The sequence below is a fragment of the Panthera pardus genome, unplaced genomic scaffold (assembly GCF_024362965.1).
Source record: "Panthera pardus isolate Hobbes unplaced genomic scaffold, ASM2436296v1 HiC_scaffold_20, whole genome shotgun sequence".
Classification (NCBI taxonomy): domain Eukaryota; kingdom Metazoa; phylum Chordata; class Mammalia; order Carnivora; family Felidae; genus Panthera; species Panthera pardus.
Window position 1 is genome coordinate 35,981,954 of NW_026526766.1, and position 72,089 is coordinate 36,054,042.

Genomic DNA, 72,089 nt, shown 5'->3' on the forward strand with positions numbered 1-72,089 from the left:
CTGCTGAGTGAGTGAAGGTCAAATATTGCTTATGGAGTTCCTTCCTGGTTATAAAAAAACATCAAGCTAGTTATTTGGTCTATGCTAATATTAGTGCCATTCATAGTCTTTGAAATTTTCAAATAAATTTTCATAAGTTAAGGAAAAAGCTGAGTTGGACTTACTTTTAATGAAATATAGCAAAGAGAATTTAAAAGGATTTTCCTGTTATTAATGTTAACAAGGAAATGGAATGGAACTGGTACTTAATTTTTCTTTAAAAACTGATGCTTTTTCTTCTGAATTAAATAGGAACATATATTCACCATACAAGCTTTAGCAAATAGAGAAACTGTAAGGAATAAAATTAAGTAATCCCTATATAACCATCCCAACAATAATTGATGATATTTGTTATTTTCGCACACATGTATGTACATTCACATACACATATGTAAATAAGACACTCATTGATGAAACTGAAAATCCCACCTCTCAGGAAATATTTCAGTTAGATTTTACTTTGCTATTGTCTCTTAGAATCCTTGTAGCTAAATATATTTACTCCCAAGCATGAAGAGAAATAGTTAACACTGAAACAGAAATATTGTGACATTAATTCCAGATATGGAGGGACTCCAAAATTTCCCCTCAAGTTCATTCTTTCAGATGGAACAGTAGAGGTAGGATTTGGAGGGAGGTTAATATTTGAGGTAGGTGAGTTGCCCAGCCTGCCCAAGAAATGGTGGCATCCCCAAAACTACCTTTTCTAGTGATAGAAATAGTTGTAAAACTTCTGACCATTAGTTAGCTTAGTTTAATTCTGGTCTTACTAGACTGATAGAAAGGTGGATGTTATTCACAGGAAGAGGTTCTGTAGGCAACTGAATTTAGAAGAGGGATAGTCAGTAAGCTAGGAGGTCCAGTATCTGACTACAGAGGACATCAAAGTACCTGTTCTCCTGACAGATGGTGAGAGATGAGGTAGTGATAAGACTGAGTGTGGGCCAGAGTGAGTGAACTCTGTATATTTCAGTATATTTGGAGATGAGAAACCCCTAATGTGGGGAGAATACTCTTACTAAATTCTGTAAATGCAATAGTAAAGCAAATATAACCTTAGTTTGATCTCAAACTCTCTTTATAGTGAGACTTTTAACATTTTGTCTGAAATATGTGCTGAAAATGATTTTTCCAGGTTTTCTCTTTTCAGCCTTATGGAATATTACACAAGTTTTTGTCGATTTGGTATTAGTCATATCTATTATTATTTTCTCTTATGGTTTCTGACTTCTTTGCCGTTTATATATTGAGAAACATTTCCATACCAAGTTTTTCCTCCTTTTGTTTCCTTTAATTCTCTCTCTTTTTTACTTTACTATAGGGCTTTTTATTTACATAAGTGATACAAGAGATATGTTGTTTTATTTTATCCATAAATAAAGTGAAAACAAATATTTCTGTTTCTACCAAACCTCTGAAGATCTATCCACTTCTGCTTAGTGACCAATAGAGTAAAATTATAAAAAAAAAGAAATTAAATATGCAAATTTTCCTAAAACCTTCAAATATTTCACTGAATAATCTTGATTTCTTCAAGTTGTCTTTTATAAATCTGAAGTATACTTATATCTATGCTCTAGGGCAAATTCATAACATATAGTAAATTTTTACCTCATTTTTCAGGTAAATGAAAATCATTAGGATAGATATAAATGAGATCATGATATGTCCAATAAATCACTGGTGAAGCATAAAATATAAGCTTAAAGAAAACAAGCATATATTGGATTTCTTGTAAAGAAATAAAAATTCATTGATTAAAGAGATAAATATCAAGAATTTTGTTCAAATTGAAAATTTTTTTCACACTAACTATATAAAACCAAGCACTATATGATCATTTTCAAAGTATAGAAGTATACCTTTCTAAAGCAAGAGTGGAAAAAACAAACTCTTATTAATAATCAATAGTATTGTTAATAATTTCTGAAAGCAAACACACCTAATTCTTACACATAAGTAAATATCCATTGGTGAATGATCTTTCAAAAAGAAAATATAAATATCAATATGTGAAGGAATGCATTTGGAACTACAGTGTTAACCAGGCATAAAATATTAGTAAAGTAGTAATCTTGTTAATTAAAACTGTACAAATTTTAAATAAAAGTGATGATTTGTTGGCTTATAGGGATTTAAGTGAATATCATCATGGAGAGTGAAAACATTAACCAAAGGATCTCTATTGAAAACAAATGGAAGGGGGAGCCTGGGTGGCTCAGTTAGGTGTCTGACTCGGTTTCATATCAGGTCATGATGTCATAGTTCATGGGTTTGATCCCTGCATCCCACTCCATGCTAGTGCTGCAGAGCCTGGTTGATATTCACTGTCTCCCTCTCTCTCTCTCTCTGTCCCTCTCCCACTAGCGCTGCCTCTGTCTCTCTCAAAATAAATAAATAAACTTAAAAAAAATGAAGAGACATGATCAAATCTCAGTTTGTCTTTAAAAACAGATGAATGGAACTGAAACAATTAGAGCTAATAAAAGAAATGTATGTATTTGTAAATTACCTTTTTTTCTATAAATACTAAACGTTATTGTACACTATGTGCACAATATGTGTATTGTGATGAAAGTTATGTTAATATGGGTTATCTGGTGGTTTGCGTTCTTTTTTTGGCTCCTGATGGTCATTAAACGTTTTATTATTTAATTTCTATTACGAGTCCTCAAACTCTTTCCTTTTTCCAATCCCTTTTTCCTCAAAAAATCTAAATATCCCATATTTTCCCTCACTCTGTGCATGGTTGTACCTGTGAAAATATTGATTCATCATGACAAAATGCCTGAAAATCTCTGAATTAATTTCATATCTATTTCAAGTTTTCTCCTTGCTTTCACTCAGTCTGTTCTAATTGCAAAAATCTTTTTTTCATCTATGTTTGCTATATTCCTTCTTAGTCACTTTTAGGGTATCCTACTTTTTAGCCTTTATCCTCATTTGCATCATCAGCTTTTATCTCTCCATAGTCTTCAAAAAAATCCCTTGTACCTGCTCTAATCCCATTTTCCTAAATGACCTTTTCTTATGCTGTTCTTATAGCCAAATTTCCATGAGTTTCTTCTCTTGATTTCACTGTCAACCTTATTTAAAGATTACTCTTTACCGTTGCATCCATTTCTTTAATATATTTTAAAAGTACTAACCCTTTTATTAAATTATAGCAGTGTAGAAAGTGTGCATATAGCAAATGTTCAGCTTGATGAATATTTATAAAAGGACAGACCCTGTAACCAGCACCCAGATGAAGACATATTTACTAGCACTCAGAAGCTTCAAATATTCCCTGCTTCTTTCACAACTTCCACCAAAGCTAATCCTTACCCTGACTTTAATACCACAGTTTATTTTTGACTGCTTTTTCAAGTTATTTATTAAATACAATTACATAGTATATATATTTTTTAACCTGACTTCATTCACTAAGTATGTTGTATACAATAGTTATGATTTGTTTTCACAGTTCTATAGAGTTTGTTAAGGGAATATGCCTAGTGTTTTTGTCCAAGCTATGGTGGTGGGCATTTGGGTTGCTTTAGCTTTTGGTTATTAAGAATAATGCTGCTGAGGACATTTATGTACATCTTTTGACATCATATGCAAGCATTTCTATTGATTGTATATTTACGAGCATAATTTGCTGGGTTATAGGGCTGGCATATGTTCAACTTTGGTTGAAAACCAAAGTTTGGTTTGAAAACTTTAAAACAGTTGTCCAAGCTGATTACACCTAACTCCGCTCTCAGCAGTGTAGGAGTTCCTGTTGATCCACATTCTCACCAACATTTGGAGTTATATGCTGTCTGTTGAGTCTTTTGAGTGTGTTTATCTAACCAGACATGGAGATTTTAAATGTTTGCAATGTATAATAACATTGTCTGCAAAAACTGACAATTTTATGTCTTCCTTTTCACATTATTGTCGCTTTTACTACTTTATGATACTGGCCAGGACTTTGGTTCAATGGAGAGTATAGGTAGTTAATATTACACATCAATTTATTTCCCTGTATCTCCTGTATCTCTATTACATTTTCAGTCTCAGAGGAAAAGCTTTCAACTCATCCATATATATGCTGTTTGATAGGTTTTTTTTCTTTCTTGGTAGATATTCTTTATCTGATTAAAGACATTGTCTTTTATGCTTAACTTTATAATACTTTTTAATTACCACTATATGTTCAGTTTTGTCAAATGCTTTTCCTGTACCCATTGAAATATTCATATCAGTTTTCCTTCTTTTCCTTTTCCTATATATAGTGATGAATTTCAATGGTTGATGTTTACTATTCTGTATTTTTCAAATATTATAAAAAAATCAAACACAGGTAAGTTGAAATCTCTTTATAGGAAATACCTATATTCCTACCACCTACACTCTATAATTGTTAATATTTTGCCAGAATTGCTTCATCACATAAATATGCATCTCTCCATGTATCAATCCATCATTTTAAAAAAATGAATGTTCACCCAATCATGAACTAAGTTCCCTTTGATTTGTTATGTTGTCTTTTTTTTTTATTATATTTCTGGGAAGATTTATCATTATTATATTAGGTGATATTTGTGCCTATCTTTGGGAATTGTCTGTACCTTTTCTTTTTTTATAATTTACTTGCCAGGTTTTAGGACTCAAGATATGTTAACCTCATAAAATGAATCATCAGATATTCTCCTTTCTCCTATTGTTGGGGCAGATTTATTTAAGATTGGTGGTATATCTTTAATAGATTTGGGGGCAAATTCAGTGGAATCGTCAGTTGGGACTGGGATTTTCTTTAGAGAAGGTTTTAAAATGGATTCAATTTATTTAATAAATATGACTGGAGTTTCTATTCTTTTTTCAATTTTAGTAGGTTTTGTTTTTCATAAAGTGTGCTTTTCTAAATTATCATATTTAATGGAGTGAGGTTATTCATATCTTTCTATTGCATTTTTAATGTGTAATATCTGTAGGGATACTACCTTTTTCCTTCTTGTCACTTATAATTTGTGTTTTGCTTGTTCATAATTGATATTGCTATAATTTTATCAATTGGTTTAAAGAATCAACTCTTGGTTTTATTGTTTTGTCTTATTGCCTTTCGTTTTCTTTGTTTTAAATTTCTGCTGTTATCTTTAATTCCTTCTTCTAGTTTGGTTTGATTCACCATTTTAAAAATTAGCTTCTCAAGACACTTCATTTCCAATAAATGTATTTAAAACTATAATTTTTGTTAAGTTTCTCAGGATCCACATAAGAGTGAAACCATATGGTATCTGTCTTTCTCTGTATGGGTTATTTCACTTAGCATCACACTCTCCAGTTCCATCCACGTTGCTACAAAAGGCCATATTTCATTCTTTCTCATTGCCACGTAGTATTCCATTGTGTATATCAACCACAATTTCTTTATCCATTCATCAGTTGATGGACATTTAGGCTCTTTCCATAATTTGGCTATTGTTGAGAGTGTTGCTATAAACATTGGGGTACAAGTGCCCCTATGCATCAATACTGTATGGAAACCAATTTGACAATAAATTTCACATATTGAAAAAAAAAACTATAATTTTTCCTCTAAACACTGCTTTAAATTTATTCTACAACTTTTGATATATTTCATTTTGATTTTCTAGTGCAAAATATTTCTTACTTCCTTTGTGATTGCTTCTTTAAACAATGGATTATTTTAAACTACATTGTTTGGGACACCTGGGTGGTTTAGTCGGTTAAGATACAACATTGGCTCAGGTCATGATCTCGCAGTTCGTGGGTTCAAGCCCCACATGGGGCTCTGTGCTGACAGCTCAGAGCCTGGAGCCTCCTTCAGATTCTGTGTCTCCCTCTCTTTCTCTGCTCCTCCCTTGCTTGTGCTGTGTGTGTGTCTCTCTCTCTCTTTCTCTGTCATAAATAAATAATTTTTTTAAAAAAATTTAAAAAAATGAAGTACATTGATTGGACATCATTTAGTTTTCTTTTTCTCTTGTTAATTTCTAGTGATTAGTAAATACTCTGAATAATTTTATATTTGTTAGGTCCATTTTGATGAATGACCCATGTGTACTTCAAGAAAATGTGCATTCTGTTATGTTAGGTTAAAATATTGTTTAAAATAATTAGTTATAACTTGTTAATTATCTAATTGTCTTTTTGTGGAAATTCTATAGTCTCTCTCTGTCTCTCTCTTTTTTCTTGCCTTGGAAACTGTGTTTAAATCTTCCTTTTTGATTATGGATTTATCCAACCTTCCTTTTAATCCTATCCATTTTTGTTTTATGTAACTTGAAGCCTAACCATTTAATAGAAACCACATTTAGAACCATTTAATTTTTTCTAGTAGAATGATCTTCTTACCATTTCACAATATTTCCCTTTATCTCTATTAATACTCCTGGGGTCTATTTAATTAATATTAGTGTGATTTCAACTGCCATTTTTTTTGGTTAATGCTTGCAAAGTATATCTTGTTCCACTCTTTTACTTACAATAGTTCTGTGCCTTATATTTAAGGGGTGTTTCATATAAATAGAAAATAGCCAAGTTTCATTTTTTAGTCAATTAAGTCTTTTTTCTTTTAATTGTACTATTTAGTTTTTAATGTAATTAATGAGAGGGGTGTCTGGGTGGCTCAGTCAGTTAAGTGTCCAACTTCAGCTCAGGTCACGATCTCAGGATTCATAGGTTCGAGCCACATGTTGGGCTCTGTGCTGACAGCTTGGACCCTGGAGCCTGCCTCAGATTCTGTCTCTCAAATACTCTCTCTCTCTCTATCCCTCCCCAGCTCATGCTTTGTCTCTGTCTCAAAAACAAATAAACATTTAAAAAAATTTTTAAAAATAATGTAATTAATGGTAGGGTTGGCTTATATCTACCTTCTATTTGTATTAAATTTGACCTACAGTTCGTTTCATTTTTTTCTCCCATTTCTTATATATTAATAACTGCATTTCACTTTCATATTTTTCATATGATTGTTAATTATGTTTTTAATATACTTACCTTTGGGGTCACAATATACATTCTCAATTTATTACAGTCTGTACAAATCAATAATACTCTACTTTTCCCATATACTAGAACCTTTATATTCCTTTATTGTCCACCCATCTTTGTGTTACTATTGCCAAGTATATATATATCTATTTATATTTAAGTTTGTACAGCATATTACTGTTACTGCTTAGTATTATGATTTCTTATTTAATTTTATCCACATATTTACTCTTTCCACTAATTTTCATTTCTTTCTATATTTCTGTGTTTCCTACTGAGAGCATTTCCCTCTGCTCTTAGTGTTTCTTTTAGTAAAGCTATGTTGAAAATAAATGTTCTCAGTTTTTTGTTTTGTTTTTGTTTTTGTTTTGTTTTGGTCTGAAAACATCTTTATTTTTCCACAATTATTAAAATTGTCTTGGGGCGCCTGGGTGGCTCAGTCTTTAAGCGTCCGGCTTCGGCTCAGGTGATGATCTCGCGGTCAGTGAGTTCAAGCCCCGCGTCGGGCTTTGTGCTGACAGCTCAGAGCCCGGAGCCTGTTTCAGATTCTGTGTCTCCCTCTCTCTGACCCTCCCCCATTCATGCTCTGTCTCTGTCTCAAAAATAAATAAACGTTAAAAAAAATAAAAAAAAATTGTCTTATTACTAGAGAGGGTCTCTTGATTGGATTTTTCAGTACTTTTAATTTATCATTCAATTTGGTCTGTTCCTAGCAAAGAATACAAAACAAACAAATGGAAAAAGAGAAGAGGAAAAAAAAAATCAACAACAAAACTTACCCTGTTTTAATTTAACTCTTTCCACCCTCATTTCTACTTATTCTTCTCTTATAAGACCACTTCTTAGTTTCAAAAAAATATATTCTTCATCCTTGCTATGTACCTTTGCTCAAATTTCTTTCTATACTTGCAAAACCTTTATTAATTTCTTTTTGACTGCTTATTATCTGTATTCCCCTTCTTCTGTTAACAACATTCTTATGTTCTTTTGGGGAATCCTCTTTTCCTTTTCTAAATGACTTAGATGAAATGACAATGAGAATGAATCATCTTCTTTTCACCAAGAATGAGTACATAATTCAATCAAGCCTAAACAGATATTTTCTTGGAATACTAAACTTGAGCTTAGATGCCCAAATACAGAAAATAATTAGAGTTGATTCTTCCTGATTATGATACATCATAGAAACATTATAATTGTTCTTGTGAACTTGAGATTCCCTACTCTTTCCCAAATGGATACTTTTAAGCAGTAACTAGAAGAGTAAAGGTAATGTATTTTGCACTGGTGAGAGCTACGATACTATTTAATTAAAAGCTGAATATAGTTGAGGTTTCTGTAAGAAAACAACTGAGAAGCTGAAGAGACTTTAATCTATGACATTTGAAGACTGAACAAAAGATTTAGGACACTAAGATCAGAACCCAAAAATGATGTCTTCCGAAAAAGTGTTCTCTTCTGCATGTTTATAGAGTCACTTCAAAGATGGAAGTTAGACACATAATTTTAATACCTATATTTATTTATTTTCCCCAGAAAGCAAATATAAGGTTTTCAGATCCAAACCCGACTATTATTATTTACAGCAACAATGGTATTTCTTCCTCATACTCCATGCTTTTCTTTAGGGTATTGCACTAAGAGCCAGATGGCTAGGCATGTGTTTATAAAGTGTGTACCAGGAGAGGATCCCAAAATTATGAATCTGATGTTTATACAGAAACGACAATAGAGTTGCTTTCCCCCACTCCTGAGAGTGAAAAAGAAGCCTTATCTCCCTAAGGTAAACAAGTAGTCTCTGTGAGGAAGAAATAAATCCCTAGTTTACTCTTTTGAATATGAATGAATGACTCCTGGTTTTATTATGTGGAAGGTATACCTATGGCTCCAAGGGGCGAAGGATCTCTATTTCTCTAGAGGCCACATATCTATATACCTCACCCTTTAATTTCCAAATCTTGTCCTTTACGCCAGGTCCCAGTTTTCCATGCTCAGCAAACTTTAACTTCACAAAATCATGAAAATAGTTTCTAACAGGTGCACAAAGATTTACTGCTATTTTGCCATAAATAAGAGATTAAATTCAGATAGAGGTTGATGAAAGAGAGAATAGGCTGTCTTGAGGAGTAATGGGTTCTCTGTTACTACATTCAGTGAAACATATGGTCAAATTGACCATTCAGAAAAAGTGTTATAATGAGGATTCAAGCACCCAACAAATCCAACAAATCTGTGTTATCAGGAGTGGCAAGAAACAGATGGCACACTCAAATAGTGATATTGGAGACACTTTAATGAATGAACTCATTGCAAAAGCTTGGTTAAGTTTAAGAAAAACTAACATGAGAGAGAGTGGAGAATCCAGGGGCAAATACAGTGGTATTTGTCAACCTGGAGTTGAAGGGCTAAGGGGAGTGAGTGGTTGCCAGGACTGAGATTCCAGTCTCTTTCTCCGTGGGAAAGGGCTGCACAATAAGAACGAAGGCCTTAGTGAAGAAGATAGCCACTGTGTCCTCCTGTACCTGGCAGGCAGAAAGCTGGGACAATAAACTCTTGACATCTCTTTTCCACCCCAACTGCCCCAACCTCAACCCTCTGCTGGTGACTTCATTTGTAAAATCCAACAGGATACCAAAGTGCAAGAGAGCCCCGCTGACTGAATCCTCAGAGGTCAGCCACCTACTCAGTGCACAGATCCAATGGTGAGAAAGCAGCTGGTGGGTAAGGCAGAGAATATCTAGCTCAGACACTTCTAAATACAAGAGAATCTCACTAAAGCCTGAAAGTCTCTGATTCTGTGAAAGGCTAATCTTATTACATTCTTTCAAGAAAAGTCTCACAGCCTGAAAGAAACACTCAAAGGCATGTATGAACAATTGTGGTATAGAAATGGGTATTTATCCATCAAGTATTAAATAAAAAGTCATATAACTTGATGTCAAAGGCTAAATAATCTTCATTAATGGAGAAGGTTAAGCTTTACTTGCTCCTGGCTTCTTTGACCTACACATATTATTCTGAAATCATCAGGGTAGACCATCAGCCAGTTTGCTTTCAATTCTTTCCTTATCTCAGGCAGACACTTTAAGAGTCAGAGATCTGTACCATCTGGGCCAGATGAAAGGAGACCCAGTGCTGGTTGCCAACAGCATACTGATGACACTATATTATGAAACATCTCACTCTTTCCCTGAGAGGCTTCACTGAAAAGACTTCACAGACAGTACCATATGTCAGTGAGAACTGCAACATCTAGTCAAGAGTTTGGTGAAGCAAATGTAAAAGCTACTAGTTTCTTGTGCTTTTAGTTTCAAATGTATATTCTACCAGTGATAGGTATGGCTGATACAGAAATGCTTTTATCTGTCACATTTTGTTTCATTTCAGATTTTGACTGGCAGTCAATAGTAATGCAATCCAGATATTCGTCGCAATTTTATGCTGCCTTCTGCCGCAAATTAAAATGTTCCATTAACTAAACAAATCCTCAATGGCATAAATCAGCCCACATTAAGTAAATCACAGTTAGTGAAAACCAAATTGTAATTCCATAAAAGTGATTAAGTGCTGGCAAGATATAGTGAGATGTATCAACTGCAGTGGAGAGCACGATTATTCAATATCTGTATGTTGTATTTTAGATTGGTTGATTACCACATTAGGTATTATCATTGGAAATATTTAAAGAACAAATATATATCAGATAAAATTTTACATTTTATTTTTGTTTTGGAGTTTCATCATAGCCTATTTTGAAATATGGTTGATGGCTGGCTTCACAAATGTGAAAATCTATAACAGATAATATATTTACCCTAAGATGGAAATAACCTTCCTGTCAGTAGAGTCAATCATTTCTACATTACAAAATTTACTTTCTGATATCTTATGAACACTATTGGACTCACTTCAGTTATTCCTTTTAGAAGCTCAGTTTTTATCCCCCTTAATAGGTTTGCCAATTGCATGAAGCATGGTGATTTACATATTCATATATGAATGTGGTAAACTCATATTTAATAGCTTTTAAGAAATGTCAGTATAATTATTATACAGATACAAAACACAATCAGCAAATGATTCTAAACTACTTAACTTGTGAAAAGCACTGAGGAAGTTTAACTGTTAATTCTGATGAACTTTAACAAATTCATCATTTAGGGTATTTTAATAGCCTCTTAACCTCCTTGCTTCCATATTTAATGTAACGTTCTTTTCTTTACAAAACAATGAAAGCGATCAAGTTAAAAATGTAAACCAGGTCACAGTATTCTCCAGCTTAAAATCCTCTGATCATTTTCCATCAAAATTAACACAAAATATGGAACCCTCACAACTGCCCAAGTACTTAACAACCTCCTGTCACTCCTCCAGCCTTACCCCCTCCTACTCTCCCAGTTGTACAGTGTTCTTATTAACTGTCTTCACTGCTATTCTTTAAAGCTTCCAATTCACTTGACCATGACAATCACTTCACAATATGTTTGTATGCAATATATAAAATAATGTACAAAATGCAAATATATGTATATTTTCAACAATCACACCACGATAAAGCTGGAAAAATAATTACAAATAATAATTAAATCTAGTAAAATGGCCATCACCAACCTTCCCCAACCCAACTTGTACTTGATATTACCCTTCTCCCAACTTATAGTTGATATTCACGTTACTATCTCCTTTACTTCATTCAAATTTCTTCTCAAATATCAGCTCCTCAGAACCTATCCTTAATGATTTTATTTAAATTATTAATCTCATCAGTTATACTCTTACCAAACCTAAGTTTTACATGTTTACATGTTTACATGTTTTTAATTATATAAATTGTGTGTAAATATGTATGTGTGTGTATGTATATACATACATGTGTATACACATATACATATATTCATAAAATTTATTATTTGTCTACCCTCATGGTATAAATGTTCCATATAGGTACTCGTATTTCTATTTGCTTACAGAATAAACAAGGTTTGTCACAACAAGAATTCAGAAAGTTTTTGTAGAACTAATTAATAAATATGAATCAATTGAAAAACATAGTGTAATCTATTTCATTTTGTTATATTCCAACAAATGTCATTTGTCAGATACTGACTTGGGAGTTACGGTTGGTTGCAGCTTTTTCCCAGACACATCATACAGCTCTGCTCTTCTACCTGTTCAAAGATCCTTACCTCAAGATTTTCTAATACTCCTCCAATGTCTGGGTCTAGGGCTAACAATGCCAGGCAAAGAACAGGTATCCTGTGGGTTTGGATCATTAGGACCCTCTGGTGCCTGGGAATAGCTATATAAGAAGCCTTAACAGAGCTCCCGTCTCTTACCATTCATTTGCTTTCTGTCTTTTAACCACCCTCATCCTCACATGTGGCATTGACCAGATCCTTCAAAAAGCTCTGAGACTGGTCCCTATAGGGTTAGCCCAGGGCCTGGTAGCCAGGTCCCATTTCCATGTGGTGGCCTAGAAAATAGTATTACTTTTGTGGGATTGTGTGAGATTGGTCTGCCAGAATGATGCTGACCTGTTGATGTTTGGTGACTTTCTTATATTTGGCACAGAACACATTCAGGCGTCTAGGCTACCAACATTCCCCTGTCTACCATTGGGATTGAGCCTCTGTGTGGGCCTGTGGGTGGTTCTCATCTCTCTGTGACAAGTAGTGACAGTATCAGTAGTGCCACCTCCAACCAGAGTACTTGAGGAGAGTAAGGGTGGCAGCAGGAATCTCTTCCTTACCCTGTGGCGTCTTCATATTTCTAGTACTCAAGGCATCACCTGACCCCCCCCCACCCTTATCCTCACAAAACTTTTGAGATCTTAGTTTCACAACACCAGAGAACTCTTACTGATGAATGGTAGACTTTTTTTTTTTTTTTGCTTGAATTGTACCACTCTTCTCATGTTGCCCATGGGCTGCTTGCCTAGCTGGCCACAGTGTGTGGGAGGCAGTTGCAGTCCATGTTGGAAGTGATCGCATTCCAAAATAGAGGCAATAGGACTTAGAGAGTTCATGAAAACACAATGTTAGAAAATGTCTTGGTTTACTATTTTTCTATAAAATTCAAAGCAGTAAGCTAAGTAACAAATGAATTATCATTCATGTTGTCCTTCAATGTCTGGGAAGATTTGCATCTGTTTCATCACTGTTTCATCAGTGAAACGTAGGGACACCTTTGAGAGGGTCATTGCAAGCCAGTATTTACAGATGTTAGAATGGATATGCATAGTCATGAGTAATGATGTAGCAAGCATTAAATTGTATCAGGTGACTTCAGAGCCAAGAAGATCTATATTGTTTTAATAGACACAGATTCTGAAGAGCCAGAGCATTTTGAATAATACCAGCAATACTTCCATTTTCTAAAGGTGGGAGATTTGAACTTATCCAGGAGCAGCATGTTTCACAATAAAGCACATGAAGAGATAGTTCCTGCATCTGAATAGGAGTAGATGTTGCCTGGACATCACAGTGTTCTCAGGTGCAATAATTAGATAATAATCAAATACATAAGCATTTCCTTTTTATTCAGTATTATAAATCTTTATAGATAAATTAATATATTCCATATGAGTCCTTGGGTTTTATAATGAATATTTATAAATTTGTTTATATTGACTGGACCCTTCAAAAATATTTATGCAGGGCCCCACAAACCTTAGGGGCATCCTTGTTGATAAATTCTGCCTTTAAATTTCGAACAGATCTATAACAACTGTGTCATTTTATTCATGGAAAAATGTGCAAGGTACAAATAACTTGGGGTTCACCTTAAAGGGGTATTGGGTATAGCTGGAATATGTGTGTGTGTGGGGGGGTGGAGTTAGTTCTGGCACTTTCATCTTACACTTATAATAATGCATCTTCTTCCATAGTTCAGAGAAACTAAATTGAGGGCTAGTCAGCAATTGTGTATAGCCATCCTAACTATGCATATAAGGACCAGAAAAAATACCATAAGGTGTGCCCATAGATGCTTGTGACTCATTGCAAGATGGACTTGTGTCACTTCTTTCTTTATATCCTGTATTCCATAAACCTTCTCTATAATCAGCTAGTCATAATGGTAATTTCCATTCCATGGTAAAAATGATGGTTTAGACCCTAAACCTAGTAGCCTTCAAAATATCTAGGTATCTTCTTTTCCATAATGATATTATTATAGTAAATGACTACAGATCCCGTTAGGCAAGAAATGGAGGAATATTTATTCTCATATTCTTGGTGATAATGAAAGACCTATCTAAGGATCCCTAATCTTCTTCTGAATCAGTGACTCTTGAATCTCACTCCTTGTCTCAGATTTGGTAACTGGACAAAGTTCAGTGAATTTTCACCGTGGCAATATATATGAGACTTTTGTATACCAGTTCTTGATTCTTTTTTCGTTTATATAAAACAGTAAACAGCCTTGTTGACTGCCCATATAATCTTGCCCTAAGATTATCATCATTAATGCCCACCTTCATAGATTCTGGCAGGTCAAATGATAGCAGTTGTCAATCTATGCTTGCTGTAGGTTATGGTAATTACAATTCACCTTGTTCCTGATGGTTGTTGCCACCTGGCCTCTGACAGTTCAGAATTTCATCATCTTTACTCATGCCAGTGATCCCAGTTCCATGAAAAATCTCTTTTGTCAACTCTGATCTTTGAGAACAGCCACCCTGGAGCTCCCCAAGGATGCTGGTCCCCCACAAATATTGCCCATAGTGAAAACTTCTCTGGTCTTTTCTTAGGATGTAATTAGGTGGCACGTTCTTTGGTCACATAAAATAGACAGATTTAACTGTATTTCTTAATACTATGGTGGCAATATCCAATATATATACCTAGTTACTGTAGGCTGTAATCATCATGTCCAAACTTTAAAGAGCAAAGTTTTAGAATTGGCTTCAGTTTTATTTGTCAGGATATTAAGTTCCGAGGCATAACATGAGATTTCTTTTATATTAATAAATTCTTCCTATCCTAGGCTCATATTTTACCCACATCTTCCATTTCAGCACCCTCAAAACCCAAAACTACCCAAGTTCCAGTCTTTTTGCTACTAATTACTTATCAGGTGCCACATGTCTTTTTTTCATGTATGCCTGATTCAGTCCCATTCAGGCTAAGCAGAAACCTGATGTTAGGGGCGCCTGGGTGGCGCAGTCGGTTAAGCGTCCGACTTCAGCCAGGTCACGATCTCACGGTCCGTGAGTTCGAGCCCCGCGTCAGGCTCTGGGCTGATGACTCGGAGCCTGGAGCCTGTTTCCGATTCTGTGTCTCCCTCTCTCTCTGTCCCTCCCCCGTTCATGCTCTGTCTCTCTCTGCCCCAAAAATAAATAAACGTTGAAAAAAAAAAAAAAAGAAAGAAACCTGATGTTAGTTATTGTCTAGACGCAATGAGAGAAGTCAGAAGGGGGTACCTTGGAGAAAATACATCATCTTCTAAAGAAATAACCATAAGTGTGTTGTTTGCATAGTCTCTGGGCAAAGAGAGGCTACCTGTTCCAGAAAATAAGGGTTGTTTTTGCTGGTTTATATTGTTAGTGGAATCTAGTCTCCAGAGCATCCACCTTAATGTCCCCATCCCTGTTCCGAGGGTTTTCACCCTTCTCTATCAAGACATGATTTTTTTGCATTGTATCAAGGCTGTGTATCTGGTCTCCTTAGCAATTTTGCCATCTTTTAAATGAAATTGGCCTATCAGCATAGTCTTCACTGCAGCTGCAGGAGATATTTTTTTTTTTATTTTTACTTTTATTATTTTTTATTTGTGTGTGTGCATGTGTGTGTGTGTGTGTTTAATACCTGGAGCCCTTCACATTTTCACAGCATGCACAGAACAGAGAATTGACTACCCTGTGCCTGTCAGTCCTTTTTAAAGGTTTTTACAGCCATTAAAAAATCCAGGCTACTGACAGTCTTTATAATTACCATTTTCTTATTCTCTTCAAATGCTAGAGGGCTTCTACACCACTCAATTTTACCTCTTATTCCCTATCTCCTAATTCATAACAGGGAGACAGATTAGTAATTGTTATTCTACAGCATGCCAGGAGTTAATAGTACACATTTATACTAGTAATGGGATCCTTGTGGCCACCTGATCAGGGAGTGATCTAGTTCTAAATTTCATTCTGTGGGTTGCCTTTCAAGACCTCTTTCACAATTACATGTGTTCGCTTGCAGCTCCTAAAAGCAAAGCCTTAGACAAGGATTTAGATGCGGTAATTTATTTAAGAGGAAATCCCTTGAAACAGAAGTGAGATAGAACAGTGAGAGAGAAAAGTAGGGAAAGTCAATAAAAGATGTCTTATTAAACTGGTTAATACTATGTGCAACTGGAACCAACCCCCTCTGTGCACCCCATGAGTCACTGTACAATGCACCTCTGATAAACTCCTACAGACAAGGGGCCTTCAGCACTCAACTCTTGACGCCCTACCCCGCTGGTTGAAGGATAACTCTCCTACTATTCCTTGTTTGAGATCCTATATGGAATAACAAAACGTCTATGGTTTTGGAGATGGGGAAAAATAGAGAAAATGATCTGGAAAACTTTCAAACTCAGCTGCATCTCACATGCACTGAAAGTTGTTTGTAGCATTACAAACACCTGCTATCAGAACCAAGCAGTTTTACATACACATATTTCTAAACTTTCAACATACAAATAGTCACTAAGTTACACAAAATATTTCAAAGAAAAGAAAAAGAGAAGAGCTACTAAATTTATTTCTGCAACTGGTAAATCTTTCAAAAATAAGGAAAAAACAAGAATGGAAAATAATACATCAATTTTTCTTAACAACCAGATACAAAATTCTAAAAAAAAAAAATTCACAAATTGAATTGGTCATGTGTTGAGAAAGGTACTACTCAATGGCCAAATACACAATATCACAGAACTGTAGGGACATTTCAACATTAAAAAAATCTCTCAGTATAGTTGAACATATTAACAAAATGAGGGAAAAGTCTATACAATCATCTTATTAATTGCAGAAACATCATCCAATAAAATGCAATACCCAATCATTATAAAAAGTAACTTCTTAGCAAATTAAAAATAGAAGATAACTTATTTAACCCAGTAAATACATGTACCAAAATCCCACAAAATACATCATATAATTTACTATTTCAAGAAATATTCCATTAAAGACAAAGGCCAATATTATAACTCTTATTCATTTAATATGCTATTCATTAATAGACATTCTAGCTATTAAATTAATTAAATATAGGAGTTGCCAGATAAATTATAAAGATACACATTTTTTTCTTATTTGCAAACAATACAGTTTGTTAGGAGATATTTCATCAGAGCTGTTTATTCAATGTCAGTGTATAAAAATTAAACTATATTCACAGGAATGTCTAATTATAAAATGCAATAGACAAAAAGTTTCATTATAATAGTATAAAAACCTGTATAGAGTGAAACTAACAAATATGAATAGGATCTTTATAAAGACCTTATGACATATTATTGAAAACTATTATGAATAACTTTCAAATAGACCTGAATAAATGGAACGTTAGAACACTTTTTTGAAAGAGAAAATACAGTTACATAAAGATGTCAGTTTTGCCCCTATTATTTTTTTTAATGTTTGTTTATTCTTGAGAGAGAGGGAGAAAGAGCATGAGTGGGGGAGGGGCAGAGAGCGAGGGAAACAGAATTTGAAGCAGGCTCCAGGCTCCCAGCCATCAGCATGGAGCCCGGCATGGGGCTAGAACTCAGGAACCATGAGATCATGAGATGAGCTGAAGTCAGATGCTTAATTGACAGAGCCACCCAAGGCGCCCTTGCCCATATTATTTTATAAATTTAATGCAATTTCAATCAATGACCAAAATGATCATTGTGGAACTAAGCAAATACTCTAAAATTCCTATGGAAATTTAAAACTTAATAAAAGGTAAGGAAATACAGATAAACAGTAAGACATAAAAGGTTTAAACAAAACAAATATCAAAATGAAGCATAAATCTGTAGTTTGTGGTTGGTTTGACCTACAGATCTATAAATATATTAATTAGAGTTAAAAGACCAGAAATAGAACAAAGCCTATTTAAGAATTTGTATTACATGGGCAGCATGAATAATTCATGGGTAATGATAAACTTGTTAAGAAATGGTGTTAGGAAGATCAAATTTCCATATTAAAAAATGTCATTAACTCTCCACTTCAGACTTAAGTGTAACTTTTAGATCGACAAAAGACAAAAATTTAAGGGAAAAATGTAGGAGGTACTTGTTTTGACCTCAGAACAAATAAAAAAACATTATTATAAATTTGATTAAGTCATACCAATCTTTTTATAGGACACAGGCTATCACATATGACATTAAAGGTTGGTCTGAGATTAGAAGATATTTACAACACAGATAATTTACAAAGCATAAGCATGGGGAATATATAAAATCTCCTCCAATTTGACAAGGGAAAGGTAACAGAAATGGGCAACATATATGAAGGCACATCATAAAAAAGAAAACAGCCAAGAGTATGAAAAATGCTGTTTTTAGTTACCAGTTTTTAAATGTTAAGAAAAATATTAAAAACAAACAACATTATAATATTTTGGATTGGTGAGGAACTCACATAACCCTGATGGAGATTAGCAGAATTAAAACTTTATATAAACTAAAATTCCTAGATTTTGATTGTAGGTGGAAAAGAGAAGCTATAAAGAAACTTGGGGCACCTGGGTGGTTCAATCTGTTAAGCACCTGGTTCTTGGTTTCAGCTCAGATCACGCTCTTACGTTTTGTGAATTCAAGCCCCCTGTCAGGATTGGAATTCTCTTTTCCTTTCGCTCTGCCCCTCTCCAACTCATTTTCTCTCTCTCTCTCTCTCTCTCTCTCTCTCTCAAAATAAATAAGTTAATTTAAAAAACACTTTATTTACATAAACTAGAAAACATGAAAAATATTTTTTAAGTTTATTTATTTAAAGAGAGAGCAGGAGTGAGAGCAAGCTTGCAAGCAGGGGAAAGGCAGAAAGAAAGACAGAATCCCAAGCAGGCTCCACACTGTCAGCGCAGAGCTGGACATGGGGCTTGAACCCATGAACCATGACATCATGACCTGAGCTAAAATCAAGAGTTGGACGCTTAACCGACTGAGACACTCAGGCACCTGGAAATATTTATATATGTCTATTTATATATATTTTTTGAAATATTTTTGATTGCAGGGAAGACCTATAAACAATTTAAATATGAAGATATAAATGAAGCAAAAAGTGTTCTGTAGTATATAGAGGTGTTAAAAGTAATAAAACAGGGGTGCCTGAGTGGCTCAGTCATTTAAGAGTCTAACTTCCACTCAGGTCATGATCTCATGGTTTGTGGGTTGGAGCCCTACATTGGGCTCTGTGCTGACAGCCCAGAGCCTGGACCATGCTTTTGATTCTGTGTCTCCCTCTCTCTCCCTGCTTCTTCTCCCCTGCTTGTCCTCTGTCTCTGTCTCTGTTTCTCTCTGTCTCTCTCAAAAATAAATAAATGTTAAAAAATTTTAAATAAAAGTAATAAAACAGATATATATATATATATATATATAAAACATATATATATAAATATATATACACACACACATAATTAACAATGAATGAAAAAATAAGTTCCTGAATAATAGCTAACATATATCGTTAATGTAAGTAAGAAATCTCTGAATTAATACATTAGTCATCAAATACATATTTAATAAAATGTTATATAACATAGCTTTAAACAAAAACAAACAAAACTGTGGTCCTTCATGTCCATTAAACAATCTGGGTATAGTAGGTATTTGAATAAAATTGGCTGAATAATTGTAGTCCTTTGAAGACCTTATAGTTGACTATAAAAAACAAAGAGAAAAATCTAATTTTAATGTTAGGGCGGTGACCCAGATGCTATGGTATCAAAAAAGAGCCAATATACAAAGCTTTGTGAAGTACGTGTGGGTGAGCAGGTTGACGTGGGTGAGCAGGTTGAGCCATCTGATTTCTTCTCTCACTGTCTTCCAAAGTTCTACCATTTAGACTTCCTTCAGTATAGGCCACCATTGGGTTCAGTTTTCAGTCAAACAATAGAGCAAGCAATAGAGATACCTTCCATTCAGCTGTTCAAACTAATATGTACTAAATTCAGAATCTCTGGGCCATCTCTCCATATCAATAATTTGACTCAGTCCACTAGGATTTTCCTTTCTCTCTAGTAGAATAGCCTTATAATCCATTCTCATCATATTTCTCCAGGTTCCTACAAATACCAAATGGATAATTACAAAACTCTTGGAATTTTTTTATTGTATATAATACATCTTGCCAGTTTACATCTGGGTATGTACTCACCCTGCTGTGGTGAATATTTGTTCTTTGGTGCTGTACTGGTATTTGAGCCCAGTTATGGATCTGGGAACAATGAGGTGGTAAAAGTAAGTCTTAAGGAGGGTCAGTAGACACTGGAAAAGTAGTTAACTCATGCTTGGTGATTATGTTTTTTACACAAAAGTAGACAAGGCTGCTTCTGATGGCAAGGAAGACTTGCATCTCTTGAAGAATGAGTAGGGTTTACCTCACCTTATGAGTGGGGGAAGGAATTCTATGAGGAGCCAAGCCAGAACAAGAAATCAGTGCATGAAAGAGATGATCAGACTAGGGAATCTCACATATAATTGAGTGTAAAATAATATAGTAAAGCCTGAGGCATGTATTGGTAGTAAAGGAAGACCAGATCTCAAATGTCCTTGAAAATATGTAAGTTTTAGATTTTAGGCAGAGACCTTTTAAATATATTTGAGCAAGTGAAAGACATGGTCATATTGGAAATTTAGATGTAACATTGGCTATGATGTGAAGGATGGGTTTGAGAAAGACAAAATATATCATATGTGTCAGTATCATGTCAGTCCAAATTTTGATATTTCTGATACTAATATCTAGAAATGCATATTGCAGACACAAGCATATATAATTGATTAAATGCAATGGGGGAGATGTCACTTGCCAGTGGAAGCTTAAAATTGTGTGGCATCATGAAAATATAGTTGTGTTAGAACATCTTTTGTTCTGAACATGTTTACTTTTTAAACTATTTGACCTTTAAAATGTGACTCAAAACAAAGTTATATAGTGACTACTCTATGCCAATCTCTAGGCCAGAGAATAGATAAAGGAAGCAACGAGATTCAGCTGAAACCAAAATGAAATGCAGGATGTAGCTATTTCACAACTAGTGAGCTGGTAGAACAGATTTTTGAGTGGACATGGGTTTGCTTGAAGATGTAGGAAGAAGTTTTGAGTACATTGTTAAAAACAATGGAGAGTGATTCTAAATGTCCATCCACAGATGAGTGGCTAAAAAAAAAAAATATGATAAAGACACAATGGAATATTCTGCAGCTTTAAAAAAAGAAGGAAATCCTGTCACATGCTGAGTGAAACTCAAGGACAAAGGACACATACTGTATGATTCCACTTACATTAAGTATATAGTCAAAATCATAGAATCAGAAAGCTGAGAGGTGGTTGCCAAGGACCTGGAGGGAGGGAGATGGGTAATTGGTGTTTAATATGCATAGAGTTTCAGTTTTGCAAGATGAAAAATTCTGTAAATCTGTTGCACAACATTGTGAATATACATAACACTACCGAGTTGTACACTTAAAATGGTTAAGAAGGTACGTTTATGTTACATTTTTTGACTACAGTTTATAGAATAGAGAATGTAGTGTGGAATTTGTGCCCATGCTCAGCATGGAGGACTGATTTTGAGCCATTTTACAGAAAGGTTTCATCCCTAGAGGCTGTGTGGATTATTTTGAGGCTCTGGATGAAATAAAACCTACAAAATAATGGGAAGAATGAGGTGTGGTGGTATTTATGGAGCTGGGCCAAGTGGTGGGGACACAGGATCCTTACAGAGGGCAAAGCAATGGTGATTGTGGTGGGGCACTGTCTTCCACAAACAGAAATCATGAAACTAGAGGGAAAAAAGGAATAGACTTTGAGATACTCTTAAGGCATTCCTAGGGAACACTGAGAGAAGGAGGTCAGACCTATGTATTCTAGACATTCTTTTTTTTAACGTTTATTTATTTTTGAGACAGAGAGAGAGACAGAGCATGAACGGGGGAGGGGCAGAGAGAGGGGGAGACACAGAATCGGAAGCAGGCTCCAGGCTCTGAGCCATCAGCCCAGAGCCCGACGTGGGGCTCGAACTCACAGACCGTGAGATCGTGACCTGAGTGAAGTCGGACGCTTAACCGACTGAGCCATCCAGGCGCCCCTAGACATTCTTGTAATGGTGAAGAGGCTGGGCTTTGGACCCTGACTGCCTGGGTTTGAGTCCTGGTTTTTCCATGTCTGACCTTGGGAAAGTTTCTTAACTTTTGTATACTCTATGAAAAATGGATTATCATTGTACCTGTGCCATAAAATTATTTTAAACATGTTTAAAAAGAGATAATGTGTATGAAGCACTGAAAATGGGGCATGTAACATATATAAATATGAGTGATTACTATTTTCACTTATAATCTTAATCAAGGAGACTTGAATTACATGGGTTCTAGTAAGATAATAAAGTCCATGTTTTTTAAAGGACTCAGACTAATTGGAGAGAATGACATTTATTTAATAATAAAATCTAATACAATTAGATAAATGACATAACCAAAGTAGAGATAAGGACAATGAGAAGGCATGTGAAGAGACTGTATTTTAAGTCTTTTTGGAATGTTGTCTCTTCACAACAAAGATAGCATTTCATCAAGGATGGGAGGGATGACTAAAGATTGTCTGAGGATCATGTGTTTAAGGTAAAGTGGCTTTTCGTTTCATGTGTATTAGGGGATGTTATGGAGTTAAGTATGTTGTAATCAGACTTTAAAATGTAGGAATGAGGGAAAGAGTGGTGAAAATGCCAGGAGAAAATACTGAATGCCAGGAAACTCAGAAATTTTACTTCAGTGCAAACAAAATAGATCATGTTAGTGTTTTTCAAACGTTAATATGCATTAGATTTTGAGACACCTGGGTAACTCAATGAGTTTAGGACCCCACTCTTAATTCCCACTCAGGTCATGATCTCACTGTTCATGGGTTCTGGACCTTTGTTGGGCTCTGTGCTGATAGTACGGAGCCTGCTTGGGATTCTCTGTCTCCCCTTCTCTCTGCCTCTCTCTCTCTCTCTCTCACTCTCTCTCTCTCTCTCAAAATTAAATAAATGATCATTTTTAAAACTATATGCATTATGTGGCACCTGGGTGGCTCAGTTGGTTAAGCATCTGATTTCAGCTCAGGTCATGATCTCGTGGTTTGTGGGTTCGAGCCCTGCATCGGGCTCTGTGCTGACAGCTCAGAGGCCTAGAGCCTGCTTTGGATTCTGTGTCTCCCTCTTTCTGCTCATGCTTTCTCTCTCTCTCTCTCTCTCTCTCTCTCTCTCAAAAACAAACATTAAAAATTAAATATATATATTTATGCATTAGATTCATCTGTAGAATTTTCAAAATATTCAAAATGTTTTCAAAATATTCAGTTGCAAAATTTTCTCCCTCTTGTATGAGAGGCAGATTTTGTAGGCCTGGAAGAAATCCAGGCACTTTACATAGGTGCTCTGATCTCCACAAAAGTTTGTGAGCCCATAGCTATAGACCATAAGTTCTTAAACTTTGGCATGTGTTAGATTCTCCTGCAGACCCGGTTAAAACACAGATCACACGGTCCCAGGCTTTGTGAGTCAGTACACTTGGAATGAGCTTGGAGATTTGTATTTCCAATAAATCCCATCTAGTGACATGGGGCTGTTATGGGGGCCATAGTCCGAGAACTACTACTGCGGGCCACTGATTTACAACTAGTTTAGAAATCCACAAAGGAAATACTAGAAGATGTGACTCAAAATATCCACATTCAGGTCCCTGACCTTTACTTCCACTTTCTCCTAACCACCACCCCCACCTCACCCTTACCTCTGACTAAAATATGCCCTACAATAGGACATGTGTTGTTTGAAAGCATTTTCTAGGTTGAGTTGATTCAAGATCAAGTGTGACACTATAACTAAAAGTGCTTTGTAACTGCAAAAGGTAATATATATAAAAGATTTCAATTTTGTTTCTAAGTCAGTACACCAACACTGCTCAATACAATCTCAAGTTCAGAACAATTCCTGTGTGGTCCAAGTTCCCAAGCTGCATATTTAGAATGAGAAGAAAACACAAATTTGAGAGAGGGAAAACAAATTCAGCACGTTTTAGAAATAGTTATTGAATGTCTATTCTTATGCCCATTTCTTTAACTGTTAGTTTGTACCTTGCATTCGGGATAGGCAGTGAACAGCAGTATTTGATAACTCTGTGCCCTTGTACACCTGTGTGTCTGACACTTAGAAGTACTTTAGTCCGAAACTTATCAGACCCTGAGTGTGCTTAGTAAAGTGGGAATTGTTTCCACAGGTGCTAAATGATAAAATGTTGATAGAAAAATAGAACGAGCTTACATTCTGTAATCATTGTAAAGGGTTCAATGGAAGAAAAATGGGGAAAGACTAGCCTTTCAAATATTACCTACTGAATAAAAGCAATCTCTCTCTGTGATAAACTGAAGAAGGTAATTATGGGGTAGCATAAGCACTTTCTTCACAAACTCCACTCCTCTCTATAAGATGACAATGTATGGTAAACTGTTACAAAAGGTGTCAGCTGGAGATAGTCATAGTATGAGGTTATTATTATATTTTTTCAAGTTCTAGTAAAAAAATAAAATAAATAAAAATGACTCTTTATAACTTGCTACAATTACATTGTATAAAAAAATCAAAAAATGAAATAGCCATCACAATAAAAACAACTGTTTTTGGTCAATTCTGTCATTAAAACTGTATTATAGGGCCACTGGGGTGGCTCAGTCAGTTCAGCGTCTGACTTTGGCTAAGATCATGATCTCACCATTCCTTGGAGCCCCACGTCGGGCTCTGTGCTGACAGCTCAGAGCCTGGAGCCTGCTTTGGATTTTGTGTCTCCCTCTCTCTGCCCCTCCCCGCTCACGTTCTCTCTCTTCTCTCTCTCTCTCTCTCTCTCTCTCTCTCTCTCTCTCCCTCTCTCAAAAATAAAATAAACATTAAAAAATTTAAATGTATTCTAAAACAACATTCAAAATACATTTCCTTAAAAAAATGTTTTGGATAGAAATGCAAATCTCTCAGTATTGTATTTGACTGTTTATAAGGATCATATCTATCTTGGAAAGCTGAGTGGCAGAAAAGAGTCAAGTAAGAGGGAAAATAGGCAAATACCTAAAGAACTGCAAGTAGGATGGGGGAAGATTATTCCATCACTAAACGAATTCTCCCTCAGTGATACAGGCATAATGTTTTTGTAAGTTTTATCTTGGTTTTTGTTTCATTTTTAATTTAAGCCCTAGAAAACTAAGGCTATAATAGTGTTTAATGAACATTAAACTTTATTTGAAGTTGAGTGAATATATGGCCACTAGGATGGTTAAAACTAGAAAGTAAATAGGTGTCACTATCTTGCTTTTAAGATTAATTTCTGTTGCAGTCAGACTTTACCAGAATCAACACCTTTCCAGACTTGAAGAAACTCATGTTAAGATAGATGAAGTACAGTAATTAAGTTAATGGCTTGGTTCCTGTAACTTAAGGAAGCAAAGAGCAGTGAACTATCAGGAAATAAGGAAACAGGAGCAGCTAGAGCATAAACCGTTTGAGAAGATTACAAATGTAAAAGTAAGGATGAGTAAATTACATCAAGGATGACTAGATTAAATCAGTCTGGTCTAAGATGAGTAACTATTGGCAGCTATCTCTAAGAGAAATGAGCTAAATGCTATCATGACAAATTAAAATGTCTGGCAAGATATATTTGTTATAATCTTACATAAAATTGTTTACCACTTTCTCTATTGCTTTTTTCATGAATAGATTATTTACATATCTATTATGTATCGTATGACTTCATGAAAGTAACCTCTTGCTAATTTACTTGCCAATATTTACTTACAGATAAACTTACCAAAAAAATGTTAGTGGTCACATAGTACCACTTTGACCCCATTTCCAATTTCTGTTTTATAAAGAATACAGATTAGTCTTCCTTCAACAACACAGAACACAGCACTTGAAAAATTCAGTATATTCTTGAATGGACTGTCATGCTATATCAAAAGTGGATCTGAGACTATGATCTTTAGGGAAATTAGTCAGAGACCAGCAATTCAACTCTGAATTCTTCCCTTAGATTGAATTAGACTAGCAGAATATTGTATACTTAGATTAAAAGTGGTTAGTTCCATACAGTATCCTCTCTGAGGTCCTTTCTAATGTTACATCCTCTGCTTTTGCTAAATTCTACTGTAAGAAATTGCCATGTGGAAGTGGATTTGTCATTCATATTCATCACAAAGCTGTTGTAAGGAACATGGAGGACTATATTTCTTATATAGGATTCCAGGTGAAAATTTTCTTTTTGGATGTAATTCTGACAAGAATTTTTTTTTCAAATTGTTTTGAAAGAAATTCCTATGTAACTCTTCCCCAAGGAAAAATAGCTGACTGGCTAAGAGAATAGAATGTAAACACTGGTTCTATCAGAGAAAGTCAAATATGATATAATTTCACTCATATGTGGAATTTAAGAAATAAAGCAAACAAATAAAGGGAAAAAACAAAGAGAGAGAGAGAGAGACAGAGATAAACCAAAAACCAGACTCTTAATTACAGAGAACAAACAGATGGTTACCAGAGGGGAGGTGAGAGGGGAATGGGTGAATTAGGTGAAGATAAGGGTACACTTGTCATGATGAGCACTGAGTAATGTATACAATTGTTGAATCACTATATTGTGCACCTAAAACTAATATAACACTATATGTTAATTACACTGGAGTTAAAAACAAATAAATAAAACTTAAAAAAGTGATCGGTTTGGAGCGCCTGGGTGGCTCGGTTTGTTGAGCATCGGACTTCAGCTCAGATCATAATTTTTTGGTTGCGTGGGTTTGAGCCCTGCACCGGGCTCTATGCTGACAGCTCGGAGCCTGGAGCCTGCTTTGGTTTCTGTGTGTGTGTGTATCTCTCTCTGCCCTGCTCACGCTCTGTCTCTCTCTTTCTCTCTCAAAAATAAATAAACATTAAAAAAAAGGTTATTTTTGTTTTGTTTTGTTTTTTGTTTTTTTTAATGATTGGCTTTATGGGACTCCATTCTAGATGTGACCTAAGGAAGAACGTATGTTTTCAGGCAGAGTTATCAACTTGTTCCCACCAGTGCTTGCTTGCTGAGGAGGAGATTCACCCCCTTTTTAAAAATAATATGGCTTCTGGCATTGTCTTGACTCCTCTTATTAATTTGTTAAGATCAATTTATATTATACTACAATACTAAATTATTGATATTTCCTATATTATACTCCTCTTCCCTTTCCCCCTATCTACAACATTATTCCTCACCACAGTTTCAGGGCTTTCTGACTCAGAAAGTTTGCTTCGGATATCGTCAAATCAATATAGCAATGAGGACAATAATTCATAGCATTATATAATATTAAAACCCTGGGCTTAGAGGAAGACATAAAAGTTATTCAAATCCAATCACTTGCTAGAATCTTATCCAGGGCATCTATATCATGTTGGTGCCCACCCAATGGGTTTTAACATGTCCTAAGTCTGGCTGCCCAATTTACTTTGTTGTTACTCTGTATAAACTACCCACTATCATAGTTATATCACTTTAGAATATATATAAATATGCCACACAGCAGTCTTTGAGACATTAGAAAGTAGTTATTTTCTACATTAGAAAGCTAATGGATTAATGCACTACCTTGTTTTTTCTTTTCTTTTGTTTCTTTTTTTTTCTGCTCAGAGATAGAATTCACGGATATAGGTTTTTTACTTTGGACTTCTGGAATCTTCCTGTCCCCTCTTATTTTGGGTGCCTTTAGAAAATATCACAGAGCAGATTTTATTTTATTTTATTTTTTTACTCAAGCTTTTTTGTCTTTTAACAATATGTACTTAAAATTCAGAGCACCAGGCTGATAATTTATATTAATTTAATAAAAAACACATTACATAACTTTACAAAGCAAATGAAATAGCTATTTCCAAAAGAAACTTATTTCACACAGAGAAGATGACTTTGAAGGGAATTGTTGAAAAGGTAAAACATTTTTATCCTGAAATTAATAACTTAAAAATATGTCTAAGTGAATTCTATATTATTAATTTTGCTTTATATCTACATTTTTATAAGACCTATGGCAGGATTTTACTAGAATTTAGTATAATTTCCTATGCAGGAAATAAGTATGTAGCATGGTAGGCATACACCTGGAATACCTGAGATGGGGTATAATAGCATCAACAGTGACTTTAGAAAATTTCAAGTAGCAGTATTTTTTAAGTCTAGAAACCTAGACTTAGATTAACTTTAAATCATAACATTGCATGTATTATCATCCCACCAGTGTTTCCACCAGACATTTATCAACCACATTAGCTGTGAAAGGAAGTTGGCAAAAATATCAAGCATGATGATCAAGGAAGAAGAGCCAGGGAAGAAAATAATGTTTCATTTATGCTCAGACCTTTGAGCACATGGCAGCTGGACTCTAAATCATATCTAATCTTACCTGTTAATGGGAAGTGGATTACATATCTACTTTCAGGCCTTCTTCCATTGACCAAAATTTGTCCTTAAGCCCATCTGTATTATCACTAAAATCAGTTAGGGCTGAGGGACGAGGCACTAGGCTTAGATAAGGCAGGACTCAGACTTCAATCAAAAATTTACAAACCAAACCCAATTTCTTGCCATGCTTCCACTTTTTACTTTTTTGTGCTATATCCTGTCTATATCACATTGGCACCAACACTTTATTAGGTCTAAAGTAATGAATAATCTTCTGCACCATTTTCCTTCTCACACTTGCCTTTGTTATAAGTGTCTGCTAATTTCCACATTTGACTCCCATCAGAATCCTCTCTCACTTAAAACTTCATATCCAAGGTATCACTAAATACAGTAATTTCTTCATTTTACTTTACTTTATTTTATTTTATTTGAATTTTATTTTATTTTTGTTTCAAGTTTATATTTAAATTCTAATTAGTTAATGTATAGTACAATATTGGTTTCAGGAATAGAATTTAGTAATTCATCACTTACATACAACACCCAATGCTTATCACAAGCGTCCTCACTCATCACTCATTTAGCCCATTCTCTGCCCACCTCTCCTCCAACAACCCTCAGTTTTTTTCTCTATAGTTAAGGGTCTCTTATGGTTTGCTTCCCTCTCTTTTTCCCTCTTCCCCTATGTTAATCTGTTCTGTTTCTTAAATTCCATGTATGAGTGAAATCTATGGTATTTATCTATCTCTGACTTATTTCACTTAGCATAATACACTCTAGTTCCATCCACATCATTTCAAATGGTAAGGTTTCATTTTTTTTATTTGATGGCTGAGTAACATTCGATGGTATATTCCATATATTCCATTATATCTATATCTATATCTGTATCTATATCTACACCACATCCTCTTTATCCATTCATCAGTCAATGGACATTGGGGATCTCTCCATAGTTTGGCTATTGTTGATATGCTGCTGTAAACACTGAGGTGCATGTGCCCCTTCGAATCTGTATTTTTGTATCCTTTGGGTAAATACCTAGCAGTACAATTGCTGAATCATAGGGTAGTTCTATGTTTAACTTTTTGAGGAAACTCCATACTGTTTTCCAGAGCGGCTGCACCAGTTTACATTCCCACCAATACCACAAGAGGGTTCCCCATTCTCTACATCCTAGCCAAAATCTGTTGTTTCCTATATTGATTTTAGCCATTAGGCAAGTGTGAGGTGGTATCTCATTCCAGTTTTTATTTGTATTTCACTGATGATGTGTGATGTTTAATACCTTTTAATGTTTCTGTTAGCTACCTGGATGTCTTCTTTGTGAAAATGTCTATTTATGTCTTTTGCCCATTTCTTCACTGGATTATTTGTCTTTTGGGTATTGAGTTCGATGACTTTTTATATATTTTGGATACTAACTCTTTATCAGATAGGTCATTTGAAAATATCTTCTTCTATTTCATAGGGTGCTTTTTAGTTTTGTTGATCATTTTCTTTCCTGTGCAGAACTTTTTATTTTGATAAAGTCCCAATAGTTCATTTTTGCTTTTACCTCCCTTGCCATCAGAGACATGTCTAGAAAGAAGTTGCTGTGGCCCAGGTTAAAGAGGTTGATGCCTGTTTTCTCCTCAAGGATTTTGATGGTTTCCTGTCTCACATTTAGGTCTTTCATCCATTTTGAGTTTATTTTTGTGTATGGTGTTAGAAAGTGGTGCAGTTTCATTCTTCTGCATGTTGCTAACCAATTTTCCCCACTCCATTTCTTGAAGAGACTGTCTTTTTTCCATTGGGCATTCTTAACTGCTTTGTCAAAGATTAGGTGACCATAAAGTTGTGGGTCCATTTCTGGGTTTTCCATTCTGTTCCATTGATCTGTCTGTTTTTGTGCCAGTACCATACTGTCTTGATGACTACAATTTTGTAATACAGCTTGAGATCCATATTGTGTTGCCTCCAGCTTTGCTGTTCTTTTTCAAGATTGCTTTTGCTATTCAGTCTTTTGTGGTTCATACAAATTTTAGAAATGTTTGTTCTAGCTCTGTGAAAAAAAAATGCTGGTGTTATTTTGATTGGGATTACATTAAATGTGTAGATTGCTTTGGGTAGTATAGACATTTTAATAATATTTGTTCTTCAATCCATGAGCTTTGTGTCATCTACAATTTCTTTTATAAGTGTTCTATAGTTTTCAGAGTACAGACCTTTCCCCTCTATGGTTAGGTTGATTCTTAGGTATCTTATGGGTTTTTGTGCAGTTGTAAATGGGATTGATTCCTTGATTTCTCTTTTTGTTGTTTCGTTATTGGTGTATTTAAACATCTTAAAATTTATATACTCTTAGCCATTCTTTCTTCCTTTTCATTTAGTTCTAGTTCTCATTATCCCTCCTAATTTTCTCCTTACTATATTCTGCCTCTAATTTTTGTCTGCTTCTGTTAACAGAGATACAATCCTTTAATATCTACATAAAATCCTACAAAGTTTCTTTATTTCCCAGTTTAAAAACACACTCAAGAGATGGATACGATAACTAGCTTGACTATAGTAATCATTTCATTATATATGTATATCAAACTATGTTGTATACTTAAATATATACACTTTTTATTGAAAAATATATAAAATATATTAATCTATAAAATTTGTTTTATTATATTTATTTTTATATTATATTGTATTAATTATACATTTATATAAAAATTTTTATCCATATTATTTTATTTTTATAAATAAATATATTTCTATAAATAAAATATATGCTTGATAAAGCCTTTACAATAAATTAAGAAAAAGAAAAGATGATGATCTTGATAAAAAGTTACTCCTAGGACAGCAACATTTTCTGGTCTATTCCATGTTGGCTTTTCTAGCATAATCTCTCACTGTTTTGTTTTTTTTTCTACAACTTTGCTTTGATTAAGTAGTCCTTGCCTATTTGATATTTTCAAGTGCACTACCCTTTCTCATACCTACTTGTTTTTACATATGCTATTACCTCTGCTAAGAAAGAAAGATATTAATCCCAATTCTTGTTCCCTTATGAATCTTCGATCTCTTCTTTCAAGTTCCAATTCATGTATAACTTTTGGGTATGTGTCCTGATTATTTCCTACCCCTCCAAACCACTCCCCCTACTAGAATCCCTGACACATACCCACAAACAAGCAGTTAAGCCCTCACCTTTCAGTGTTTATTCCTTTAGTAAAGACATTGTTAAATTTGCATGTTTATAAGTGTGTTTTCTTCACAATCCTAAATTCCTTGAGAGCCAAGATCATGCCTTATTAATATTTATATCCCCTGGTCCTGGAACATAATGGGTTTTCAATTCCTTTCTCTTGTTTTCCTCCTCTCTAATCAATTCCTGTGGAAGTATCTTTCTAAATAAGATCTGGTCATGAAACTCGAAAAGTTTCATTAAACCTTCAACCATAATAGATACATTCTAAACTCCTTAACACGACATGAGATCCTTCAAAATTTGGTCCCAATATTATCTCCCCTTATTCTCAGCATACCTAATATAGTTCCCTAGTATACCATTTGCTATGTGAAAGTCATATTCTTATTCATGCCATTCATTTTGTCTTATTCATTTTTACATTGTGAACATCTAAAAAGTTGCTTAGAAAATAGGGATGCCACAAAAGTATTTCTTTAAAAAAAGAAATAAATGAAAGATTGAATATATTAACTTGTTCCAGACTATATACATGGTAACAATGAGTAGCTATAACAATATATTACCACTTCGAAGCTGACAACTCACCACTTCTATGGAATTGAAATTTTGACAACACAGGCAATTCTACCATAGAATCCTTCAATAATGAGTGCAACACAGATAAATCATGAACTGAAAAATGCTTCCCTCTTTTGAAGCGCCATGAGTTTTCCAGATGAGTCAGGAGCACTTGGTCTAGTTCAAGAGTTAAATCATCTTTTAACCTAAAAAAAAAAAAATTCCTTTTTTAAAAAAAATATTTATTTATTTTTAGAGACAGAGAGAGAGAGATTGAGAGAACGGACAGGTGAAGGGCAGAGAAAGAGAGAATCCTTTTCTCTGAAGGGAAAGAATCCCTACTCTGAAGGGATCCTGAATAGAAGCAGGATCTGTGCTATTAGCACAGAGCCCAATGTGGCGCTTGATCCCACTAACTGAGGATCATGACCTGAGCTGAAATCAAGAGTAAGAGGCTTAACCAACTGAGCTACCCAGGCACTCCTAAAAAAATAATATTTCTTATCAGTGATTTTTCTCTGGCATGTTGTAAGTGGAAGAAGTGAATTTATGGCTTGTTTAATTGAAACCACAAAGAAGTAAATTTTAGTGTATTTTAAGTACAAAATGCAATGATATTTTTCTGTGTAACAGAATTACTATAACATTGAATTATTATTTTATTATGTAATGCCACATATTTCTAAGTCATAGTCCTCATACACACAAATTCACTACAATGGACATCTGCTCTTTGCCACCCAGCATCCATTCTCTTTCCATTCTTGTCAAAACATCCCTTCTTAATTCATCACACCCTAATTCTATGAACAATTTTATGAATTTTTAAGCAATGTGCACATTAAATTTCCTTGGTGACATGACTGGTTCAGGTTTAGGCACTTTTCCTCATACACTCTGATGAATAAATTCCAGAATTTTTGTTATCTTACAGAGTTACTATTTCTATGTCTTAGTGATACTTTATAGAACTGATTTCTATCTTTAATGAGCATATTTGTCAGAGATACAATGACAAAGAAAGGAATACCTCACCAAATGTTTTACATAATATCAGCATATTTGTTCACATTAATATTTTAACAGTCTGAAAATTGTAACTCTGCATTTGTTGACATAAGAGGGTCATCTAAATTTTTGAAAACCAAATTTGTTAAACTATAGCAGGTAATGAAAAATAATGTACAAACCTAAACTTTTCCTAATATCAGTATAGATGATGCAATAAGCAAAACACTACAAAGCTCAAGGAAGAATTAATTTAGGGCATATTAAAATGAAATAATTTAGACCATTTTAAATTAGAAATACATATAATGCTTGTATGTGCAAGAAAACCTATGGTATTAAAACAATGTGGTCTAACTGTTGATGTGGTTTTTTTTTTTTGTTTATTGTTTTTGCTATTGGTAATATTTAAATCATCTTCTGGATATGTGAACTTTTTATTTCTAACACTATATGTTAGGCAATTACACAAATATATTTTAATGGATTTTTATATATAAGGCTGGATATTAAATAGAACAAAAGTTTAAGAATACAACCAAGGTTTCCTTTCATAAATCAACAGTACCTAATATAAATATTAAAGGAAGCCCCCAACTCTTGTTTCAAATACAAATGAACTCAAATGTGTTCCCATTAAATGAGCAGACTAATACCAAATCGTTGAAAATTATCCTAGCCTTATTATTATTTTCTTTTATCTTGGAATTCAAATAGTTCTTATCAATCTCTCCCTTTCACATTTAAATTCTATTTCTGATTTTGGGCTCCTGAAGATCAGTTCCATACCTCCACTGGGTGATTTTAGGGTGAATGATTTAATTGTTATAAACTCTTGCACTGTCACCTCCTGGTCTTTAATGTTTATCTTTTAGCGGGGCAGAGACAGAGAATGAGCAGGGGAGAAGCAGAGAGATGGAGATATAGAATCAGAAGCAGGCTCCAGGCTCTGAGCTGTCAGCACAGAGCCTGATGCAGGGCTCAAACTTGTCAGCTGTGAGATCATGACCTGAGCCAAAGTCGGAGGCTCAACCGACTAAGCCACCCAGGTGCCCCTCACCTGGTCTTTAATTTGAATTCTGGCATTACACAATTCCCATCTAATTGCTTCCCTAGATGTTACTATTCCTGTTGCTATTGTTTCCATAATTCCTAGATTATTCCTTGTTAGCAGGTGCCTTTTGGATATTAGCTCCTGAACATTTTCTGTTGCCAAGGGCTGAAACTGCTGTTCAGATTTTTTTTTTCTCATCAGCCTTTGCATGGAGAAATTCTGGTTCTATCCACTCTAGTCCTACCACTTCCATTCCTAATACAACCTGATGCCTCAGCCTTTCATAATGTTATAAGACTTGATGCAGCGTGGATGAAGTATGCTTGAAGTACACTTGAAGTTGAACATGTAGTGTGAGTAGAGAAGAAAACAGAAATGAACACTTAAAGAACATCAACATGTAAGGAGTAGAGAGATGAAGAAGAGTCACTAGAAAGATCTCAGACAACTAGATATGAAAATCAGCATAAGGATATGAATTAACCTAGGAATGAATCTTAAGAAGTAAAACAAATTAAATCATACCAGGCAATTCAGAAAGATAAATAACATAAGTATGAGTTGAAAACGTGGACATTGGATTTTGGCAATTAAGAGGTCCTTGATACCTTTGAGTTAGTGGCTCTGAGATGGAGTACATAATAAGTAGTAGACTCTTGAATCAGACTTGAATTCATCAGCTCTACCATTTATTAGTTGTGTGACCTTGGCCAAGTCACTTAAATTCTATGATCCTAATCTTCTGCACATGCAAAATGAGTATCATATGAGTGATTTTCTCATATTGTTATGGTTTTATATGAGTTAATACATGTGAAGAACTTATAATAATATCTGACACAAAACTATACAAATGTTGGTGTAGTTGGATATACACTACTCAGTTTCCCCTTCAAGGAAGAAGTTACCCTAACTTCTAGGAAAGCTGTTAAGGGCCAACTTTTAGCTGTTACCCCTCCAGGAATCACTTCAGCTACAGATATTCATCTGCCCCAAGGTTGTGCTTTTTCGGGGTGTATCAAATGGCTGATCAAGAGGAAGTATAAAGGCCCAACCATTTCAGCCCAGCACAGAAAGTCTGTGATGGCTATATTAGCTCAAACTTTCCTGTGAGTTAGGCTGAGGCTGTTGGTCCAATCCTGCGTCTTTCTTTTCTTTCCCATAGTGATGATTCAAATGGTCCTTCTTCTATAAACATCATGAATACTGAACTTTGCCTTAGGGTCTGCTCCCCAGTGAAACTCAAACTGTAGCATTAAGTGTAGTTTGCTTGTATATTTTTGTTGTATGGATGGACAACATCAGACAAGAGTAATACCACTGGATTTATTTATACATTATATTTAATGAAACTGTGTTATTGAAACTATAATAGTGTGAGGGGCGCCTGAGTGGCTCAGTTGCATAAGTGTTGGACTTCAGATAAGGTCATGATCTCACAGTTGACGAGTTTGAGTCTTGTGTAGGGCTCTATGCTGACAGCACAGAGCCTGGAGCCTGCTTCAGATTCTGTGTCTCCGCCTCTCTCTTCCCCTCCCCTGCACTCACGTGTGTGTGTGTGTGTGTGTGCGCGCGCGTGCACACTCTCGCTCTCTCTTTCTCTCAAAAATAAATAAACACTAAAAAATATATTAGTGTGAGCCCCAAATGAAGTTTTGAAAATGAATATATTTTCATGTTTATAACCATAGTAACTTCCTGAGAGTTTGCTCTATAAATAAAACCTACTTATCAAGCCAAACTCTTAAAAGGCAATCAAAAAATATTACTTTTTAAAAAATAATCCTGCTGATTTATAGGAAGTAGAAGGTAATTTATACAAAATATAATTGATCATCTTTAACAAACAGTAACCAATATATCATGTATCCTTGCATGCTAAAAAATTATTTATTTTTGGTAAATTAAAATGATAGATCCAAATGTTGGGCACAAATTAATGTTATGTTCATTAAAAGAAACATAGCATTAAAAATGGAATTGGAAGAATCCATAGAAGCTGGAAATACACTAAACAATTTAAGGCTTTCATAACAATAAGAATGGGTGACTTTGGTGCAAGAAGTTTCTAACATAAATAAAAAAAATTAAAACCTATGGAGGCTGAGTTTTTTATTTTTAGTTCCTGAATGACAAGGTCTAACTTAAAAATCTCTCTCTGTTCCCCTAAACTTTGTCACGACTGTCATTTTTTGCGTGTGTGATGTTTAAGTGCATTTAGTAAATGCCTGAGTTCAAATACTTGTGAGAACTACATACTAGTAAGTTATGTGTAAAGGGAAAAAAGCACCAGAAGGTGAACAGGAGATAATTTAGTGATTATGTTCTCATTAGTTCTCCTTCTAAGGAGGACTGAGGACAAAACTGTAAATGGCTCTAGATCACAGCGTGAGTGATTTAAGTTAACCATTGAAAGATTTCCCTGGTGGGCAATGGCTGTTAAACATTTGAATAGGTTTCTAAAAAGAGGCTGTGAAAAAAAGAAGAAAGGGGGCAACTTTAAATAAGGTATACTTGATATTGCCAAATGCTGGCTGATGAGTCCTGCCTCATGAAAAACTTGCATGCCTGTGTGTGAGGGAGGCAGAGGCAGTGTGAATGCTGGGACGTGTAGCTCAAAACTCTGCCAATCTTTATGGTATCTATAATACAATATCTGAAGTTCAGGCTACGTTTCTTGGAGAAAAGAAGCAACTACACACACAAAAAAACAAAACATTGATTACGACAACCTAATCTTGGTCAGTTTAAAAATACTTTAATATTATATCCAGAAATGACTTAAGTATACTTACATTTTATTTTAAATATCTGAAGCTAACTCTCTACTTTGATATTGTGTAAATGAAAGCAATGCTTTTCTAAATAATGCCCATTTATCAAAATGTTCTGTTTTAATGGAGTTAAAAAAAAAAACACATCCTCCCCCCTAAACTGTATTTATAAAGGATTGCTTAGGGCTGAAAAGTGAGCTAAAATATTAATAATGAGGACTAATAAATTATCTGAGTCAGATTTTCCTTTAACATTGAGCTTTCCAGGTTCCACACAGAGAATAGTAGAAATGACATTTTAACCAAGCTGATGTACATTCCTTATGCCTAAAAACTAATTGATGTTCCATGGGCCTGAGTGTAGAACAATTTAAGAAGCATATGCTGTGCTATTCTCAGAAATATTAACTGTGGCCCATTCTCTTCAAATGAGATTTCCCTTGCTTAGGGTGGTTTACTTGCTTGTAAGTTTGCCAAACTTTATGTGGGTGGGTCCCAGCAACCAAACAGCCTCTGGCTGTATGCTTTATGGCAGAGTTATTGGTTAACTAGAAGAGGAGTACAAATAAATATCTTTTAAGTATATTCTAATGAAAAGTTTGGAAAGCAATCAAATTTTAGAAGGAAAACATCAGGTTCTTTAATGCCCATGCAATAAGATTCAGCTGAGAAAATGGGACCTCTTTTCATCATAAATTTTAGAAGGGGAATAGGAATGAAATATCAGCAACAGAACAACTGTTTGGGGAGAAGAGTACACAAAGTAGCCGTTATGATTCCTTATAAACTTCTAACCCAGGTAAAATATATTCCAAATAAAGAAAATATTCAAGAATAGATATTACCTGCTGAAATTCTAAAATGCCTTGGGCAAACAGAATGTTCAGTAATATATGTGCGGAATCTTTGTTTCCTCTGAGATAAAGGAAGTTATTAGAAACAAAAAAGAAGAGAAGAAAAATTCTCTAATCTTCATTTAAAAGTTGGAATCTGGTTAATGATTGGCAAAACACTATAAAACTGTAAGTAATAGATTCCATAACCATAAAAGAGCAAGTACCAAAGGATTTAAGTTACAAAAGTTTTTACTGAGATTCACTTGATGAAATTCATGTCATTCTTCTCTTACTTCTCCATCTACTTTCCTTCCCTCAACCCACCACCAATAGATGACAAACTCACCAAATGCTTACTAGCAGATTGTCAGGCTGAGTATGATTTGGTTTACATATTTATCCTGAGGGCAAAACAATTAATTAAAAAAATCAATTTGGGCAAAATTGCCATTCCTATCATTAAAATGTAGTGAATGTGGCGTAAGGGAAGCCTAATTTAGCATAACTGAGAAATGTTCCCTTCCCTGAAACTTTTTCTGAAATCAATTTTATAATATTCTCCATGCTCCCCCCACCCCTCCTTCTTTTCAGGGATATCGTTATTTGATGATAATTTCTCCTGGATGAAAAACTTTTTTTTTTCTTCAAGCCCAAGCATTCTTAGGTTGTCTTTACTTTGACACCTACTTTAGACTGATTCAATGTATCCATTTGTTTTTATCAAATTGTAGTATCAATGAAGTCCAGGTAAGGTGCTAGTTCTAGAGCTATAACTCATGACTCTCTTTCAAGGAGCCAAGGTATGCCGTGTGGCAGATGTGTTAATATACAATAATACAGTCATAAGAGAAGGTGCAAACAGAAGTGGCTAAAGACACTGAAGGAAGGCCAGGTCCTGGAAAGCCTCAAAAAGGAAGTAAAGCCTCATCTCAATTTTAAAGGCTATGGAGAATTAGTCAGGAGAAATATAAGTTTATTGGGTCAGAAAGAGGGGCTTAGGGAGACAGGCACCAGATCTCTCAGACAAAGGTGAAGGATATGCCAAAACTTAGAGTAAACCAAAACTGGAGGTTTTTTTTTTTTCCTTTTCCTGAAACCACAAGTAATTAACTATTGATGTAACTCGGTGCAAAGTGCACAAAGTTGATGGATGGTGCCAGAGAGGTAGGTAAAGACTGAAGCTTGCTTTGGACTCTGATTTAGGCAACAGGGAATAATGGATGGATTTCAGGCAACGATGTGACATGATAATATGACCCCATTGCAAATGTGACAAATGGTTTGGAATGGGCAAAGGTAGTGAAGAGTTTGCTCCCCATATCAACTGTAAGACCTTATTAAATTGGATAACTCTTCTGAGCCTAGCTTACTCATCTAAAAAAAGAGGATAATAGTGGCTACATTTTAAATTTGTTATGATGATTAGAGAACACTTATATAAAGCAGCTAGCATAGCGACAGAAATCCATTAGGCACTTATTAGGTAGATTCCCTTCACCAGCTCCTCACTTATGGAAAGTTAGTCTCCAATTCTATAAGGAAGATGATTTTTCTCTGTAACATAATGCCCCCGGCCAAGGACAACCTACTCTTTCACATGAGCAAAGAAAGAAAAGATAGCTCTCCTGCTGGGCACTGACTAACATGTATATTCATGTGCTTAGAAAAGGAAACCATGTCATTTTTAAATAGCTATCTCAAATGCAGATCATATACTGCATGTATTATACAGCTTGAACTAAAAGTCCAGGCACAAATTGTGATTCTTAAAGACACTAATACTGCCATTTTGTCATTCAGTTACAAAGGCAGTGTATTTGCTAGATTCATGCCAGCCAAGAATGAATGCTAGCACTAAGCGGATCTAAATATATATTTTTACAGGTGGATAGATTGTTAATTTCCAAGTCAGCTTCATGGTGAATGATATTTAAGTGCGAAGATCAGCTGTGAATTTGTTCACATTACCAGTTTCTCTTTCGTGGCTATCATTTCGCAAGACAAAGTCAATGAACCAGAACAGTGTAACTGCATGTGCATGTTTGCATGTGTTTGCCTTCTTTACCCTTTCCTTCTGTATTCTGGTCTCTAGTCACTTTATTTCCCCTAAATTAATGCTAAATATAACAAAGACAGAAAAGTGCTTTCACATCAATACTTTCTGCATGACCTCAAATTAGTCTTTGAAGGAGAAAAGATCATTTTCAAATGCTTTCAGAAAAGTAAGATTCCTATGTTGAAGCTTTATTTTTTTTTTTTTCAAAGCTATGCCTAAGGAAATATTCAGAAAATTAGCAACTGGACACACTGGTTGAAATTGTCTCCCTTGTGGAACACCGTGTTAATTTCAGGCAAATTTAACTGTGTGATTGAGTGGCAATTAAGCAGTGTAGAGACTGCTAGTCGTGGGTTAAAATAATTTGTAAGGCTTAATTAATTGCTAGAACAACTGATAGCCCTGTCAAATTGGCAAGTAAGTTCATTGATCTTAAAATTCAGCTGAGCTCAAGAGAAAGACTGACAAAATAATTTGTAGACTGTGACAGAGACAGCTGGAGATAAGTAACATGTGTGCAGGAAGAGTAGAGGATACACTACCAGAAAAGATAAAACAGAGATTGTATTTTCAAAGAAATAGTATGCCTACATATCTCCAGAGACAAGACCCCAGGAGCCAAATAGCTCTCCTTCTCATGTATTGCACATAAAAGAGTTTCTTTATACTTCTAATGACCTCCTACTTTTCAGTTTATACTGAGCACATGATAAATAGGTCAGATTCTGTGCCATTCTATACTCTCAAGTTTAGAAAGCAGTCATAGCTACACATCTGGCCAAGTACAGGGAAGTTAAGTGCCTTATTTTATATTAACTGTCAACTCTTAGGCTGCATGTAATCCTCCCAATGTTGGAATGAGGGTGTTCCATTTCTCTCTTTTTTTTTTTTTAATGTTTATTGATTTTGTTTTATTTTATTTATTTATTTGTTTGTTTATTTATTTATTTATTTATTTATTTTGAGAGAGAGAGAGAGACAGAGACAGAGAGAGAGAGAGAGAGAGAGAAAAGAGAGGCAGAGAGAGGGAGAGAATCCCAAACAGACTTCATGCTGTTAGCACAGAGCCAGACATGGGGCTGGATCCCATGAAACCTGAGATCATGACCTGAGCCGAAGTCAAGAGCTGGATGCTTAACTGACTGAGCCACCCAGGTACACTTCCATTCCCGTGTTTTATATTCAGGAAAAATGGGTATTTTTTTTACCCTATAGTCTGGAGATCTTTTGCAAACTGCACTCATCTTTAATTGATGCGATGAGTTACAAAGGAAAACAATGAGCAATTTTCTCACTTTTCCCAAAATGTTATCAATAAGAAAACTCAATCCTTGAGCTAAGTGACTGAATGGTGGTGCAGAAGTTCTAATCTTTTCAGCTATTCCTACAATCAGAAGCAATCTTCACACCAAGGGAACATACTACATCATCCACAGAGAGGGCTAACATAATCACATCAGCCATGCTATATTTTACAATTTTGCAAGCAGCCATAGAGTAGTTACAAACTTGAAAACAATAATTAGAAAGGATCAGAATACTGACTTTAATGAAACAGTTCCAGAAGCAAGAATCTGGATCTGATACATTTTAAGTGATATTTTGTATCAGATACCTTTTAAACGCCAGATCACCTCAACCTCATGTATCTGTCCTGTACCTCCTGCCTCTGGGACTTCTATTACTTCCTACATCCCAGCATGTGGCTATTGTACTCATTTCTGTGTGAGTTCTTCCTCAAATTGCATAATCTATTCTTCCCTGTCTCAATCCTCCTTGCTCTCATTTCTGCTCTCTGGAATTGCACTCCATTGTAAACTAGTAGTCTACAAGCCTTTGCCTTGTATCTGTTTTCCAACAACTGTTAGCAAAACATAATTCTTTTTAAAGGTAGTAAAAGGAAAATAAATGCTCATGTAAAAATGGATTAGCATGGTGCCAATAAGATGTAAAACTAAAAATACTATGACTCCTTTGTATCATGGCTCTAATGCTTAGAATGCATTAATGAGGCATCCAGGAGTTACAAACTACTTATATATTTAATTGAGGGAAACTATTTGGGGGACAAGGAAGTTCATACTATTGTCAATTTAGAAGGAAGAGTATAAGATGTCTGAATTGCTACAGTTTGTCATAGCCAGGGCACTTTACTTTGTCTACCATTGTGTATTGATGCCTCTTTTGCTTTAAAACTGAGAATCCTTTGTTCTAGTGAATATGTGCATATCCATAACTATAGTTATTAATAGCCTCAATTGTTGTAGCTAAAATCATATTTTAGAACCTACAGGCTATACTGTTATCTCTTCTATCCATTTCTTATACTCCTCCTTCAGAGTCATCTTGCCTGAAGGGCTTCTTTCCACTGGTGTGAAACCAATGTTTTTATTTCTCATTTAAACTGGAGTGCACTAATTTTAGTCATGAATATCTTTCCAGTGGAGTGTTTTTAAATCTCCAAGGAAGAGTCCAAATCTAGGGGAAATTAATGAACTAGTGATTTCTGAGTTTGTGTATAAATATATGCAATTTCAAGGGGAACTCTAATTTTATTTTATTTTATTTTTAAATTTTTTTAACGTTTTTATTTATTTTTGAGACAGAGAGAGACAGAGCATGAAGGGGGGAGGGGCAGAGAGAGAAGGAGACACAGAATCGGAAGCAGGCTCCAGGCTCTGAGCCATCAGCCCAGAGTCCGACGCGGGGCTCGAACTCACAGACCGCGAGATCGTGACCTGAGCCGAAGTCGGACGCTTAACCGACTGTGCCACCCAGGCGCCCCAAGGGGAACTCTAATTTTAAAAAAGCAAGAGGAGGGGTATCTGGATGGATTAGTCAGTTAAGTGTCTCAATCTTGATCTTGACTCAGGTCATGATCTCAGTTTGTGATCTCCAGCCCAGCATTGGGCTCTGGGCTGATAGCAGAGAGCCTGCTTGGGATTCTGTCCCTTCTCTCTGCCCCTCCCTTGCTTGTATGCTCAGTCTCTCTCTCAAAATTAAAATAAATGAACTTAAAAAATATAAATAAAATATAAAAAAGGCAAGATGTGGAAAGTAGAGAAAATATTAGATGTTTGCAAACACTGAGACGAATGTTATTTCCTGGTCCTTGACAAAGCTTTGAAGATGTAGTCAAGCTCCTTAAAGAGTATAAATTAGGACTATATACTTGGAAGAATACATGAACAATAAATTATGTCACTATATTTTCACGTCATTTGTTGTATCTCTAGTAAATTATTGGGCTAACTTATGTATGCACTGGCATTTCAGTTGCGAAACAAGGCAGTGTGATGCCATATATGTCATATTAACCCTTTACTTTTAAGGCATTTTTAAACAATTTGATTATTATTTCATCAGTCAAACATTGATAGGAAATTTTGAAATTCCAAAATCATCCCTGACCTTATGATGCGAATAATGATTTAAACATCGTTTCAATCCTCAGCAACCTTACAGCTAGTATCTGGAGTCAAAAAGTAAGGTAAACATAGCATTTTATTATAATCCAAGTTATGATTGATGTATACGTGGAGGATTATTGGATCACAAGGTAAAAGCACTTACATTATGAACCTTGAGGGTAATAGTTAAGGACCAAGGGAGACTTCTGAGCAAATAAAAGTTCAGTCTCTAAGGGTAAATTGGAGTTATTTGGGCACATATTGGGTATTGGGTGTGGAATGAGCTTGTATTCTAAATAATGTTAATGCCATCCTGATGTTAAATGATACCATGCAAATGGAGAAGCTGCAGTCATTGTTAATGGCTGGGTTCAATATTGAGGGCTCAGGAGATAGAATACAATGCAGACAGAGCTAAATCAATCGCATATTATTCTGAAATCTTTAGGATGCATCGGAATCCTTTTTCAAACATGGGTGTATTATGATTAGGTTTGTGTTTGAAGAGATCTCTTGGTCAGCATGTATAGGAAGACCGGAACAGAACCTCACCTGAGACAGAGATCAGTTAAGCATCTATTGCTTTACCCTAAGCAAAGAGAGAGTGCCAGAAAAGAAGAATTAGAAGTAGAAATAGAAAACAGGGGATGGATAATATAGACATTAGGAGGGAAAGTTGATTGGTCTTGACGATAGAATAAATGAAGCAATTGAAATAATGTTATTCAGTGTGACAGGATGTTTCTGGCTTGGACAGTCTGGTGGTAGGTGCTGGTACCCTTAACTAAGAAAAGAAAGCCAGGTCTACAAGGATGTTGGGACCAAGGGTCGATTATGAGTTCATTTTTTAGAAAATATGTGGGTTATACATGGGAAATCATGTTGACACAAACAGAGACAGTTTTATTTTTTCCTTCTTTATCTGTATGTCATTGATTTCTTTTCTTGGCTCTGCTTGCCTAGATTGGACCTACAGGAAAATTGTTGAATAGCAGTGGTTAGATTGGACACCCTTGCTATTTTCTTGAGATTAGAGAAAAAACATTCAGTCTTTCACCATTCAATATATGTTAGATGTAGGTTTATGGTAGATGCCCTTTTCACAAATTGAAGTTATTTTCTATTCTTTGTTCCTTGAACTTTTCTATCATGAATGTATATTGAATTTTGTCAAATATTTCTTCTGCATATTGGTATGCTCATATGATATTTGTTCTTTATTCTATTGATATGGTAAATTAACTTCATTGATTTTTAAATGTAGAACTAAACTTGTATTCCCAGAAGAAGCCCACTTTGCCAAGAAGTATTATTTTTTGGATATTGTTGGATTAAACATATTAAAATTATATAAGAAATTTTGCACTTGTGTGAGAGAAATTTGCAAAGAGATAGATTTTTTTTTCTTCCAATGTCCTCCTCTGTTTTTGGTGTAAGGATAATAATGATGACTTCATTGAGGATGTGTTTCTTCCTCTTCAGTTTTCTAGAAGGGATTTTATACAATTGCTATTATTTTTTTCCTTAATGTTTGGTAGAAACCACTAGTGAAGACATCTGTGCTTGGCGTTTTCTTTATGGGAAAGTCTTAAACTACAAATTCAATTCCTTTAATAGATTTGAAGCTATATAGGTGTTTTTTTTATTTTTGTTTTTTTTTTTCCTCCTTGAGTGTCAGTATTTTGCCTCTTCCATGGAATTGGTCCATTTAATCTAAGTTTTCAAACCAGTTGGTGTAATGTTTTTATTATCTATCACCAAAGAACAAATTACCTCAATATGTAATACTTCAAATACCAAACATTTGTTACATCAAGTTCCCTTGGGTCAGGAATTCAGAAACAGCTTATCTGGATGTTTCTGGGTTGTCTCTCAATTGGTTTCAGTAATCTGAAGACTTGATCCTCACGGTATCTAATTCCAAGATGAATCACTCATATGGCCATTGGAGGAAGACCTCAGATACTTACCACATGGGCCTCTTCATAACCTGCCTAAGTACTTAAGTGTCCTCCCAACATGAAAATTTCTCTCAGAGCAAGTGATCTAAGGGAGTGAGAGAAGAGAAAGTCACAGTGCCTTTCATGATCTAGTGTACACATTTGCATACCATCATTTCCAGTTTATGTTATTCATTAGAAGCAAATTACTAAGTTCTGCTCACAGCTGAAGAATAAGACAATAAATATCTATTTTTTTTTACCAGGGAATCAATAAAGATTTATGGAAATATATTAAAACTACCACAAAGTTATTCAAATTTCCCCTCTACTTTATCTCATTTGTAAGGATAATCACTCTCTGAATCTTGGTGTTGACAATTGTGTCATTTTCTTTCTTTGCCTCTTCAACTTGGCTAGAAGCAGATTAAATTTATTGACTTCTGCATATAGCCAGTTTTTATTCTATTGATTTTTCTCCATTGTTTTTGTTTCCTATATTATTACTTGTATTTTTACCCTTATTATTTCCTTTCTTCATATATATATATATATATATATATAATTTTTTTCATTTATTTATTATTGAGAGATAGAGAGAGAGAGAGAGAGAGAGAGTGCGGGGGAGGGGGCAGAGAGAGAGGGAGACAGAGGATCCAAAGCAGGCTCTGCACTGTCAGCACAGAGCCCGATGTGGGACTAGAAATCACGAAGTGTGAGATCATGACCTGAGCTAAGCTGACTGAGCCACCCAGGAGCCCCTATTTTCTTTCTTCTAAGAAAAAACTCTTCCTTCTAATATTGGGCTTGATTTTTTTTTTTCCACTTTGTTTAGTAGAGTAGAGTTAGGTCATTAGTGTGGGATCTTTCTTCTTTTGTGATTTAGGCATTTAGTGCCATAAATTTCCCTCTAAGCCCTATTTTAGCTTTTGACATGTTATGTATTCATTTTCATTCCATTGAAAATAATTTCCAATTTTCCTTTCTTCTTTGGTGATGGGATGCTTGTAAAAGTGTTATTTTTTATCCATATATCTGAAATTTTTCATAATGTCTTCTGTTACTCATTTCGAATTTAAGTCTCATCAAAAAATATACTTTTCAAAATGCCTGATCCTTTTAAATGTATTGAGGGTAATTTTATTGCTTAAAATGTGGTATATCCCAATAAAACTTCTTTGTTCCCTTAAAAATAATATGCATTCCACATTGTTGTGTGGAATATTTCATTGGTCATTTAAGTCAAATTTGTTGATAGACTGTCTTCCATATTCTTACTGACTTAATGTCATTCTTTTCTCTCAATTATTGGGAGAGGAGTGTTGATATTTCTAAATATAACTGAATTTGTCTACTTTTTTTTGCAGTTTTATTAGTTTTTGCTTCATGTATTTTCTATCTTTGTTATTGCATTCATAAATATTTAGAATTTTTATGTCCTTTTTTATAATGTCTATTTATTTTTGAGAGAGAGAGAGCACAAGCGGGGAAGGAGCAGAGAGAGGGAAACAGTATCTGAAGCAGGCTCCAGGCTCTGAGCTGTCAGCACAGAACCTGACACAGGGCTTGAACTCCTGAATCATGAGATCATGACCTGAGTCAAAGTCAGATGCTTACCCACCTGAGTCACCCAGATGCCCCTAGGATTGTTGTACCCTTTTGATGAACTTATGAAATGAAAGTCTTACTTATATGAGAATTTTTTTGCTCTAAGATCTAGGTCATCTAATGTTAATATAACTACTCCAATTTTCTGTTTTTACTTCAATTTTCTTTTGATTACTATTTGCATGGTATATATATTTTACTTTACACCTTTAAATTAAATTGGGGTTGTTGTATTTAATACATAGTCAGATGTAGATTTTTCCAGTCTGACAATCTCTACCTTTTAATCAGGGTATTTACCACTTAATTTAATGTGGTTATTGACATGGTTGGATTGGAATCTACCACCTTACTGTTTCCTATTCTCCAAATGTCCCTTTGTCTTCTTTATTTTCTTATTTTTCTACATTCTAAAGAATGAGTTTTATTTTTTAAATCATTCCGTTTCATAAAACTTGGTTGGCTTATTAGCTATCTCTTTTTGTTTTGTTTAATGGTTAGTTAGGGTTTATAGTGCACATCTTCAACTGATCACAACCTATCTTCAGTAATATTATACCACTTCATGTATAGTCTAAGAACCATACGTTAGCATAATTATATTTAACCTGTCCTTGTCTTTTGCTGTTGCTCTCATACATTTTACTTCTAAGTTTTTTCTAAACCTCACAAAGTATTTTTATTATTTTTAAAGGCATCAAATTATATTTTAAGTAGGTTAGAAAAGAGATTTTATATTTACCTACATATTTGCTATTTTTTTTCTTTTTATTCAATTGCCTGGATCCAGTTTTCAACCTGGTAAAAATTTTTTTTTCTGCATGTAGGAGTCCTTTAATATTTCTTACTTCCTTCTGATTTTACCAACCCATTTTCAGTGTATCTAAAAAAGTCTTTATTTTCCCTTTAAAAAAAAAACTTGTAATTTTAGAATAGCTTCAGATTTACAGAAAAGTTGCAAAATTTGTCATCTTTCCTTAAACTTGTCGTTGCTCTGACAGCTTCTCAGATATTTTTTTCTTTTTTTGTTTGTTTTTTTGTTTTGAGAGACAGACATAGCACACAAGCAGGGAGGGGAGGGCAGAGAGAAAAGGGAGAGAGAATCCCAAACAGGCTCCATACTGCCAGTGCAGAGCCTGGCGCAGGGCTTGAACTCATGAACCATGAGATCATGACCTGAAATCAAGAGTCAGTCACTTAACCAACTCAGCCACCCAGGAACCACACAGGTATTCCTTGTTTTTGATGACCCTGACAGTTCTGAAGATTTATGGTGAGATGTTTTTCAAACCGTCCCTTTATTGGAATGTGTCTGCTGTTTTTCTCATGACTAAACTGAGTTTATGGGGTTTTTTTGGGTGAAAGACCACAGAAGTCAAGTGATATTCTTATCACATAGTGTCAAGTGTGTGTATACCCTATCCACATGTCATCACTGTGAATGTTCAATTTGATCATGCAGCTGAGGTGGTGTCTGTCTGTCAGTACTAAAGTTACTCTTTCTCCCTACTTTCCATTAAGTACTTTATCAGAAAGAAGTCACACAGCCGCAGCCAATATTGTGTGGGAAATTCTACTCTATCTTTACAAGTAGAGAAGTATCTATATATATTTGGAAATATTTTGCATAGGAAATTTGCCTTTTCTCCTCCATTTATTCATTTAATCATTTGTTTACAAAAGAATAGATTATGGTTATTTATTTTATACTATGGGCTATATTCTAGTACAATTTTATTTATTTTGTTGCTCATTTTGTTCCAGTTCGGTTTCTAATGGTCCAGTATTGGCCATTAGCAGCTTCTCAGTTGGTTCCTGTGTTAACTTTGACACACCGACATTGGAGTGTATTTGTTATTGTGTGTGTGTGTGTATGTGCTGTTTTTTGTTTTGTTTTGTTTTGTTTTGTTTTTTTAGCACTTACTCTGGCACTACAAGTAACCAAAATAAGCACATAGCTTATTATAAGCACTCAGTGATAGTGGAGTGTTTTTTGTTTCCAGGCCCTCATTGGTGACAGAACAAGTAAATATATATGTGTATACTAACCTGTTTTTTGCACATCTATAAACATTTCTCTAATTCACCATGTATATATTATGCTCAACACAAATTCATACTTCCGTTTCTATGTCTAAAACATTATCACATGGATCATTCTAGCCTCCCTACCCCTTGTTTATTGGTAATCTTCCAATCCGATGTTGAACATCTGACTTCAACCAGCTACTTAATTAACTGTTAATTTCCAGTATACATGTTTATTGGTTTCAGAATTGATAGTCCCTTCCCTAGGGGAAACACCTTTATTAATTAGAGTATAGTTTTTTTACAGGTTTTTTTTTCCCCTTTAGTCTTATTTTCCATTAAGATTGTTTCATAGGACAACACATATTCCCTGTTCAGTGAACTTGTTTCATATATTTTTAATATATTTTTTATGTTTATTTGTTTATTTTGAGAGAGGGAGAGAGAAGGAGAGAGGGCACGTGAGCGGGAGAGGGTCAGAGAAAGAGGAGAGAGAGGATCTCAAGAGGGCACTACGCTGTCAACACAGAGCCCGATGTGGGACTCAGTCTCATCAACCATGAGAACGCCATCTGAGCTGAAATCAAGAATTAGACGTTTAACTGACTGAGCCACCCAGGCACACCACTAATAGATTCTTTACACATTGTGCCTTCTCTCTTTTGTTTGCCATATCTCTAAGTGATTTTTGGAAGTTCCATTCATCAAGATTTACTCTTTGTACTATAAAGTTCTATGGGCTTTGACTAATGTATAGTGTTACTTATACAACTTTATAGTATCATGCAGAATAATTTTATCACCCTAATGCAACCATCACTCTTTACCTATTTAACTCCCTCTTCCCCAAAGCCCTGGCAACCACAGAACTACCTAACATCTCTATAGTTTTCCTTTTCCAGGATGCTGTAAAGTTGTAACCTTAAGGCATGCAACCTTTTCAGATTCATTATTTTCACTTGGAATATACCTTTAATATTCATCCTTATCTTTGCACTAGTTCATTTCTTTTTATTGTTTGATAGCACTCCATTGTATGGATGTACTGCTGTTTGTTTATCCAGTCATTTGTCGATGGCATCCTGGTTGTGCTAATTTTGGTAATGATGAATAAACATTCAAGTGCAGACTTCTGTGTAGAAATGCTTTCAAATCAGTTGGGTAAACACCTGGGAGTGTGATATTTGGATCATATACTAGGATTATGCTTAGCTTTGGAAAAAAACTGCCAAACTGTCTTCAAAAGTACTTCACCATTATGCTTTCCCATCATCCCTGAATGAAGGATTTTAGTGTTTAGCATCTTTTTTTAAAGAAAATTTATTTATTTATTTTAAATAAATCTTTGCTCTCTCCCAATGTGAACCTTGAACTCATGATCCCTACATCAAGAGTCAGATGTTCTGCTGACTGAGCCAGCCACCCTCCCCTCAGCATCGTCACCAGCAAATGGTATCATTAATTTTTATTTTTGCAATTCATTACATATGTCGTGGTATCTCATTATTGTTTTAATTTGTACTTCCCTAGTGTTAAATGATGTTGAACATGTTTTCATATGCTTGTCATCTGTATATTGTCTCTGATCAGGTGTCTGTTCACATCTTTTGCCTATTTTTATGTATTTTTACTTTTATTTTTATTTTTGAACTGAGGTATAGTTGACACACATTGTTACATTAGTTTCAGGTGTATAACATAGTGATTCCATAAGACTATACATTATGCTATGCTCACCAGAAGTGTAGCCACCATCTGTCACTATACAATGTTATTACAATACTATTAATTATATTCCCTATTCTGTATCTTTTATCCCTGTGACCTATTCATTGCATACCTGGAAGCCTGTAACTCCTACTCCCCTTGACCCATTTTGTCCATCCTCCCAATGCCTCCCTCTGGTAACCATCAGCTGGTTCTTTATTTACAGGCCTGTTTCTGATTTTAGTTTGTTTCTTTTATTTATTTTTTTAGATTGTACATATAAGTAAAATCCTATGACGTTTTCCAAACAGACACATGAAAAGATGTTTAACATCACTAATAATCAGGGAAATGCACACCAAACCACAATGAGATATCACCTTACATCTGCCAGAATGGCAAGAATCAAAAAGACAAGAAATAACAAGTGTTGGTGAGGATGTGGAGAAAAGGGAACCCTCATGCACTGTTGGTGGGAATGTACACTGGTACAGCACTGTGGAAAGCAATATGGATATTCCTCAAAAAATAAAAATAGAAATATCATATGATCCAATAATTACATTATCAGGTGTTTACCCCCCCCCAAAGAAAATAAAAACACTAAATTGAAAACAGACATGTGCCCTTATGTTTATTGCAGATTTTTTTTGCAATAGCTGAGGTATGGAGCAACCTGTGTCCATAGACAAATTACTAAAGAAGATGTGAGATGTTTATATACACACACATACACACACAATGGAATATTACTCAGCTATAATAAAGAATTACAAAGAATAAAATCTTGCCATTTGTGAAAACATGGATGGACCTAAAAGTTAAGTGAAATAAGTCTTTTGCCTTGTTTTAATTGGGTGGTCTGTTTTCCTGTTATTGATTTTAAGAGTTCTTTGTGTATTTAAAATATAAATACTTTTATCAGATATGTGTCTATAATGATGTTTTGATTCTCTTACCAGTGTCTCAAAGCAGAAATTTTTCATTTTGATAAAGTTCAACTTATCTATTTTTTTTCATATTTCTGCTTTTGGTGGTGTTTAGTAAATTAATCATCAGTATGAAGGATATAAAAATTTTTCTCCTACTTATTTTCTAGAAAATGTAGTTTTGAATTTCTAAACTTTATTTTAATTTTTATTATTTTTGAGAGAGAGACAGAGACAGAGACCAAGCAGGAAAGGAGCAGGGAGGCACAGAATCGGAGGCAGGCTCCAGGCTCTGAGCTATCAGCACACAGCCCGATGCAGGGCTGGAACTCACAGACCACGAGATCATGACTGGAGCCGTAGTCGGCCACCCAACCAACTGAGCCACCCAGGTGCCCCTGCAGTTTTGAATTTCACATTTAGGTTAATGATAGACTTTGCATTATTGATAGGAAAGAAGCAAGGTAAGTATCTAGATTCATCTGCATGCATGTGTGTATATGTGTGTATGTGTGTATGGATGTTCATATGTACCAGCATCATGTGCTGAAAAGAGTCATTTCTCCTTGGAATTCCCTCTGCACCACTGTTAAAAACCAGTTGTCTATGTTTATATGGGTCATTTCTGGACTTTAATTTTGTTCCATTGATCTATATCTTAGTTGCAATATCAGTATTGTACAGTTTATGATCTGCATTTATGTTTATTGCTCTATGTTTACATTTTATTTATATTATAATTCTAATGTCTTTTTTTTAACAAATACCACCCTGACTTGATTACTGTAGTTTTAGAATTCTTGAAATTGGGTAGTGTGATCCTCCAACTTTGTTCTTAGAATTTTATAGGCTATTGTATGCCTTTTGCCTTTCCATGTTAGTTTTAGAATCATTTTGTTGATAGCCATGAAATAGCTTGCTGAATTTTTATTGCATTTTAATTGTGTTGAATCTATATATCAAATTAGTATTACTTGAAATAATTATCTTTTAGGTCAATTTAGAGTAAGAAAAAGAAAAGATTTTATTTTATCTTCATTCATTCCGTCTCCAACTCCCTTCCTCTCCTTCTTTAGGTCCAAGTCTCTAGCCTATGCTACTTTCTTGATACTTGAAATACCTCTTTTAATATTTATTACAGGAAGTCTGTTAATGATTCATTCAGTTTTTATTTGTGGGAGAAATCTTTGTTTCTTCTTCTTTTAGAAGGATAATTTTGTTTGATGTAAAAGTTTAGGTTAGTAGTTTTTTGTTGTTGTTGTTTTTCCTTCAACACTTTAAATATTTCTTCTTGCTTGCATGGTTTGTGAAGAGAGGTCCTCTGTAATTCTCATTGCGCTTGTTTATAGGTAAGGTATACCCTCACTCCCTGGCTTCTTTGAAATTTTTTCTTTATGTTTAGTTTTTTACCAATTTTGAATATACATGTACATGTGTTTTTGTTTTTGCTATTTGTTCTTTTTGGTGAACTGGTTATGTCCTGGATGTGTGACTTATTAGTTTGGTTTTCTTAAGAGCAGAATCAATGAATGACACTTACTAACCCCACAATAAGTATTTTTGAATAAATTATTACCATCACTTGATTCTTATTCCCTATTAATACTAGGACTAAATAAGTCCTCTAACCTTCCTGGGTATCAAAAGGCCTGACTTTAACTGAGATAAATATTAAAGTAATTTTATATGTTACATCTTTCAGATATCTTTCCTAGAGTCTTCACTTTTTGGTGGGGAGAATGTTGCAAAATCACAAATATAGCTATAAGATGATTTGAAAATTCCAATTGAAGGTGAACTCTCTGGGATTACTGCAAAAAAAAAAAATCATATCAAATCATAGGAGGAACACAACCGGCCCTATGACTTAGTGTGATCAGGATGAAATAGTTAATCACTTAAGTATTTATGAAGCTCCTTTTAGGTAACCACCATTTAATAACACTTTTTCCTCTACTCACATGCGAAAGCATATATTTTGCTTCTTAATCAAGTAGAAAGCTGTGTATTTCTCTGTTTTTAAATGTTGTAAAGTTTATTCATTTATTTTGAGAGACAGAGAGAGAGCACAAGCAGGGTAGGGGCAGAGAAAAGGAGAGACAGAATCCCAAGCAGGCCTGCCACATCAGCACAGAGCCCGGGGCAGGACTCAAACTCATGAACTGTGAGATCATGACCTGAGCCAAGATCAAGAATCAGATGCTTTACTGAGTGCACCACCCGGGTGCCTCAGAAAACTGTGTATTTCTTGACACCTATTTGTCAAAGAGAAAATCAAAAGCAATAAAAAATTATGAATGATGAAATTCACAAAAGTTACAAAGCACTTGTTAAACCAGTTACTATGTTTAGAGTTAATTCTATTGTCCAGTCAGATATTTTCTAGTCAATATTTTGGAACCATTCAAATTTTATAGCCCAACTTTTTAATCTTTTATTATTATTATTATTATCATTGTCCATAGTTGTAATAAACAGTTTTGTCCAACAATACACTGTTGAAATTCTAAACATATCCATAAATAAAAATAATAAAACAATAGGTTATACATTCAATATCGATGGAAACAAAAATTTACTTTCTCAGTTCTTTCAATTCCTCCCTACAAATTCTGTTTATGTTTATTTGTTTATCTGGAACAGATAAAGGCCTAGAAAGCAATTGAGAAAAGGATCATATTGGACAAGGAGTACATTTTCACTGGCATAATTATGAATGCATTTGAAATACCTTTCTTAACTCCCATTTTAGGCCATATTTAGCAGGATTAAAGGATTTCAATCTGGATTAAAGGATTAGGTAATTCACAAGCCAGTGTTTCATCTTAGAAAAAAAGGAAACATATTCATTCAGATGCTTTGTGTCAAGAGATGAATGACTATTCTCTGCAAGCATGCATTTTTCCATTTAAGCTAAGATAACAATACATGCATGCTTTTCCCAGTCTTTTGCCATGTTGATCCCCTGCTCATCTTCCACATTAAGTGCTTGCATATGCCTTTGGGATATGAAAAGTACACTGCAACTGACTTACGTATCACTATTTCTGGTAATAATGTTGTTAAGTAATCACTAATGTAAATAAATAAATATATATATATATATATATGATCACAAAAGCATAAAAAAATCTGAATGTAAAGATAAAAAATGTTTTATTTTGATTTTGGGAAAAATATAGGAAGTCTCTTTTTTTAAATATTTGTATTTTCAGCATGGGTTAAAGATTTAGCTATGGCTTAGAATTTCAAAGAATATTTCCGCAATTGATCCATCAAATAATACACTTGAATGGTGTTCACTCCTCCCTTTGATCTAAATGCCCAGGCTTTTGATAACTGACAAAGATAGCCTTGGCTAGCTACTTGTTTTGGACCATGTGATTGAGCTGCCAAATTTGTTAGAGTAAGAGGTCCTTGCAAAGTGAAGCTTCTTGATCTTGCTATCATATCATATCAGAAACTATCTAAAAATCTAAACTGGGTTCCATGAGAGTTTTTGACTCCCCATGGCAAAAAGCCCATAGATGGTATTGGATGAACTAAAACCTTATAACACTACATTGTGGTTTATTTGTGAAAAACCATATAGACTCATAAATCTTGGAAAAGCAAAAACTGATGTATTTAATTCGAATTATTCTGTCTTCTTTTGTCCTTTCCTTCGTCATTTTTAAGGGTGTCTCTCTCAAAAACATTCCAAATATTTACAAATTTATCCATCAATTGTCCTATTGTATATATTTCCTGTCTTTTCTATTCTTTCATTCTAAATTTAAACCCCAGTAGACAACACTGGCAACTTACTCTGGCTATTGCCTCCAAGAGGCACCTAACTACTGTCTCAATTAGCTTGTGTATCCTCATATTTATCTACTTATTAGGAGAAAAAATGATGTTACTATAAAAAAGAAACACTATTGCTAACTGAAGCCACAATAAAATATTCCTTGTGATTAATCTTTGCTCATTCCTTTTATTGCCATAGGAGATGCTTTTCAAGAAGTAGTAATTCAAAGCAGATAAGAACATGGATATTGGAGCCAGATAATTTGATTCACCTGTCTTGACCAATTACTATCTGTATGGTTTTGACAATTTGGTTACCTTTTCCATGCCTCAGTTTCCCGATTTATAAAATGAGAACAAGCATAGTGCTTAAACAATAGCTGGCTCATAGTAAATGCTATAGAAGTGCTAGTATTTTATTTGCAAAGAAAAAGAAGCATTGCTAAGGCTCAGAGACATACCACTGAATTATTTCCAGTTCTCAGGTAAGATCTGATTGATTAGGAAGACTCCTGGTAATGTATTTTTCATCAAAAGCCAATTCAAAAAAAAAAAAAAAAACAGCCAATTCAATATACATAAATAACTAACTTCAATTTTGTGGACTACACAATTTTAAAGTTTCCTTAGGTACATATTTTGGAAATACATTTTGGTAGCATTTTAAGTTGTATAAATGAGAAAACAATGCCCACTCTGTGGTTTTAAATTTTCTTCTTTTTTTTAAGGAGTCAGCAACTTCCCTAAAGTGCTAGAAAACCACAGCAGATGTAGATCAACTGAATATAGTTTCATTTTCTTCAGAACTATACTACTTAGAAAAATGAATTTGAAATAAAACGAATAATTATTTACTATACTAGTTTTTTAGATAATATTTCCTGTTTCACATATTTTGTAATATAAAATTATAAAACTTCTTGATATTTTTCTGCTCCCAAACATTGTTTGACTTTCAAATTTTAAATATCACCATGTTCTTTAATTGCCAGATAACAACTATTTACTTATTTCCTATTACATGTTTAGCACTTTCTTATATACTGTACATAGTTTTAAAGTTAACACAACAAAATTGTCTAGGAAAAATTTGTGGAAAACATGTAGTAGGATATAGATCCATCATCACGTAAACAAAACATAATTAAGCAGTTAGGAAAAATATGTAATATCTAAGGTTTATTATATTATCAAGTTTTGTTATTACTCCCCAAAATATTTAATTTTTTTAATGTTTATTGATTTTTGAGAGAGAAAGAGACAGAGAGCGAGCAGGGGAGGGGTAGAGAGAGAAGGAAACATAGAATCCAAAGCACACTCCGTCCAGGCTCTGAGCTGTCAGCACAGAGCCCATCACAGGCTCGATTTCAGGAATGGTGAGATCATGACCTGATCAGAAGTCTGACATTTAACTGACAGAGGCACCCAGGTGCCCCACTCCCCAAAATATTTAGAACCTCAGAGTAGACCCAAATATATATGTATATTTTTACCTATATCTAAAATTAATATCTGTAGAAAATTAAAATATATTTTCTCTGAATGGCTAGCAACTAGCGATAAAAAAAAAAGGCCATTCCCATTTGCTTACCTTAAAACCACGGACATTTGGGGGCACCTGAGTGGCTCAGTTGGGTAAGTGTTGGACTTGGGTTCAGTTCACAATCTCATGGTTGGTGAGTTCGAGCTCCGATTGGGCGCTGTGCTGACAACTCAGAGGCTGGAGCCTGTTTGGGATTCTACGCCTCCCTTTTTTTCTGCCCCACCTCTTTTTGTGCTCTCTCTGTCTCTCTCCCTCAAAAATAAATAAACATTAAAAAATAAATTTTAAAAAATGACCTTTAAACTTCTTGGGACAGTTTACTTGGGATAGGAGAGGATAAAATTAGAGATGTTCATAGAACCTGCTCCTCCCCCAGAAAAATCAATTATGCCATTCATTACCTTCAATGAGAATAAATTTGAATTTCTCTCAAATAAATTGTAATTTATTTTTTGCTTTCTTCCACCAAGTTTCAGAAAACTGGGTCGAAATACCAAGGGTATTTTTAACTGTATTAAAAAAATCTTAAATCATGGTTAGTTAATAAGTGATGGTATTTCTAATTCCAATAACTTATATAAACTACACTTTTGTAATTCAACTGTAATTATATTTTAATTAACATTATTCCATATCTGGTTTTATAAGTCTTTGGAAAACATCATTTGATACATTTCCAATTCTGTTAACTCAAATTACTCTGCCATGTGTTGTCCTTCACCTTTTTTGGTGTTTCCCCCTCCCCCCAATTATTTTTGACCAACTTGAGGAATATATGACAAAAATTACAACCGTCAGTATTTTGACTAATATGATACATGTATTTAGTAATCAACAAATACTTTTTATTCTTTCCTCTTAAAATTATCCATATTATTTCCTGTTTATTTCCATTGCATCATATTTTCTTTCCTATAAACGTACAATACGTTAATAAAAGAAACTTGGGACTTCCCCTAGCAAATTCTAGTAAATGTGTGAGATTGAGATCATGTCTAAAATAAAGTAAAACAAAATGTAATGATCAAAACTTACCAATAAGGGATAAAAAAAGACAGCAACAATTTTAACAGAATTTTAGAAGTAAGTTTATGGATAGAGAAGTGGCGTACGAGTCGCTGTTAGTACTGCCATCATATTCTCTCTGATCCGCATTTCATGCACAGTGGCTTTATCTGACGTTCCATGCCCTTTAGCCAATACTAGTGTCTCTGTTAGAGATCTGTTTCCTAGGCTGAAAACCCATTCCGTGTGCCTGCATACCCCAGAGTGCAACAGGTAGCCCTTCTCCTATGACTGCCAGGTGTGATAGTCTAGATACACCAACTTCCTTGCCTCCTGATTGCACCAACCCTGGGTCTCCTGAGCTCTGAGGTGGGATTAAACTAAAAAATTCTCTTGGGGATTTTGCTTGATTCAACATCCTTGCTTCACTTCCTTCCCTTCCCATTCCACAACCTCAATTGTCTACTGTTTTCCCCAGGCCTAATAAACCACTTTCAAAAAATTCCTCATCGCAGGATCTGCCTTGGAAAACTAAACCCCATACAGTCATAATTGATTTAGTCCAGTCAATAAAGTCACCACCTAGGTTAGTGAAGAAAAACATATTAATGACAATCCACCATCGATGATATAAAACAATGAAGACAATCCATCCTGCAGAACCCCTGAAACTTTCAGCATTTGGAGATATGCTGAGAAACAAGGTTAATGCACTGACTTAAAAAAAATTGAGATTGGTTGAAAATCTGATTAAAAAGCACTTGACTTTCATGTCTCACATCCTCACATACTTGTCTCCTACAGGAAAACAGACTGGATTTAGAGATACCAGGAACTGTAGAAAATAGGAAGGTAAGGATTACATAAATGACTGCATATAAAATAGGGTGACCTCATCTTTCTTTCCCTATCTGGTTCCCAGAAAGTTAGGAGCCAAGTATCTATCACCTATCTCCTTGTATACCTCCACCAAGATTTGAAAACTGTCTTGATAAAATAATAATTCCAGGGAAAGAGTTTTCAGATACTAATAGTTTTAATTCTCCCACTGAAGATGTAAGATTGACATTTAAACACCACCAGGTGACCAGCTCTGTCAATATAGTCAACTCACTCTTGATTAGTCAACTCACATACTCCAGCAATGTAGGTAAAGTCTCCCTACAGTTAGGGATCCCCAGAAAAGTAGGTAAAGTATCCATCAAAAATTAGAGGGGACAAAACAAACAAAAAAGGAAACACCTAAAAAAAAAACAGAGACAAAAAGAAAACTTCAAAACCTTAATTTATTTTGAAGATAAGCAAAAAGGTTGCACATAAACATAAAGAATGATATGCTATAAATAAGAAATTCAGAGAACACGGAAGCCCTTACAAATTATAATTTTTCCATATTTCTATTCCCTCCAGAATGGTGAGAAGATAAATTCAAGAAAATCTCTCCCAAGTATAAGAAAAAGTTAAAGCATTCAGTTGGAAAATACAGCTTTAACTAGCAATTTGGACTATCAATCCAAAATCCTGAACATCTTTTTAATAGAATTAAAAAAAAAAAAAAAAACAGAGAAAATGGGTAGAGGAAATTGGTAACAAAACACTAGAAAATAGGTCCTCTAAAACCAAGGATCCCAATCTCTAGAGTGAAAGAACCCACCAAACTTCCTGCATGATAAAAGAAGAGGGCCACACTAAGGCAAATTAACTTGCAATTTCAGAAAAATAGGGGAAAAAAGATCTTAAGAGTGTCCAGAAATAAGGACAGGAAAAAAAAATCACACAAATATATTTTTTTTTAACGTTTATTTATTTTTGGGACAGAGAGAGACAGAGCATGAACGGGGGAGGGTCAGAGAGAGAGGGAGACACAGAATCTGAAACAGGATCCAGGCTCTGAGCTGTCAGCACAGAGCCCGACGCGGGGCTCGAACTCACAGACTGCGAGATCATGACCCGAGCCAAAGTCGGATGCTTAACCGACTGAGCCACCCAGGCGCCCCACACAAATATTTTTTTAAAAAATGACATAATTTCCTATCAACACACTGTATTTTATAAACCAATGTGTTTGCCATTATTCCAAGGATTGGTGGGTGATAGGTTTAAGAAATGTTCTGACATTCAAGTGTTCAGGTAATTACCTTTTATATCCTCTTTTTGGAAATCTACTGGAAAATGGACTTTAGCCAAACAAAGGTCAACTAAAAATGAGAAAATGATGGGTACGGTCAAGAAGTGAAGACTTTTCACTCACTGAGTTTATATTCTATTAAAAGAGAAGCAATGAGTAAGTATAAAATAGATTTTGATCAGTGTTAAATAGAAAAGGAAAGCAGGCTAAAGAGATATGATGGTTATGAAGTACTGAAAGTTGCCACACAAACTTCTCTGAATGAAATGCAGAAGAGCCAAATGAATACATGGATGAAAAGTGTTCTAGGCAGAAGATACAGCAATAGGTTCTTGAGAATGGAACATGTTTGGTTTATTCAACAACAGCAATGAGCCCAGGATGGTCAAAGCTGACGATGAGCTGGGTTGAAGCTGGAGTGACAAAGTTAAAGTAGTAAGAGACTATGTCATGCGGGTCACTTCAGCCTTGGAAAGGACTTCAGATTTTACTCTAAGAGTGATTCCCCATGAGACTCTGATAAAGGATTTTGAGAAGGGAGTAGTATGACCTAATTTATATTTTAAAACCCTGCTTGATCGCCACTCTGGAAAACAGTGTGGAAGTTCCTCAAAAAATTAAAAATAGATCTACCCTATGACCCAGCAATAGCACTGCTAGGAATTTACCCAAGGGATACAGGAGTGCTGATGCATAAGGGCACTTGTACCCCAATTTTTATAGCAGCACTTTCAACAATAGCCAAATTATAGAAAGAGCCTAAATGTCCATCAACTGATGAATGGATAAAGAAATTGTGGTGTATATACACAATGGAATACTACGTGGCAATGAGAAAGAATGAAATATGGCCTTTTGTAGCAACGTGGATGGAATTGGAGAATGTTATGCTAAGTGAAATAAGTCATACAGAGTAAAACAGATACCATATGTTTTCACTCTTATGTGGATCCTGAGAAACTTAGCAGAAAACTATTGGGGGTGGGGGGGAGGAAAAAAAATGTTTAGAGAGGGAGGGAGCCAAACCCTAAGAGACTCTTAAAAACTGAGAACAGTCTGAGGGTTGATGAGGGGTGGGAGGGAGGGGAAGGTGGGTGATGGATATTGAGGAGGTCACCTGTTGGGATGTGCACTGGGTGTTGTATGAAAACCAATTTGACAATAAATTTCTTATTAAAAAAATAAAATATACTAAAAAGTAAGAAAAAAAAATAAAACCCTGCTTGATGGAGAACAGCTGGTAGAAAATCACGTATAGAGGTAGAAAGACCAAGCAGGCTACTCTATTTGCTTTTACATCTTCTTATCTTTCAGTATTCATTATGATTCTTTTGTCCTCAAAATAGCATTTTTTATCAGTACCATGACCTTATCATTTCCATTTTTATTTGGGACATTTTGGCACATAGGTCTATAAGCACAGCAGAAATAAGAACCATCCCAAAATCCCAGATGTGACTTCCCTAGAATTCAATTCCCATGTAATAGGATGGTTTTCAAGTTTGCAACTATCCATTATGACTTTTGTCAACAAAGATTATATATAACTGTAACATGGCTAAAATGTATTTGTAGATTATTGAACCAGTTATCAAATGGCTGAAATATTTTAATAGCATGTGGTCAGATATGACATTTTGAAACTTCAAAACTAAATAATTAAGTGAGTGGGAGGAAGAGGAAAAACAATGAGTGATTTGTTTGCATGCTTCAGATTTTTAACTCTTGTAAGAACAAGCCTGAATTATAGATAATCATCATCCTAATGCATCATCACCTTTAGCACATACATTTAACTCAATAGTTGAATTAAATATAAGAAGAGACAATTACCTGCTTGATGCTCATTTCAAGTTTATTTTCCTTTTTTTTTCTTCCTGTTTGCCATTCCTGTTTGCTCATTACAGAAGATAGAATATGTTTAATGAAAAGAAGTATCTATTTCTTAAGTGAAAGAAAGGTTTATTTTAAAGCAGTCATCAGAACATTAAATTTACCCTGGGACATATGCTAAAAATGGAAACTGGTGTCATAGTGTGCTTCTGGTCCTCTGGGAAACTTTTTTTTTTAACTCAACAGGCTATGAAGACCATCATAAATCCTTATAACAGTAATCCAGAAACTGCTAGTGATTGCATTCTTGCATGTTAAAAATGTGCAGGGTCAGCAAAGAGCTACTAATGACAAGCATGAAGAAGATGAAAATCATGGCCTGCCTTCACAAGGGAATCTTTACATGCAGACTATGGTTTTCAAGCTTAAAAGTTGTCAAGAACCTCCACTGCCACAAATTCCAAATGATGCACTGATTAAGAAAGGTCAGTATGTCTTTTGAGAAGTTGACAGTCATGATATAGTAACTATGCAAAGCTGCAAGTCTCTGGAGTAGTATTTGTGTCTAATCTATATGGTCACAGGAAATATAACTGCCAAGAACGCCATATTCATCATCTTGAGTAGTTTTATCAGCACTACCTGATGTCGCACTCAAAAGAAAAATCACCAAAAATTTGCCTGGCCATTCAATCATGTATCCTTTGTGAAATGTGCTTGGGGCAGACTCTGTGCCAAGTGGTCAGGATACAAAGATGAAAATAAGATACTGTCCCCGCACTCATTGTGTTCAATAAATAAATAAATAAATAAATAAATAAATAAGAGGGAAACAGATAAAGAAAATACTATAATGTAGCATGATAATTGCTATAGTAGAAGTAAAATCAATATAGTAGAAATAAAATATTAGGGAAATACTAAATCAGCCTAAGGGAGTCTTCATAAAAAGTACATCCATAACCTATGAATAAAAGAGAACTTACAGAAGATATAATTAAAGATACTTGTTTATGCATGAGAAAAGAAATTTTATTTTTTTACATTGTCTAAATTGTTTATACCAACAACTCTAATACTAAAATGTCTCAGCTGTCATTCTAACTCTATTGCTTTTCTAATAAATTTCACAAGCAGAGGCCATTTCTTCATCAATTTAAAGATCCTACAAATACTTATTATTTGCCTGTATGATCACCTTTTCTAGAATCAAGCAATAACAGTGCCAACAAAAGTAGATTTTTTTATGTGATATAGCTTATATTCTTTAGGAGGATGTTGGTAAGCTTATTTTAAAAATTTGACAAGTTGATTTTAATATATATGTGGAAAATCAACCAAAACAATAACAAGGGAACAAGAAAACCACAGCACTTAAACTATGTGAATTCAGGATTTATTCTACATCTGTTTTTATCCGGTAGTGTTACTCTTGCGGAAGAATAGACATGTATATGAATGAGAAACAGTGGAGTTAAGAAATAGATCTGCACACATTTGATCAATTGACTTTTTAAAAAGTACCAAGGCAATTGATGGGGGAAGGAAAGCTTTTTGAGATATGGTGCTGTAATACTTGGATATCCAAAAGGAACAGTAAACTAAGCGTATACCCTCCCTCATATCATACATAAAAATCAACACAAAACAGATCATGACTAAGTAAGAGCAAAAATATAGGACTTTTAGAAAAAAAATGTAGTAGAAAAACTATGTGACTTCGGTGTAGGCAAAGATTTCTTAATTAGGGAATAAATGCATAAGCTATAAAAGAAAAAATAATAAATTGGGTATTGTCAAAATTAAAAAAAAAATTCTCTGGAAAGACCCCATTAAGAACAGAAAATGCAAGTTACATCCTGAGAGAAAATAGTCTAATACACATAGCTGACAAAGGTTATATATATATATATATAACCTCTTATAACTAGCCATAAAGAAGATACATTCCCCAATAAGAAATGAGCATATCTGAACAGATGTCTCACAAAAGAACCTGTGCAAATGGCTAAGTGGATGTAGTGAATATGTGACAGATTCTCATCAGGTAAATGCAAATTAAAATCAAAACAAGACACTACTACACTCCCATGAGAATGATTAAAATAAAAAAGCTGGCAATACTTAGTATTATTGATTATATGGAATAACATGAACTCTCATACACTGCTAATGTGAATATAATATAGCACAATACACTGGAAAACTAAGAAACTTGTAAGTTCCTTAAGATGTTAAGCTTTCACCTACCATTTGATCCAGGATATTTATTCAAGAGATATAAATACATACCTCAATCAGGTTGATAAAGACACACACAGATTAGATAAGATACATACATAGATAGATAGATAACCAGATGGATGGGTGATTGAGAGTCAAAGTCTCAGATCTTATAGGTGAAACTACTGATTTAAAATCAATTTGTATAAGGGTCCCTGGGTGGCTCAGTCCCTTAAGCATCAGACTCTTGGTTTTGGCTCAGATCATGATCTCATGGCTTTTGAGTTTGAGCCCCACATTGGGCTCTGCACTGACAGTGAGAAGCCTGCTTAGGATTCTCTCTCTCTCTCTCTCTCTCTCCCCCCCTCTCTCTCTCCCCCATCCCTCAGAATAAATAAATAAATAATAAATAAAATCACTTATGATAAAACAAGTTAGCAGACCATCACTTCCAAATATTAAACAAAATAGGGGAGTGCATATGAATTACTAAGTTACTGTATGACACCAAAAGTGATATATTGAATCCAAGGAGAAAGTTAGAGATGGAACAAGTAACTTAAAGCCACATACGTACACATACTAAAAATAAATGCTAACTGTCTAGGACTACAAAATGTCTGTTGATTAAGAGGCCTTGATTCTGACATTGTCTTTTTTTTTTCTTTTCCTGAAATTTATTGTCAAATTGGTTTCCATGCAACACCCAGTGCTCATCCTCACCTGTTGGGATGAACACTGGGTGTTGCATGGAAACCAATTTCACAAAAAATTTCAGGAGAAGAAAAAAAAAAGACAATGTCAGAAACAAGGCCTGAGTTCAAAAGAAGTTGCTCTTAACTGAGAACAAAGAAATCATGAAAGGGAAAATACCTACTTCAGAATAGGTCCACATATTTCTCTCTGGGAAATAAATATCTGGTGTGTCTGGCCCAAGACTTATCCACTCAGAGAAAGGGTAAGTATAGATACATGAATTGGGTAAAAAGTGAGGAATGAAAGATAAAAAATGTGGAGTGTAACAAGATTCTATTCATTCATCGACGAGGATATTTAAAATGAAAATAGAGCAAAGTTGCAGACTGAGCTATGCAGAAGGGTACTAGAGTAACCTGGAATATCTCTAGGATCCTTGATCACAGGTCTCAGGAACTCATTTAGCTTTTAAGTTACTGAGAAATGACAAAAGCAAGGACCTACAAGAGTGTCTATGTGTGTTTTTCTTTATCCAAAGAGATTTAAACCCTTTTATTTCTACTAGCAAATCACAAAGTACAAAAAATTTGAATGTGAAAGTAGCTATACCTATCCCTTCTCTGCGGAACTTCCTTACTCTTGAAGCCACTGGGTCCATTATAAAAATACTCAGAATTCTTAAAGAATTTTAGATTCTGAAATAGGGATAGGAGGAAAAACATATGAAAGGCAGAAAGAGCATATATGGAAGATTTTGCTGAAGCATAAATTCCAGAGAACTGCCTCATCTTTTGGGATCTCTGCCCAAATATGTATCTTTCCATAATACCTGAGTATTTAGCTTACCTTGCTAAAAAGACTATCGGTTTTTAAAATGAAAATTCAATTGACCAGCACAAGGAACTGGATATTATTCCCACTTAAATGTGGGAATTTTTACAGATTAATAATTAGTTGATGTGTGGAAGTTTTGATTATGTGGAGGCAAATGATTTAGAAACAGTATTAGTAAAGAGAGATAATGAAGAAATGGCAATAGAACCAAAGAGAAATGGAAGAAAAAAGAAAAGAAAACCTAGGGAAGTGACAGAACATTTATAGAAAATTCTCTTCTGTTTTTCCTTAACAAGTGTGTGGGAGGGAATGGGGAGGTATCTTTCTTCTCCTTCCTATATCATGTGACCAACTGCTCCTAGATACCAGAAATAGGCTAGTAATAGTTCTACATTTGAATCTCATTGCAGATTAAATGGACTTTCATGGATTGTTTGAGGGAAACTTAATGCCCGTTATAGCATTCCTGTGTTTTTGTGTGATAAATATGTATTTTGTGTGAATATATAATTTGTAATTTAGGAAGGTGGAGAATGGTAACATGTTTCAAATATTAATAATGGCCTGGTATCTTTTATGATAGTAGCGAATTAGGTCATGCTTTTTAACTCTCCATGCTGGTAAGCTTTTATTTTGAGATGAGGGTAAGAAATAACATAACTTAAAGAAGAAACTACACCCAAGACAATAGAAACAAAGAACATGCCATTGCTGATCTGAGATAACTCCAAAAGAGGCTTTGAGAACAATTATTGTGAGCTTAACTATCACCAGTGATTCTTGCCTTCTTAGGAATTCTATATCATTGGTATCTAGAGAATTTTAGAGAGTGAGATATAATGGCTTCATTTTAGTTAATATCCAGTAATATACAATATAAGTATACATTAGGTAAAAATTTGACACTCAAGGAGCACCTGGATGGCTCAGTTGGTTAAGGGTCCAACTTCGGCTCAGGTCATGATCTCATGATTCGTGAGTTTGAGCCCTGCATCTGGCTCTGAGCTCAGAGCTCAGAGCTCAGAGCCTGGAGCCTGCTTCAGATTTTGTGTCTCCCTCTCTCTTTGCCCCTCCCCTTCTCACACTCTGTCTCTGTCTCTCTCTCAAAAATAAATAAACATTAAAACATTTTTAAAATAAATTTTGACACTCAAATCTGGTATTCAAAATATAAGAACAATGGTTGAATTATGGTTGTACTTTGGTGGGTGTGTTTTCAAATCTGGGGACCATAACCTAAATCAAGGACAATTATGAGCTTGGAGTTTAGAAGAATTTCCTTTCTGATCATTACCCCATTCTAACAGTTCTGTCTTGTGAAACACAGCCCAATTATTTTCCAAGTGGTGAAAACAACACTACTCAAAACGTTTCTGTGTCCTATATTTCTGAACATTTTATCTAATGGTTTGACATTTTATACTATGAGAAAGGTATTCCAACAAACCGCATCAAGCTGTTTGCTGTTATGGCTGAAATTCACATCGAAGAGAGTAGCTACGCTTTTTAAAAATTTTCCAAAACGGGAATCTCCAGAGTAAATTCATCAGGCTGTCCATATGTACAAAGATAGAAGCCTAGGGAAAGGAAACAAATGTATGCCTTGGAGGAAGTAAAGTTATATGACTGGCCAAAAACATACACAAAGTTTTATAAGATTTTAGTTCCTATATTAAGATCCAAATCACTTATTGTCAAAATATTAAACTGCACATTTGAGTTCCTATTAACAACTGAATTACTGACCCAAACCCTGCATCAGGAATAAATTTCATCTTAAAACTATCTGCTGGATAAATGTCTTGAAGTTGTCACAATACCAGAGTGTTGTTTAACACCTTTGCCAAACTGATTAACTCTTCACTAATTTATATTTCAGATTCAGACAGCTTTTATCACAGTGTATTTATGTGGAAGGACTGAGGGTATGAATCAAAATGTCTTTGGACCCATGAATTAGTGAGAGGTGATACAATAAGCCAATACACCAGCATTAAATTGGTAAATAGCAGTAGCAGGAATTATATGTGGCAGGGTCAATACTGCTATTAGACTTGCTACAAATATTTGTCTCTATAGACGCTAACCATTTTTGGATTGTTTTGTTTAACCAGGCCCAGGTCACGAAAATCTGTTAGAGCTAATATTAATTTTTTATCCAATTATTAAGTTAGTCATGGTATCCTGAAATGAAAACTGATTAAATTAATGAAAATACAATTTATTGCCACATGAGATATCTACATTTTATAAGGAAATCCATTATTCATTATGTATATATTTATGGTATACATTTATGCCATTATCAATTGTTATCAAATGAAAAATGGAAAAAACTCACCTGTTTACAAATATACTTTATTATGCATATATACACATGCATACATTCATATCCGTTTGTACATGCATACGTATATATTCATACACATATGTAGTTAAAACAGAAATATAATTGTACTAGATCCTAAATTTTGTCTCAAGACCATTAAAACTCAATGTCAAAGAGGAAAAACCCCTTGAAACACATTTATATTTATACCAATAAAATGAATAAGTCACAGAAAGCAAATGCATCACATCAGGAAAAAATTAAATTAAATTAAAATAAGTTAAATATAAAACTTACACCAAGATAATGAGAATTCTGTGTATTTTAGCACAGTATTCCAACAGAGAATAAAATGATGAGTGTAAAATAGACTAAAAATGATTTTAGTGTCCTCAAAAGAATAAATTAAAAATAAACACCTCACAAAAAAGAAAAAGACAGATTTAGAAAAATAATTGACATAAAAAGAACGTGAATAAAAGAGAACCAATTTAACACCATACAACACCTATAAGCGTATACATATAAAAATGTGTGTAAAAACTATTTTTCAAATGGGGCAATAAATGTATCTTTGCTAGTTTTCTTTTCCCTTTGGATCATGGTCCTTGCACATCTGGAAGAAAACCATCTCATGTTCTAGTTATTACTGAGGAAGACTTGTATGGGATCCATCCAAGGTAACTAAAAAAATGTAACTATGCCCATTGTAATGGCAAGGGAGGTTCATATACAAGCCTGTTTACAACACAATGAGACTGGTGCCAGAGGTGGGTGGTGTTATAAAGAAACCTAGTTACAGTTAAAGACAAAAAAAAGAATTTTGAGGTTTGGATAAATATTTAAACATTTAAATCTATATATGCATTGTTTAACACAGCTGTTGTTTGAGTTGTTTCTCCAACTCACCAATATTTGTGTTAACTGTTATAATCTTTTTCTGTGGAGATGATGAAAAGTCCAGTTCTTAGACTAGAGAGAAACTTGTGAAGATAAGACATAATTTTACATCATTATGACTTATTCTTATCTGTTACTATGTCTATATAAAATATTTGTACTTTCATTTACTTACAGAAAACACTCAACAGGCTTTTCCTGAAAATTTCCTGGAGGGGTAGAAGGGAAGTCTGAGGCAGTGAATCATAATTAGCATAGTGAAAATATAGAGAGATCTGGAATATTAAATTAAGACTAAAGTGGTGACAGTGAATAATTGCTACTTTCTTCTATTTGGAATCATTCTATATCATGAGATAATCACTATTTGGGACATGTCTCTCAGGACTGTAATGGATCTAAGAAAAAATATATACACATATATATGTGTGTGTGTGTGTGTGTATACATATATATATTTCATACACACATGCACATATACACACATATATATTCATATTATATATATATATAGGCACCTGGCTGGCTCAGTCGGTTAAGCATCCGACTTCGGCTCATGTCATGATCTTACGGTTTGTTAGTTCAAGCCCTGAATTGGGCTTCGTGCTGAGAGCTCAGAGCCTGGAACCTGCTCCGATTTCTGTGTCTCCGTCTCTCTCTGCTCCTCCCCCACTCATGCTCTCTCTCTCTCTCTCTCCCTCTCTCTCTCTCTCACAAAAACAAACATTAAAAAAGTCCAAAAAAGAACTATACATATACATATACATATACATATACATATACACACATACATATGCGTATATACATACACACACACATATATACATGTGTATATACACATGTATATCACTGGCCTCTTTCTGTGCAGATAAAACTGATAACATAAAAAAGAATACCTGTGTGTCGCCTAAGCTTTGTTATAATACGGAATGTAAATGCTACAATGAAATTTACCCAACTTGTATTCAGTATAATATTAGAAAAGTAGCTCTCCAGAGAGAACAAACAAACAAAAATATTCTGTATTGAACTGTGGTAAGAGATATTTGGATAAGTAAAAGTAAAGGATTTCAGCATTCTGGGACTTCTTATAGCATATTTGGGCTAAAACCAAGGTCTTCTGCTTTTGGAATCATTGCTTTTCACACTCCCAAATGCTGCTCTATTTAGTTCAGTGGTCCTTACAGCCTTCGGTTTGAGACCCATGTGGATCCATTTGCTTTGAGAAGTGGTCTCTCCTTATCCTGACCATTACATAGTAAGGGAAGCTGACCAGAGAAGGAATATAAGCAAGGAGTACAAGAAAATAGAGAAAATATAAGGGTTAGGATTACTGCCTCTGGAGTCAGAAAGTACTAGATGTTTATCCCAGTCTCATCTTACATTAGCTATGTGAATTTGGATCAATAAATTCCTTAAGGACCAGGCTCCTCATCTTTAAAGTACAATTGTTTAGAGAATTAAATACAAGAGTATTTTTAATGTTGCCATTAGTACTTTTTATTCATTTTCGTTAGGAGCTCAATGATTCATTGCGTTTTCAATGGAGTCAACCGTTTATCTTCAATTCTAAATAGTAACTCTACGTTGGTTTCCTTAAAATGGTATCAAGGAAAAACAGACATGTCTTAGAAGACTTTGAGAGGCTTTATGGCCAAACACACCAGTCCCAAAGTCATTATTATTTTAGTTACAGTATGCAAATTATACCCTCCCTCCCTCTCCCTTTTCCCTCCCTCTCCCTGCTCTTTCTCTGTCTTTCTCTAACACACACACACACACACACACACACACACACACATACAAGCATTTTCTTGTTTTTTTGTATTTTGTGTGAAATGACTTTAGCTCAGTGGCATCATATTAATGATTGATCTTCAGAGAGTATATTGATTTTAACAATGACTTCAAATATGGCTTTCTCTACTAAAATGCTCAGTACCCTGGAGAACAACACTGATGCCAATCTCTTCCCAGGATCTGAATTAATGAGCAAAATTTTATTCTTTTTTCAGCCTGATCATTTAATGTGCTGCCATGCTATTTAGTTTAAAGGGCTTATATTTTGACCCGCACCCCCGAAGGTTTTATTCCTTAAAATTACAATGCCAGTGTCTATTTCCTAAATGTATTGATATTGGAAAACGGTGATCTGAGAGTAGTAAGGAAAGGTAAGCCCTAAGAACTCAGTAACTGTAGACAAGTGAAAAGCATATTTGAAAACTATAGTTAAATATAATTTAACACTGAAAAACTGTGAGTTAAAGAAAACTAAAAACTAAAATTATTATTATAATAATATTATTATATAATATTATATAGATTATTATTATATAGATATTATAATATATATAATATATATAAAATATATATATAAAAATATAGATATTATTATTATATAGATATATATATTATTATTATATAGATATTATTATAATATCTATTATCCTCTTATGATAATAGAACAATGAGTGTGCTGTTGCTACAAAACAATATTGAAATGATCCATATCATCTCATTTAAATAAGTATTCTCTATTATAATTATGCATTAGAATCACTTGGGGAGCTTTTCAATATGGCAATGCATGAGCCACACCCAAGACCAATTAAAATATTGGTGGAACCTATTACCAATATTTTCACAAATCTTTCCAGGCATAATGTATAGAGAGATATTCGAACCATTGATCTTGTTAAATTAATTAAACAAATTAAACAAAGAGGCCATTAGATTGAGGTGGTTCAAATACCTTAGCAGTCTACATAAGCAAACCAAAACCTAAGCTTATAAATGCCTTAACGTTAGACATTAAAACCTAACCACAACTAATCACACACATCCCACTAAGCTTTTCCACATAAGGCAAATGCCCATCAATATACGGTTATAGCGAGTCAAATTTCCAAGCCATTTTTGTACAAATAAACTCTTAAAATGTTTACTATACCTCAGTCTATCTTTTAATTAATTTAAATCATTGCTACCTATGAAACAATGACTTGCTTATAAACATTTTTTGTATCATGGAAACTTT